Raw genomic sequence first — 72,089 nt, forward strand, 5'->3', positions numbered from 1 at the left:
AAGACTGCTGCCTCTACCACACTCCTCGCTATGCAGGGCCCAAGCTGTTACTCTCTGACTGCTACAAACAAACACTTACCCGAGCCCTGCGGCACTGCACACAATGTACCCTGAACGGTTTCCAAGCCCGGACTGCCCCCTGTGTGGTGGTTATGCGGACTTCGAGCATGTACTGTGGGGCTGCGCCTCTGCCGGTCCCCCTTTTACCCAAGAGGAAATGAAGCGACTCATTAAGGCCCAGGACCAGACCTCTCAAATCCTGGCCGTCCAGAGGGCCCGCGCGAGGGCCGTCAGGTTTAACCTGATGGTCCCCGAGTGGGCCTAGCCAGGTGACGCTGAGTTTACTCGCGTCTATTGTGGACCGAATAAAGTTGTTTCTTTCACTCACTCTGTGTAATGAATAACTTCTTCCGAAAGAACTCAGATGAAAAGCGAATATCGAAATTCCTGAAGTAGAAACATTGAAACGATACCAATTAGGGCAAGTATATCTCATGATATAAATACAGTGAATGTTTACTTCTTCATTTATTTATTTATTTATTCACATAATTACAAATACTACAGAGCGCTTTCGGGCTGCAGCAGGAGTGGGTAAATGAATTTCAATGGTAATTTCGCAAACTGAACACGCTAAAAACAATACAGCACAAATAAAAAAAAACCTCCAGGCGTGAGCGGAACGCGCAGCACATACACTGCAAAAGCTGAAAGAGCAGCATTTCGGAGCCTTTTTAAACAATTTGGGTAAAGACTACAAGGCACATTTGCGGGGTAGCCACTACGCCGTGATTTCGGTGCGGGCATTTGTTTGTTTGTAGCCTGAAATCCATGACACATACCCACTCTGGGGCCAAGAAAACATTATGTCCAGTATGCCATCCTTCATCAATATTTGGTGCAGCGTCATCCGCTCTACGCTTACAAGAAATTGTGTGCAATATCTTGGTGCCGTGGCTGACGACGAGGAAGGATTATGTCTAACGCTATTATAATATGGTAGTACCATTCGACGACCCACTCAGTATGAAATTCGCTTGGTGTGGTTCCTGCCTGCTCTGTTGCTGTTCTAAACGCTTTATTTACACACATTAGTGGCAATTTCTTTCCTGGCATGAAGCCTGCCTAGGGTCAGTCTGCCACGGAAATCCAAGCACCGGCGTAGCTGAGTGTAGAATGCTCGGTCGGCACGCAGCGGACTCGGGTTCGAATCCAATTGTGGTCTTACTCTTTTTCTTTCGTTTTTTCTTACTTTGCGCGATTACAGACACCGTTGGCAGCAGAGAACTACGGTGCACGTAACCCGTGTTGTTATCCCATAACAGCTTTCACTGCAAAAAAAAAAACAAAAAACAAAATACGGCACTTGAATAAGGAACATAAGTACAGAGCAGAATTTCAAAAGTCAGCAGAAAGGCTATTGACGGGATAAGTGAACGATTGTGCCGAGTCCGCATTAACCATTTCTTCTGGTAACTCGCTCAGAGCGGTGAAATTACATGAGAAAATTATGAACATATATATGTACCTTGAGGTGGCTGAATAGTTTACCTATGTAATAATTAACACAATGAAACTGCATACGAGGGTCCATTATGCAACGTTCACTGTGCATAAGCTAGCGTGGCCGCTATTGTTTGCACCAAGCGGGAACACGCTCAGAAGTGTGCGAATGGGCTTAGCGTCAAGAAAGGAAAGCTATGCCATGCTGGAAAAAATTCTTGATAGTAAAGATGTTGACTTGAGCATAACGTTCAGTCGGCCTATAATAGTAATAGATTCATCGTTGACAAGCACGTGCCGAAAACAAAAGGGACGAAGAAGAGCAACAAATGGGCGAAGGCTTTATAAGAACTGCTTTTTTTAGAACGTTCGCTAAGAACCAGAGGAACTGCAATGGCTACGACGCTGCTTTTGCGCGAAGCCGAAAGTTAGGGAGCAAGCTAGCCTTCGTGTACCTGTGAATAATGCGCGAAGAACCCAAAATCACAAGGGAAACAGTGAACGACACACAACAGTGCACATTGGGCCACTTTTGAAAGCTTGCCTTAACTATACAATAGAAGTTGTGATACCCATTCATCAAGCGATGCGAAAGATGTTTTTTTTGAAGCCTGCTGAAGCGCTTAATGAGGAGAAACAATGAGGCATCAATAAATTTGTCGAAATACATGTAAGGTGTGACTTTCAACACATATGAATGCATGTAAAATATTGCAGTTTTGAGCGGAATAATGGCGTAATCTTTTTTCACGACATTCACCTAGAACACTGTCGTCAATGGTTTTCTTATTGTGCTTGTTTTAATAGGATGCATGATTCTTGCTCTGGTGGCTACCACTTTGGTTTTGTGAGAATGCGAAGGTATCGCGAAGGTGATATTGGGCTGGCCATCAACAAAATTCAACCAAAGCATTCCCTTGCTTGCGGGAGATCAGTTTGTTTTGTTACGAATGTCTGGTCTTCAATCCACACCTCGGAAGTCGCATTTCTGCGAGGCGAAGTGCTAGGCGCCCGTGCACTGCGTAATTATCAGCACACGTTAAGGAGCACAAGATAACAAAAATTTCTGGAGTCCTGCACTGCAGTGTGTCTCATAGCTTTGCCAAGGTTTTGGCACATAAAGCACCAAATATTTTTATTATAGTGCGTTCGTTATACTTCGCTGTAACACCTATTTCAGTCTCGATTTGTACATGAAGACGTTAGTATATATTTGTAAATGTGTGGCAGTTCGTGAAAAAGGTAGCGTAAAGGACAATAAAATTAGCTCACATGTGCCAGTTATCTCCTTTCGCCAATAAAAATAGATTAAATGTGTTCATGCATCCTTACTTTTTTAAGAAGCATAACATGAGCTTCTTCACGATAATATGCAGAAATCAACCTGATTTTTTTAGTATGCTGGTCCTGCTGGAGATCACTGGAGCTAGTTGTTCATAGCAGGTCCAGGTCCAGGCTTCTCAGAGGTGCTTGACGTCACTTTTCACGAGATTTTTACGCATAAGCTGTTGATAACTGCGGCGACACTTCTCGAATGTGCACGCCTATTTCTCATTTTGGGCGAGTTACGCTCGTGTTAGTAATAGTGCTTTTCCCCTTAATACGCAAGCCGCGGTTTTCCCACGAGTCTATATCCTATAAACCCACCGTTTTGTTACGTATGTATGGACAGTATTGAAAAATGAGTTCTTATTAGCTAGGTGTTTTTCACTACGACGTTATCAAACATTCCTGTAATGTTCTTGAAGACCATGCCTATAACGGAATATAGAAAAACGTAAACTATGTCGTAAAATGATGGCTTTGAAAGGTTGATAGTAATACGCGCCTGTGTTCTTTTTTTTTTTTTGAAGTGAAATGCCAACCCTATTGTACGAGTTCTCATTTAAAAGCTTAGCTTTGAATAGAGTTCACTGCATGCGTGAAGTGTAAGCATTGAATGACTCTCTACACTAACATTAAGAGAACATACTGCCCCATTCGCTTCGTTTTTCTTCATCTAACCTAACCAGTCCGTTACACGTGTGGTAAGAGAGTTTCTTATATATACACGAGAGGGAAATCCAGCGCTAGTGTCTATGGGAGCTGCAATGCTTGGCGCTTCAGTGAGCACGGGAATTATGGTAGGATGTGTGGTACACGGATTTGCTCATATCGCCTGCGCACTTTACGATCCTTTAGGCTTAACGTGTGTCTGAGCTGCTTTGTCGCGAAACGACAATCGGCAAATGTTCAGCAGTTGCGCTTCACGACATTTACCTTCTAGGCTTACCAATGCAAATCGGGTAACGAAGCTTAAAATTGTTCGCTTTTTATTTCGAAAGAAAACCGAAAGACAGCAATAAACGAAGCCACAAGATCGATCCACCACCCACAAGTGCGACGACTATAGGCAAATCCGTGTACATACCCATCACTCCCAATGTCACTAAACGATCGCAGCACGAGGGTCCCCTAAAGTTAATCTTAGGCAAACTTTATACTTTTGGCCACTGCATTTTGTATGTTGATGCGGAATATCTCGTGAATTCCCTGGTTATCTGATCATGTTCAGGTACAATTTCGCGCTCAACGTGATCAGCAAAGTTTATTCTGGAACTAACGCGGCCAGCATAGTAGCTATTTAAGCTCCCGAGCTTTCATGTTTTATTACAGTTTACGATTACGCTGATAGTAATTTGTCGTCTCGATCCACATGCCTCTCAAAGCTGCCGGAAACATACATGTCCGTTTCTATCACCTTTTCTGAAAGCGCCTTGGACAAACCAACTGAAGCACTCACCGCAGGCGTATTCAGAAGGGGCAATTCGGCAGCATGAGCAGTGTCATGATGCCAATAAGCACTCAGTACCTGGACACGGAATCTTCAAGTCAGAAAAAGTACATAAATATGCTTCTGTGCAAAGATGGTAATGGTGAGACTGTGGCTTTGAAAACACTGGTGGAAGACTCAGTCAGTGCGGGAAAGGTATAAAAGGCTGAAGCAATGCATACGTCTGCTGGCAATGTGAAAGTAGTTGGCTTTGAGTGCCGATTTCGTGTCTATAACAATGAAACTACAACTAGAAGTCAATGCGTTGACACAGGTTATTAAAAAATGAGATGCATGAAGCCAAAATAGGGGAGGTTTCTAGGTTTGTTGTGAGTAACGACTTGGTCCGATTGAAAAAATCCAGGCATGTGAACAGCAAAGTAAAGACTACGTAAGAGAGCAATGAAGGAACTCTCCGAGCTTTTTATACATTCACCAAAAACGACTTGGAAGTGAAATCCACCGTCTTTTTTTTTTTTGGCTTCAGTCGATTTATTGGTCTTTCCCTCTCCCCTCGCATGGTTTTTTACACTTAACGTGGTGTTTTCCTGGTTCTTTGACTGGACCCATTCCGAAATATCAGCCCGTCAGCTGGTTTTGCTCGGCCTCCATGATCAGTGCGCCAATCACAGAGGCAGCGCAAAGCGACGATGTCGTGTGGTGGTGTCATCATAACGTTGCGAATTCTGGTGATCTGTGATATCATGACGACGTCCTAAAGACACGCCATCCCGCGATTATTTTTGCATCAGTCTTGCTGGCGCAGCCGCCACGAGATGCCAAAGCCTACGATGGTCAGTTTCTGTTTTTAGACGAAAACAATGAATGCCTCATCAAACGTGTGATTGGACCGTTGATGCGTCAGCGGCATCGAGTGATTCGAAAATACATTACGTGATGAAACCATATAAGACATCAATTGTCGCCAACAATTGCGAGATTGTTATGAAGCCATGTGATTTTTAAATGATCATGTCATCAAATCACATCCTAGCTTCGTCAAAGGCGATCTGATCACGGAGGCAATGCAAAATAAGGTTCTCTTAAGGCGTTTATCGGCCGGCCACCAGCGAGCGTACACAATGGCGACAGTCTCACCGCGAGCGGCGTCCTTGTTGGGTAGCCCCACTAGGAGGTACTCAAGAGTTTGACCCATTTCAGAGTTCGGAGGCTTCGCTGCAGTTCCCACATCCACCGAACTTGGAGGCTTCGCGAAACCTCATTTGGTGCATCAAGCTTTCGAAGGGTGGTGTGGATGGTGGCCAGCATGGGCGTCAGCAGGGGTGCGCAAAAGGGGCACTAAAGCTTCCCTCAATCGGCACCAGGGCGTGCCCACACCCAAGCTACACTGGTGCTCTCCCCCTCCCTCAGCCGTGATACAAGACGGATATGCACCGTTTCACCCATGCCAAGATCCCGCTGACACTCATGAACCGGCTGTGCAGTATCAGTCCATGGACTGAGAGGAAGATGGCCTTCGTCTTCGAGTTGCCTAATGTAGGTGATCCTGTGAGTTCTTGATGAGATGCATAAGGTTCTTACCTTAATAATTTGCGTATTGATTGGACGGTACGCTTCAAGTGTAAAACCACATCACCTCAATCACTCTCAATGGGAACACAAGCATCCTAACAACGGTCACTAATGTTAGATGCAGCATGACAATAATTCAAGTCCTGAAGTAGCACCGAGCATTGAGACGACACATTCGGTGTCTTTGGCGTGTTAACTTATCATCAACTCCAAGAACTGAGCAGGTTTGTCCACCGCTTTCCTTTTTGTTAGGTATGTTCAGTAATAATTCTGGCTATTCGGGACGAACAACACGGTCTAGTTTATGAGCATGAAAATCGAAATGCTCAGAAGAAGCCGTTTTTTAATAACAGCAGACCTTACGCCAGCCAAAATCACTCATGGCACGCGATGAAAACAGGGGAAAGCAAAAAGCGTTGCCAGCTACATCCTCGCGGCACTCCGCTCCACAAGGGGAAAGCGCGGCGCTTCGATTTCTGAAATAGTCCACTCTGTACTTGTAGAGACTGTAATTGATGCGAAATTGGTCTTAATGCTTCGTAAAACCAGGGTATTATGCCTTTAGTATCTGTCGTGCGGAACGTTAGTGACATATCCGCATTACCTCCTGGTATTTTTTTTCTCGTCGGCGGCACCCAACTTTATGCGCTCCCCCCCCCCCCCCTAACTTCACTTCATTAGCTTCTGCCGCCATCCGCGACTTGGACGCATATTCGAAAAAGCACTTCTCTAATGCGCGCAGCTTTCGTATGCCAGCTTGGCCACCGTCAAACCTCAACGTCCCGTCGTCCCCTCACAGTCTACACACATGGCACCTTTACCGAAACTCAGTCAGCGAAGGTCTCCAGTCAAGGGCAGCACTACACGTGCACGCCAACTCCGTAAAGAGTGAGAGAGAAAGAGGAGAACAAACTTTTGAAATGATTGGTTCGGGAAGCCGGCCGAATCAGGCGATAGACCACGTGAGCGCGCTCACGGCGGCTCCTCCCCGAGCCCGGACACAACGGTTCGCGCCGAAACGACTGAACCCGGCGTTCGCTTTGTGCTAGAGTGGAGGAAGGCCCGAGTGACGGAGGCGTTTCTTGGCGTTTCGACACCACTACAGCGCACTACCCGACTGGCTCCTGCACCCAGCAACTTACGCACGCAGTAAGTCCGCCAACATGGCAAATTAGACAGATTCTTCTTTGCTTTTAGTTTTTCAAACTGCTCGCGAAGAAAACGAACAAGCTGCACGCTGCAAGCTTTGCTCCGTAACTGGGGTGGAGGCCTATTTTGTTGGGACATGCAAGAGAGCGGCAGCAGCTTCGCGAATGCAGACTCTGAAGCAGGACGAAGCAGAAATATCTCGCAAAATAATCTCCACCAATACAGTACGCCCGAATCCATTGCAAGGGAAATTTCTCTCTACCTTTAGGAGGCAGCTTGGGGAGACGTGGTTAAACCGCTGACCTATTGGAAAGCGAATGAGAGCCGTTTGCCACCTCGCAAGCGCTGTTTTCACTGTGAATGCGAAGTTAGCCGAGAGGTATAACGCGTGTTTTCTACAACACAACAGCGAAGTGAAATCTGCTGTCATGCACCTCTTTCGAGTAGCTCATGCTTGCGAAGCGCGACACATATCGGTTTTTATTCAGAACCAACCGTTGCAGCAACCGTAATTTACAGTTTGGTGTTTCAAAGTAAATTGTGGAGCGTACATTTACCGTAACAATTCCTTGCTAAATTTCGGCGAATAAACCCAAAACAAAGCTGATTCTTTCTTTCTTTTTTTTTCGCCTTGCACTGCTTGCTACCGTTATAGCAGCATCTGAAAATTACGAAGACACCTAAGCACTCTTGATCACTTGGTGATTGCCAAAAAGCTACTGATCAATTGCTGGAATTGTTGTTGTTGTAGAAACATGTGTTTGAGCCGATAAAAATGAAGTAAACCTGCGTGACGTCTTCTAAGTTCACAAAGCTGCGAGCAACCGCGGCTGCTCAAGCTTGGCGTTTCTGAATCTTGAATTGCGAGCTGGTTATCCCGAACTCCCAGTGCTGTGTGGTGGAATCATTTTATTATTATTGTTATCTTTTAGGCGCGAAGCTCCTTAGGCCGTGGGTTTGTCTCTTATCTGTAGTAATAACAGTAGTAATATGTAGCCACATCTAGTTTATGAGTTGCTCCATAGATGGCATTCTTTGTGTATGTCCTTTTGAATAAGATAACTAGATGGCGTTAGTGCTGTTCACGGCATATTCACGAAGTGAGTGATAAGGAGTTGGGCGAAGCGTCCGTCCGTCCGTCGGATGGATGGAAACATGGATGGATGGATGGACTTTTCGCCGCACTTATCTCAATTCACTCCGTGAATATGCTGTGATTTTTTTTATTTGCACATTTTCTTCGCTCGGTTGCTGCACCCTCGATATCTGCTACTGTAATATCATGTTCAATTTAGGAATGGAGGCCTGAGTACATGTTTTTTTTTCCCAATTCGAAGGCCACAACGCTTTGTCTAAGTTCACCTTTACTTAGCCAGGGCCAAGGGTAAGCGTGATGTAAATATGTGAATGATCTGTCAATTTATAAAACAGACATCGAGGCATAACAGTTTAAAACAAATGTATTATCACAGCGTACACTGAAAGGAGAAAGCAATTATCCTTGTGCGTTGGTTCCCTTTGCTACTGCTTCGCGAAAGTGGTGAATACTTTATGCACAGCCTCATCTTTATTTCACGAGCAGTTTAGTACCTGACACATGAAAATAACCTTTGCGACGAGGAAGACGTTGCATACCTTTGTTTTTCTCGCCCCATCTTACTAGGAGCGCTTGACAAGTGCGAGTACTGACGAGCACTGCAGCCGAGTGTTACTTATTCGATGCAAAGGCAGAGGGTGCCCGAGTAGTGCACTGTTACAACCAGTACCAGTAGATCTAGAGGGCTTCGTTCACCGTTAACCAAATCTAAAACACCATATCGCAGATCACATAAACAAAATAAAGACATACTGGGGCAGGAGTAACCTGTAGGCAAATTTTGTTTTTTGTGAAAACTAGTCAATGACACAGTCTGCTGTCTGAGCAAGTGTGCAGTGACCATGAAGATGCATTTTTTTCCATGTTTGTAACCTCCTGCTGTATGGCCTCTGGGTGAAGTGGGGTTATGTGTGAATAAACAATGAAGCATCGTCATTCGTTCAAGAACGCTGACCATGCAAGAATTGTAGGTAGCGGGAGAACTGTTCTTATAGGAATTAGTAGGGTGTTTTGGCGCCACCGAACTATTATCACTCTACCTTGGTAACGTATTTTTCGTACTTTCGCAGTTCTTGAAGTGTTTTCGGACATTACCATAACGGGGCCTTCATTCTTATCTCAACAGCAGTATCAATATGACTTTCCTACGTTGGAAAATTAGAGGAAAAGAATTGAATTGCGTGGTCATTCACAGATTGGAATGTGGTAAGGTTTTTCATTTCTAGGAATTCAAAATAATGGAAGTGAGGTGACTTCCGATTCTTCGGAACGGAATCGGATTATAGTGGAGGCGCCCATTTCGCTACACTGTCAGTGTCGAGATAGCTTGCGGGATTCAGCCCTTCGAGTGACGAAGTGACACAGTGACGTCATTATGACATCATCATGCAATTTGTGATCGCGTGATTTTATGCAATGACACGTCATTTTGGAAAATCACTTTTCTGGGCCGGAAAATCACCGGAAAGAAACATTTCACGCTTGGGGAAGCATCTAAGGCTTTCGGCGTAAAAAAAAAAAAAAACGCCAGGCCATAGTGTCGAACGCGCAGCAGTAACAGTGAAAGATGAAGTCATGGCCTTTGATTGATTGATTGATTTGTGGGGTTTAACGTCCCAAAACCACCATATGATTATGAGAGACGCCGTAGTGGAGGCTTCCGGAAATTTCGACCACCTGGCGTTCTTTAACATGCGCCCAAATCTGAGCACATGGGCCTACAACATTTCCGCCTCCATCGGAAATGCAGCCGCCGCAGCCGGGAATCGAACCCGCGACCTGCGTGTCAGCAGCCGAGTACCTTAGCCACTAGACCACCGCGGCGGGGAAGTCATGGTCTTAAAAAAACATTTTTTTTTTCAGCAAACGTTGTTACGAGATCAGAACACGGGTCACGCGCGGTGCCGAAGTTGTGCGACGCCGCCGGTGTCCGTAACAAGTATCGATTGTAAGAAAAAACCTCAGTAAATGAAAACAATAATGACAGAATAGCTTTTGAACCCGGGCCTGCTGCGTGCCTGCTCAGTATTCTCCCACTCAGTCACGCCAGTGCTTGGAATACGTTTAAAAACTTACCTTAGGCAGGCTTGCTGTCGGGAAAAAAATTGCGTTAATATGAGGAACGAAGTGTTTCAGAACATCAAAGAAACAGCCAGGGGTCACACAACGTGAATTGCGTAACGAATAGGTCGTCCAACACTGCAATCAATTAGTAAACTTGTTCTTGATCACCTATTAGCTGTGGCGCATACAAACTCGTGCCAAATAAATATGGGCGGAACTTCATGACTGCCCAAACAAGAGCAGGACATGCAAGCTCTGTTATTGAATAGTTGTGCTCAGCAGCTGTGAGTAGGCGGCTGGCGTGGGTGATAACTCGGTCGTGTACCCGCTGGCGTTGGGCTAGGATGGCTCCAAACCTGTGACCACTCGCATCGGTGCGGACTTCTGTCGGAGTGGACGGGTCAAAGTGGGCTAATATAGGTGGAGTCGTGAGGAAGATGATGAGGTGAGAAAAAGCAGAAGCTTGAGCTGAACCCCACAAAAAAGTCCCGTCTTTCTTTGGAAGGTTGGTGAGTGGTCGAGCGATCATTGCAAAATCTTTCACGAACCTTCTAAAATAGGAACAAAGTCCCATAAATCTCCGGGCGTCCTTGACAGACTCGGGTTAAGGAAAGCTCGTGACGGCACGAATTTTCTCCGGGTCAGGCTGCACGCCTGATGCGTCGACAAGGTGGCCCAACACCGTAATTTGCTAGCTGCCAAAGTTGTATTTCGACAAGTTTAGTTGAAGGCCACCAGTGCGGAAGGTGTCGAGAACCGCTGACAAACGCTGGAGGTGTGTCTCAAATGTAGGCGAATATACAATAACGTCATCCAGGTAGCACAGGCATGTTGACCACTTGGACCCTTGTAATTGCGAGTCCATCATGTATACGCTCAATCGTGGCTGGGGTGTTGCATAGCCCAGACGGCATCACCTTGAATTTGTATAGGCCACAGGGAGTTTCAAATGCAGTCTTTTCGCGGTCTTTCTCGTCCTCCGCAATCTGCCAATAGCCAGTATCACGCGCCATGAAGACAATCGAGGGCGTCATTGATTTGGGGCAAAGAATAAACGTTCTTTTTTGTGATTCGATTAAGGTGGCAGTAATCAACGCAGAAGCGCCACGTGTCATCTTTTGTTTTCTCAACGGGTACAACAGAAGATGCCCAAGGGCTCGAGGAGGGTTCAATAATTCCTTTGGCTAGCATCTTGATGACTTCTTCTTGAATTACCTTACGCTCTGTGGCAGACACGCGGTATGGTCGGCGGTGAATGGGAGGAGAATCAGCAGTATTAATGATGCGATTCACGAGGGAAGTCTGACCGAGTAGACTGCTGTGGATGCTAAATATGTCGTGGTAGGAAGTGAAAAGGCGGAATAGGGCGTCGGATTGCTCAGGTTTGAGTTTCGGGTCGATCATGGGGCGCAAGGCCGCATCGAGGGATGTGGCATCCTGCGGGTGACATGGAAGATCGGAGCATGAGTCTGCCGAGAAAGCGGTGACATGGGCGTCTATTAAGAGTTGAAGCGTGGTGACTGAAATTCTGTGGTAGTACTTCTGCGTGAAACCGAAATCGATAAAGGGCAAACATGTTCGGTTATAGGCCATGGTTACGACGGAGTGTGGCACAGTGATGCCGTGCGGCAGGAGAACATCTTGAATAGGCGTCATGACATAATCACCGTCAACAACGGGTGAACTTGTTGCCAGTTCGATGAATTTGAGGGCTTTTGGTGGTATCCGACTTAAGTCTGTGGTGGAGAGGCTTTTAGGCAGCTTGGGGCGAGAATCTGGAAGAAGAGGAAGTTCCAAACAGAGAGTGGCGGCGGAACAGTCGATCAGGGCAGAATGCGTCGATAAGAAGTCCATCCCGAAGATGAGGTCATGAGGGCAATTGTCGAGCACGGTAAATAAAACAAGAACATGGCGGCTGGCAAGGCTAATACGAGCGGCACACATTCCAATGACGGCCACAGTTCCACCATCGGCGACACGGATGGCTTGTGTTGTGGCAGGCGTGAGTACTTTTTTCAGGCAGCGACAGAGACGAGCACTCATTATAGACACCAGAGCTCCAGTCTCAACTAAAGCCGTCAAAGAAAGACCATCCACATGCACGTCCAGCAAGTTCTTATTAGTAGGTAGCGTCAGCGGAGGATTTGAATCAGTCGCACTTGATGCCGCGATATTATGAAAAATAACTGAATACGTTATTGATGTGTGTGCAGCAGCAGATGCTAAAAGAGGGCAAAAGTCACAACTTTACCAATTGTTAGGCAATTATATCTGGAACAATGATTTTGTGCGCAACCGTGTTTCAAAGCTACGGGGTGATTACACCCTCTAGCTTTGACAGTGTTGAGCCGCAGTGGTGAGGCAGAGCATCGAAAAACTAGGTGGTGTGCAAAACTGTGTACCAAACATCCTAAAGAGTTGAGAAGCTCGTAGCATAGTAATTTACAGCTGTCTCAGAATTGACCGATGATTTTTTATAAACGAACGCATCGCTCCCCACTAAAGTATTAAACGTGGCCACAGTTGGCTTAGCGCAGGCCACCTGACACGTCAATCATCGCGCGAAACTGAGGTGGAATGTTACCAGACTGCGTAATTCAATGCCGCGAAAGCAAAACCGTGGCAAATTGTAATGTATACCTTCAGCTTTACATCCATTCATTCTATGGTGCTGAAAACACAGGTACCGAGCAAGGAAACAGTGCGCGCTCTCTCGGACCGTGTGTCTTTAACAATATCTATTCATTGAATGTAACGAGCTTATCGTTTTGCTCCTACCATAATCCTGCGCAGTGTAACATATAGCGTCACAAGATGGTGGTTTCACGCTCGTATGATTGGTGAAATGAACCTGCGGCTGGCCGCATACGTCAGTCAGCAATTGAGCCGAGCCTCGTCTGTGTGCTGCCTCGGGAGAACATGAAAAGCGGCGACGAGATTGTATAAAATCTGCAAGGTGGGTGTGGCAGGAAACACCCGTGCCTGAATTCAACAAGAATGTCGTTCGGGGGCAGACTAGAAGCGTTCGACGCAAGCAAAAGGGAGTGGCTGGAATATCATGAGTGTGTTTTGCATTTCTCTGCTGTGAACGATGTGGCAGAGGATAAAAAGAAGGCGATATTCCTGACAAGCTGTGGAGCAGCAACGTACTTTGTGTCTACGGGACCTGATGTCGCCTACGAAATCGAGTGATGTGGTAAATGCAGCTATCTTCACGCTGCTCGGCGCCACATTAAGGCCAAAGTTTCCGAAGTGGTCAGAAACTTTATTATTTTTTTTCTAGAAAAGGCACGAAGGTGAGGCCTTTGGGATACTACGTAGCTGCACTTAACAAGGTAGTAGGCGATCGCATTTAGCGCAGTGCGTGAGCGAATGATTCGGAACCAGATTGTGTGGGGAATAAACGATGCCGGAACGCAGACTCGCCTTTTGGAAAGTTTGGTATTCCCAAGCGAAAACTTTCGCCAAAAGGAACCACTTTAAGTGAATTATTGAACCTGGATTTGAAGTGGAACCATTTACCAGGTGGTTACACTTGAAATACAGGTTCAATAATCCACTTATGAAGTTGTCTCACTTCACAAGCGACGCCTGCCTAGTGTATCCTCTTTTCAAGTGGTCAGAGGAACCACTGGTGCACTTCAACGAATGCTAGAAACAAAATCCTACTTTTGCAATAATTCATTGATAAGTGAATGACACTTAAAAAAGAAAACAATAATATCAAGTTAAAATTAAAAAATTTCAAAGCATTCAGTCTTCTTTTCTTTTCGTTCTCCTGATATATTGAATTTATTTCAACAAAATAGTGGACATATTGTCCAGCGTTTTCTTAACTTGGACTCCGCCCCATCACCCCCATATGTGTCAGCCTGTCTGCAAAGAAGGCAGAAATTAAAACAGCCATGGGATACGTAATTATGTATAGCGCAAATAAGCCACAATCTTAACAATATACAAAGCAACCTTGTGTGGACTCAGCTGCTTCCGCACGACTTGTTTGGGGTACTTGTACTTCTCAAGGGCTATTTTGCCTTTATTAGTTCGCTCTGCGAATCCGTTGCGACCAGCTATGGCTTGGGCCATGACCTTCACAAGAAGTGAACGTTTTTTAATGGCCTAGGATCTTTTTCACCTGCTTTCTGCCAATCATAAGGCTGTGTTTCACATGATACTGCAAATGAAAACAGCTTTAAAAAGAAATTAAGGGAACGCACCTTGCCATCAGCATTGTCAGTAAGAGGAGTGTGGGCTTTTGAGTCTGCAGCTGACCAGAAATGAAGAGTGAAGTTGATGTTTACACCAAAATAATAGCAACATAGACAAATAAATTATTTGGGCTTCTACCTGTGGGGAGTGCGTCTCCAGCATGCTTGGATGTCCTGCCCATTTGTGCTGGTGGTGGCGTTGGTGTGGGATGAAACAAAATAGGTGAAGGTGTTTACATCGAAATATTAACAACACAACTACATCCGAAACGTTTGGGCTTGTGATGAGTGTAGTACAACAGTACGGTGTTCTCGGTGTGGTGTTCTTGGTGCGGTGCTGTTGTGGTGGCACGGGCGATACAAAATCGTTGTCCAATGCAACGGTGGCACCACACAACAGACACGTGCACAACAAAAAGAAGGATGACGTTGGCGGGCCACGGCATGTGGTGAGTGGACGAGGGAGATCGGACAAAAGAAAAACCAATGGGAGCAGACAAGAAGACGAAGAAGAAGAAGAGGGCTACGGGCTGGAACAACACGGTGCTGGTGCCAGGGTCCGTACTGTCCACCTTCGGGGACGATTACGAAGGGCCCAACAGCAAGAGTCTCCGTTACCAGTCATTCACGGGTCCTGCTGCCGCCTGCTTCACCCTTCCTGCCCAGAAGCCTGCTGCCTTCCTGCGTGCGGCGTACGTGGACGAGGGGATGTCCGGCCGCCGTGCCAAGACATTGACTCGGCGACGTCGCAGCGTGCCTGCCTCCTCGTCCGCCCTACGAGTGTCCGTGCCACCGTTTCACCGTGTGCGCAACGACTACGCCGCCCCAACCACTGCAAGAATCGCAACAACTGGTGAATGTTTCTTTTCCCTTTGAAACGTCCAACGGAATTTTTTTTAGTCTCGTGATGGCGGTCAAAGTAGCTTTGTCGTGAACTTGGCCTAATCATTTCTTACAGTTGCTTGTATATTTTCCATCTTTTTTTTCCGTGTGCTATAAAGTTAGGCTTTCTGGTATTGTTTGAAAATGGCTCCATTCCTTCCCGGTCTGAAGCCTCGCCTCAAACGAGAACATTGAGTGCACAAAAGCCTGCTTAACAGGGCTTCTACCGGGGACGAATGCGTCTGCAACAGTCTTGGATGTCCTGTCAATGTGTGCTTGTGGTGGCGTTGGTGTGGGGCCTGAAAAACAAAAAAGCGAAGTTGATGTTTACATCAAAATAAAAACAACACATTCACATTGAAAGCATTTGGGCACCTGTGCGGAGTGCGTCTGCAGCAGGCTTGGATGTCCTGTGTAGGTTCTCCACAGAGGTAGTGTTCATATGTATTGGTGGTGGTGCTATGGGGGCTGTGTGTGATGGTTTAACTTCATAATCCAAACAAATAAAGTCTTTGCCATCCTTCCACAGATCTGCACCCACAGGATAGAAATCTACGAACAATTTACCGAGGCTATTATCAAAATACAACTATAATTTTCAATATCTAGTCAAAAAGTTGAAGGGTTCTGCTTTTGACCAGCAAAAAAAGTTGAGCAAAACTATAGTTCAAGCAGTGTTGCAGAATTTACCCATAGGGGACTGTTGTGCTTGACTGGGAAGCGGGGCACCTTTTCGTACCTTTTGAAGCTAAGGGGCACTTCTCTGCTGCAGCGTTTCGACAAATGCAGGTATAGAAAAGAACATTTATCAAACATTTGCCAGTACCTCTACAGACAAATGTAAAGAGCACATAAAGTAAGATGGGCTATTGGCGTGAAATAAAGCTTGACCAGCCGCAAACATATGAAATGGTATAGTGTACGCCGTCCTGACCATTGACACTTTTTTAGAGTTTCTACCAAAGGAGCATTTGACAACGCAAATATAGCAACATACGAAATGGCTGCATACTTACTTAGTGAAAGGTTCAAGTCTATTTGATCAATTCTTTCATTGATTGGAGTAACTGTTAGTCGTAGTTTATTGCACTCTTTAAACACACTCTCATAAGGCTCCTGCCAAGCCTCTCTCCTCATTTTGCTTGTGTTTCAATTCTTAGTTTGTGGTGTTTTCTCTGAAATTCACAAACATTTTGGAGGATGTCTGTGCACAAAAAAAGAGAGCTGGGAGTTGAAAAGGGCCGCCCAGAACCGAGAAGTGCACAGTATAATGCCTACTTCAGAAGCTCGGGTGGCTTTTTTTTGCTAAGGCATTGGAGGCCTGCTGGTCAGAATTTCCTAATAAGCAGCACTTTTTGATGCCGACTGATGGTGCATTAATGTTTTTTGTGCCTGTAAAGAGAAATAAAAACCAATAAGCAATTTTGAACAGACACGTGGAAAAATTTTAGCGCAACTACGGTAGTACCTGTTTTGCAGTCTGCTTGGTGTTTACTGTTCCGCTTGGTCAATATTTGACTGGTGTATCTGAGGTCGTGGAAGGCGCTTGCTTCCACTTTGTTCAAGTATCTTTTGTTCCAAGTCTGTTAGGCACAAATATAAAGTCGAAATTTACAAATCTTGGGCTGAAAAAACTACTATATATGTACACATTGCGTGAGTGTTTTCTGGACTATTCGAGACGATTCTGGACCACTAAAGAAAACTTACTTGCTGATAGCAGTCGACGCATACTCGAAGTGCACAGAAGTGTTCTCTGTATCTAGCCCGTTGAATGCAGCGACTACTAGTTGCCTGCGAAAAATGTTCGCTACACATGGACTCTCTGACGTAGTCATATCTGACAATAGCCCACCGTTCGTGAGGAAATATTACAAGTTCTTGCGTAGAAACGGCGTCCACCTAATTCTTGTATCACCGTACCACGCAGTCTCTAATGGAGCAGTGGAGCGTTCAGTGCAGACCGTTAAACAGAAGCTGAAAAAAAGCACAGCCAGAGGATGATTTGCACGTACAGATAGCAAGAATTTCGCTCACATACCGGGCGACTGCGCATGAAGTAGCAGGTTGTAGTCCCGCTGATATTCTCCTAGGCTGGAAGTTAAAAAACCGCATTGGATTTACTACGGCCTGACTTACAGGTCACAGTTATGTCTTAACAGATCTCTCAGATTCTCCGGGTCGACACAGGATCGACAGGAGCCCTAGCCACGCCACCAGGAACGTCTGCTTTCGCTCGCGATTTTGGTCCATGTCCTGCATGGGTACCGCCAGTGGTAGGAGCGGACAAAGGACATGCGGCAGTGCTAAGACTACCAGATGGCCGCCAACGGACTAGGCGCCATGATCATGTGCGGCCGGTGCCGTGGCAGCCTGAGCTGTCAGATTATTCTGGCCGCTCCCACACAGACCCTCCGAATGCTTCAAGCGTGAAACCAAGTGTGCCTCTGGATGCTGCGGATGCATGCTGCGACGTCCTACGCACTAACAGAAAACACTGGCAACGCTCCAAATACGGGGGCTTCTTCCGGCGGACCCGAAGGCACATGTGTCACCAGTGATCCGGTTTATTGTGCCAGTTTACCGGTGGATGCCCCGAAGCCTGGGGCCCTTTCTCAGACTCCACTTCGCCGCATCTCGCGAGTGCGGACCAGTTATATGTTATGTTCCCCAATAATCAAGTTGAACTCTCTGCTTGCACCTTGTAGTGCTCGTTGTTTACTTTTGTTCTTTTTCTTCCCTTCTTGTACTTATTTTGTTAAGGAAGGAAGGAATGTTATGTTGCTGCAACCAGTCTGGACTTTCAGCATAGTGCCGCTCGTTGTCGCTCTTATCGCTTTTATAATCAGTGAAATAAACTTTTGCTGGCTGCTTACGTCCGTCAAAATTTGATCCAATCCTCGTCTATGTTCTGCCTCTGAAGAACATGACACCTATATAGCCTGAAAATCTGTGCCCCTCAGGTATTTGTCTTCAAATGCACGAGGTAAGAAATGCAGCGAACAGCAATGAAATGCTTTTGCAGCTCCGCCAAAAAGTATAGATTAGTCATACATGAGCAAGGCGCGTATTCTGCGAGAAGCTACCGGTTGCTAATACCGGTCGCCTTGCCCTCTACCAAAACCACAGAAAAAAAACAGAGCAAGGGAAACATAAAAGGACTGAATGCGCTTTAGCATGCGTTGCTAGTGAGAGAGAAATGTTTATCCTATGTGCGGTGTTTAAGCTCTTATATTTGTGGTTTATGCAATAATGCAATTACCGAAGTGTGTCTGTTAGCTTTCTTGGCATACTGGCGAATGTAATTAATTAAACATTGTTCTTTAAGTCCATTAAAGTAGTTCAGTCAGTATACTCTTTCAGGGGAACAAAAATCGCTCGCTCCTTTTGACAACGCAAGCATTTTATGAAACCAAGTGTACTTACTTTTACAGAGCATACTTCAGGTTCAATGGACTAATTAGGACTGGAAAACATGCCCAGGCAAGTTCCAAAACGAGTCGTAAACGTGTCATGCATAAGTTTATTTTATATACGACGCGCATTCGTAGTACCGATACCTACGCATGTGTAAACTTTAGACAAAAACGTAAGTTGGTCAACGCGTGTATGCGACGCATACTAGGGGTGTATATCCTCCAGCTCTTTTGGGGACACGATCACTTTCGCGTGACTTCGCGTCGTGTTGTGCAGTCACTGCTACATGTACTAAAGACACGCGAGCTTGCTAAGCCGTCAGCGTCGCGGCAGCTCACCTTGCGTCGTACTCGAGGAGGCATGCGCCAGCTGGCTGTTTCGTTCGCGCTCGCGGCGAGTGATCGTGCGAGCGTATGAAGTCGTACTCCAAATGTGTACGCTCGAGGATATCATTTCAGCTTTGTAACGAGCTTAGCTACGTATTTCCAAGTGAAAAATGCAGAAAAAAACCAACATACACGTGGCGCATTGTTTCGTTTGCTGCCATAACGGCAGAGTTTGTTTACGTTTACGCTGGCTGTCCCAGCGTTCGATTTTGCGATCTTCGGGCAGCTTCGGGTTGTCTCGGGCACGGTGTAAGAGGTATAAACCTCTTACACCATGGTCTCGGGCTCCCCACACTCGTGACCACGACGCTATTTACTGTCCAGACCGGAACTAGCTTACTGACCCTCTGGCTAGCTCTGGTTGCCAGAGAGCTACCAGAGGCCTGAAAATCGAAGAACCCCAGTGGTGGCCGCGCTGCCTACTCCCTTTCCCCCTCAGCTCCTTTCGCCAGCCGAAGCCACGGCAGTGCTTTTTGTTTATGATTATCTGTTGCACAGCTGCCTGCTGCCCTTGCGACTAATCGGCACCACGGCTCCTGACGCATCCCTTAAACCACGGAGGGCTTTTTATCTCAACTAGCAACCGTGCCGCCGGCGCCTTTATGCTCGGCTCCTTCGAGCGTGCCGCCCCGGAGCAAGCAGTCGCCCCCTCCCCCATCCTTCACCCCACGTCCTCTCCCCACGCCCACTTGAGCAGATCATGTCAACTCTCAAGTTCGTCACCTGGAACGTCCGCGGGTTTCATGACAAATCGAAACAGCGAGACATTCTGATCTTCGCCCAAGCACAGGGTATCGATGTGCTCTTTTTACAAGAGACTAACTTCCGGTCGCCGTTGGAGGTCTTAATCTTCAGACGCGAGTTCCAGGTGGACACCTTCTTCTCCCTACCTAATCAAGGGCCTGTGGAGTGAGAGTGGCCTTTACTTTGTGCCGCATCCGGCAAAATGCGTTCTGCATCTTCGGTGCTGACGGCAGGTCGCTCATGTTGGACCTCTACATCAGCGAAAGACGGATTCGGTTCGTGAACGTGTACGCCCCTGCGACGCGGAAGAACACAAACACCTTCTTCCAACAGCTGCACGACCTTCTCTCGGAACCCGTCCCGCACGTCCTGCTGGGAGACTTCAACTGTGTCGTGGACTCGCAGCACGACGTCAGGGGACCGGGCCGAGGGAGGTCCACGTACTATGCTAGGGAGCTCGTGAAGACTCTTCGACACCTTCGGTTATCCGACGCGTGGCTCATCGCGAACGGTGACCTTTTTGTACCAACTCGAGCCTCTCACCTCACAGCCAGCCGATTAGATCGGACGTGCATCACCGATTTACTCCTGCCCTCGCTCGTGGCATGCGAGGTCGTTTCCCCCTCGGCAGACCTAGCGAGTCGATCAGATCACCTCCCCCTTGTCACTACGCTTAGCGGCTCCCCTGGACTCCGTACTGATGACCATGGGGGCGAGGGGACCCAGCGCTCCTGCAAGACGATGATAGCATCGAGAGCATTAGGGAACGGATTCGCTCGCAGGATTTCAAGCTGGACGGTTGTACTCTAGCGATCTCCGACGCCAGCGAAGCTCCCGCCGACTGGTTCGCCCTCCGCGGTCTCCTGACGCCGTGTAGCTCTCGCATTGTGGCACCCCGCCCTTGAACTGCTTCGACCGGATCCCCAATTTCCTATCTCCTTTTTTTTTCTCTCGCTTGGCTGTCTTCTTCTTCGTCTATTTTTTCTTCTATTCTTCTTATCCCTCCTTCCCCCCACCCCTATAAGGCACTGCGCCGTGTCGCCTGAAGGCAGGCAGAAATTAGGTGCCTTTTTCCTCTTCACTCTAACCACTACCACCACCATTAGGGAATGGCTGCGGACCTCCGTGGCGAATGCCCCGGACCTAACCCCACGCTTGTGAGACACCCTGACAGCGGAGTGGAAGGGAATCCTTGAAGACGAAGGCAAGGCCAGGAAGGGCTGCATAACCGCTAAACTCAACGAGATCCTGCGCAGAATACGCATCGTCACGGGGGCGGAGATGCTGACGACATGCATGCGCGACTATCTAACCACTCTGGAGGTCGAGTATGCCCGGCTGCTTCAACTGCGCGTGCGCAGACCGCCTGGGGAGCGTAGCGCACCCATTAACCACCTCGGAGCACACCCCAGCGACACAACTGGGATTGGCAGCATACGAATTACCTGAGTAAAATGCCCGGACGATTCATTCGCAACTGAACCAGAGGGAATCCGTGATGTCTTCTGCGAGTACTTCTCGGCCCTTTTTCGGGACGTCGACAGCGACAGAGAAACTTGCGGATAAGACAAGGTTGGAGAGCTCTGCGAGCACCTCCCACGGCTGGGAGGAGAGGAGGTTGCGTCAATGAGCTCTGAGGTGTCTGCAGAAGAGGTTAGGGGCGCGATAACAAGCATGCCCTTGAACTCGGCCCCCGGAACGGACGGCCTTACAGCCAACTTTTACGCCACTTTTTTCGATGATCTAGAGGGAGTGCTTGTCATACTGGCGAACATGGTGGCTACGAAGCAACTGAAACTCGAATACTTTGGAAAGGGGAGGATAATCCTCCTACTGAAAGAGGGAGCCGCGCAGGAGGAGCTGTCGGCATGGCGCCACATAACCGTGTTGAACGTGGACTATAAAATGATTTCTTCCATCCTTAATAGCCGCCTTATGCTCCTCTTGCCATCCATCGTCGCTCCCTGGCAGTCCTGTGCGGTTCCAGGCCACTCCATGTTTGCCAACCTTACCGTAACAAGGGATGCCTTCGTATACATGTCTGCCAAGTCTCTGTCCAGAGCCTTTGTCTCCTTGGACCAGGTAAATGCGTTCGACGGTGTGCGCCATGGATACATGATTGAGGTACTCCACAAGTTAGGCTTCCCGACATGCTTCGTGGACACCATCGCCCTCCTGTACAGCAACCTCACAAGCCACGTAGTAAACGGCACCACGACGAGTAACTTTGTATATGAGAGAGGGATCCGCCAAGGGTGCCCGCTAGGGCCCTCCCTCTTCGTACTTTCACTTAAGCCGTTGCTGGTGAACATCGACTGGAACACGCTCGTCAGAGGCTTTCCGCTAATGGGGGAGTCCAACATTACGGTACTCGCTTACACTGACTATGTATCCCGGTTTGTCAGGGACGCGGCAAGCCTGCAAGCGTTTTGGCGAACATTCGCCCACTATGTTGACGTCTCAGGCGCGGCCTTGTACATGAGAAAGAGCGAGGCCTTACCATTTGGAACATTCCCTCACGGTGCTCTGGGAGAGTTGGAAAGGGTCGATGCCGTCAAGGTGCTCGGCATACACTTTTACTGCAGTGGCATCGCCGACCTAACCTGGCAACGAGCACTCGAGCGGGCACAGGATGCAATAGCACGCCTCCAACAGAAGGATCTCACGTTTCATGAGAGGCCCATAGCCGCAATGACAACCTCTGTGCCTTTCCCTTTTTTGTATGTAAGCTGAATAGGCGTAATGCTGACCAAGACTGCGACGCAATTGACAAGTATGATCGGTGCCTGCCTGTGGGATGGCAAACCTGTGCCCTTACGTTGAACCCTCCTGCAACTCCCAGCTTCAGAGGGTGGCCTCGGGCTCACGTATGTCCTGACGGCGAGAAAAGTGCTCGCCTTGAAGACTGCAAGGGCCTTGTTTCGCGCACCTGATTATGTGGGGAGGCCCTTTATGCGGTACTGGTGCCGTGCAGACGCATCGTTCCTGCATGCCGACCGGCCGTTCGCCCCACTCCCCGAGACTCCCTTCGCCTTCTATTAGGCAGCCGCAAACACCACGCGCATGCTAGAAAAGGAGGCTTTACGTGAGACGTAGGTGATACTCCGCCTGCTCGCATTGTGGAAGAAATCACCAGCAACCAGATGACCCCCGAGGACAGGTGACGGTCGCGGAACAGGAAGCGGAAAGGCAAAACAGATGGGCGTGCCATCCCTTCGTACACCCAAGACTTCGCATGGAGGAAAAACTGGGACGTCCTCCCGACCCGCCAGCGCTTCCTCAAGTTTGGCATCACGCCTACACCTCGCTGTCCAAAGTGCCGCGCGGATGAGACTTTGGCGCATGCCTTATTTCAGTGCCCAGCGGTCAAAGCGGTTCGGCGCCTGACTGCGAAGGATTTTAAAATCCGCCCCCACCTCAGCCCTGAACACAAACAAAGGCGCCTTTGCAAAGTTAATGGCCCTCTGCACCATATTCACGGTCTGGAAGCGACGCTGCCTCTTAGCCGCTCTCTGGTCAGAGCGGCCTTTCCGACCGTAGCTCGTATCCGCCACATGATGGGGCGGCACCTCGCAGACCAACTTGAAGCCAGCGGCGAGGACAACTTTCTCCACCGTTGGCATGCAAGGTTTTTTCTCCTGCAAAAAGGCAATTTACGACTGCCGATAACCCCTTTTTAAGCGCATGCCAGCCACTGCGTCCCACTGTTTCCTAAGCAGAAAACGGAAAGTGCCAATGCCCATCCCCTCCTGTGATGTGTCTGAATCTGTTGTGTCTCGAATCTGAATATTGATGTGTCTCGAATCTGTTCTCGGTACGGATTAACCCCTTAGTTCTCTGGAGCCCGAACAGCGGCGACCATTATCGGACCCTTTTTCGCCCGTAAACGGAAATGGGCTCTTTTGGGCACTGGCTGTCCAGCGCTCTTGTAATCTTTGTATAACTAGTGCTCGATTGATCGCGCTTCTGTTGTAATGTATTATCTAAACATGTTTTTTTGTTTATCGGTGTGCTTACCGCGTGTGTCCGTGATAAGTGTCGGAGAAGAATTATTTGATTACTTGGCAGAAGTGCAATAAACTTCCTTTTGTTTCGCCCCTGAAATTGGCCCCTATCTGCATGTTAATCTGCAAATGTAGTCGAAAGACGATAGTCTTGCTTGTGTAGAGAGTGAACAAAACATGTATTTAATGTTCTGTGCCAGAAAATCGGTGAACGGTATTCTGGAGGCGCTGTGTTGAAGTGCCTCGAGCGTTCAGCGGAGGCGAACGAGCGCATCAAGTCACGTCACACGTGAGACATGAGTGCCATCTTACAGTTTTCTTCGAAAACGTTGCGCGTTCGAGACGGGTGTGTGCGCCCGTCTCAGAGGTGATAAGGTGTAGAACGCAAGGCGATGGGAAGGGGCCACCACCGTGCCTTTTTAGCAAAGCGTTGGAAACACTAGCCTTTACGTGCACGCGTCGCATGGTCAGCGCAGCGTGATAAGCGCTACGGTCCTTAGAATTTCTTATGTATGCCTTTTCTAGTCTAAGACGCACATGCAGATCATATACGTGTTGTTATGGTGCCTCAGATATGCACTTTATTTGCTTTTTGATTGACAATTGGAAAAGTATGAACGCTGAATTTTGAGCAACATTTGTGGGCGCTGCAGATGAGGTCGGTCGTTTGGGGTATCGGCTGGTGCCGTTTAGAGTACCCGGTATCGTTAAGGGTGGACAAACAGACAAATGTACACAAAGACCAAATTTTTGTGTGTCGAAGGTCCCTAAGAAAGACTATCGTCTTTAATAACCTCGCGCATGCATTCGGCAGTCTTCCAAGGCGGGGTTACTGGCCGTTAGGGTAATGATGGCTGCCTGGAATGCGCACCCATTAGGGCAAGCTTGTTCGCATAAGCCTATGATGAGGCAATGCCGCGGTCTTCTGAAGCGGAGGAGGCAATTCTTTGAGGCCGCAATGCCGCGGACTATAGTAGCCCGGCCACTGGATAAAAAAACAAGGTTGTGTTTTTTATACAGCGCCCATAATAGTTGCTACTTGAACCAACCACGTTTATAGGTAAAAAAACAGCAGCATATCTACGCGGTGAATGATGGAGGATGGCGCGAAGTATCCGTCTGTCCATTGGTTCCTGCTTCCGTCCGTCCATGCGTCCGTCCGTGTGACCGTCCATGCGTCCATCCGCTAGGCCGTGCGTGAGTCTGTTCGTGCGTCCGCACGTCTATCCGTGCGTCCGTCCATGCGTCCGTCCGTCCGTGCAGCCATCCGTGCGTCCATTCATGCATCTGTCTGTGTGTCCGATCGTCCATCTAGTCAATACTCCAAGTACTACCATCTCGCATCTTTTCATCATATATTCTGCATATAGAAGCACCGCCACCCAGCGGACATCCCAAGGACTAAACGAGAGGTGGCTCACGCACACTTTCTTACGGCTTGTGTTTCGTGTCTACTTCCCACCTTTAACCACCTCGAGTTGATGGTATATACTAGTTCACTGTATTCATGGCACTGCGGCCCACCACTGGCTAAAGCTTCCTAAAACCAAGGAGGTTACGCCCAGTGAGTGTCAGAAAGTGTTCAATGTACATGCCAGTGGCTGCTAATGGGGAATGAGAGCAGGAGAATTCGGCATTCAGTTAACGCGCACGCTGCGAATTTTTTTTTTTCAACAACGCAAAGAATAAAGTTATCCCCGGCACCACCTTGCGGGTCAAAACGTAAGACTGCTTGCACACTACGACGAGGGACGAATGGGTGCCGCTTTAAGGATCTTCGCCCCTAAAAGCCGCCCGCATCTTCCCGCGGAGGAACTCGAGTAAAGATGTCGCAGAGTGGTGGCGGTATCGCTTGAATGTTGCGTAATTAGGTATAAGTCAGGAGTGCCTAATTGTTATTTCGTTTTATCATTCTTGTTTATTGAATGAAGGAGAAGTGTTGCCTTCAACGAGTGGTGGGACGGTAATGGTCGGTTGTGCGCCACTACTGATTGAAGGTAGTGCTGCTTCCATCGCATGTACTCGAGTCTGGTCAAGTCAAGCGAAAGCCAAGTAAAGACGCTCTAACTGAATCCAAACGCATGATCCAGTGCCTATACGTATCGGAAACGTTCAAACGAGTTTTGCACCCTCACTGCAGCGCAAGAATACATATCCTAGCGAATAAAAAAAGGCAACCTTGAGATGGCGTTAAACACTGCTACTTATGCAATTCGAACTGTTGTGCTCCTAAAAAATGGAGCTTGTGCTCGGAGTGCTGAAGAAACAGCTTTTTGTTAACTACACAAAAAAGAAAACGGTATTTCACAACCTAAAACACGGCAACCACTCTGAAACAACTACAAAAACAAAACTTCAAACAAAAACTGAATCACATCAAACACCGAGCGCCAGGAACCTCTGCTCATGTGACTGCAGCACACAATACTTAAGAAATACTAAAACCAGAACAATGCCGCTTCCAAACAATACACATTGAGGGATGTACAAAAATTGGGTGCTCCAACTACCTCTATGTGTCATTCATGTACCGGGTGTTTCCATGACAGCCATTCCCTATTACTAACAAGTGAAGAGCTCAGAAATTTTATGCTGGCCAAGATTTATGGTGGTGGACACCAGAAAATGTCAGAAGAAGCTAGAGTTTAAATGAATTTCTTACACATGTCGCATTTGCAAAATTTTAGCCAGCCAAAGCTCGAGGTAGCAATTATAAGAGCTGCTTTCTCATAATTTCAATGAGGTGAACATGCCTACAAGCACTCAGCGACTTCACTTCCGCAATTAAAACAAGTACATGAACATGTTTATCTCACTCACTAATAATTATGTAAATAAACACGCCAATGATAATTGTCACGCAGCAATAAATGTCCATCAAAGCTGTGCCGTGTAGAACTTGTAATTTTGTCTCAAATCCTTAAATTTGCTTATGACTAGAGACAGTCATCATTCAAAACAAATCAGTATGTGCAATATGTTTACAATGTATGCATTACTGTATTACAAGTAGAATATAAATCTAAACTGTATTTGTTACACTGCACACAACACGCATGAGCACCACAAGCACACATACCTATTCTTTTTTTCACTCTTGAAAAAAATTATCACACAAATTTGTAAAATAAAGCAGTTACATTGTGTCAGTACATAAGTACATATACACATAACGATACATGTATACGTAAATATAGTACGTGCCTAATGCATTGCAAATTAGCTAACACTGTCCACTAGGTCAGCCACCTTTGCAAATAAATAAATGTATACTGTAAAGTGGTGAGAACATAACTGCACTGACTGCAGTGCTGATGGGGCCTGTATTATTCGACTGCACACTGACATGTTGAAACGATGAAAGGTAGGGGTGAGAGGTCAGAGCAGGATGGAAATGGGACGGCAAGGATTCTGACCGTTCAGTGGGCTTGTGCAACCACTGGCCGAGCTCTTATAGAAGGCACACACTTGATTGCTTCAGAATCACCAAAAGCTCTGTGTTAGACCCGGCGTTCATCAGTCGTGATTTTTCTAATGACGCTGTAGAACTGGAGCCAGGGCTTTATGATCACTATCTCGTAAGCATATTATTATCGCTTCAACCACTAAAAACAATGAAGGAACTTGCAGAGACGTGCTTAAATACTTATCTCATGCCAGTGACCCAAACAATATCGATTACATGCAAAACTGTTTGATTGATTTCTAGGGCAACAACGCTCAATTACTTTGGAACAAGTTCAAAGATATGGGTCACTATTGCCTAAATGATTTCGTCCCCAATAAACTAAAGAAAGTTAAATAGCAAACGCCTTGGATGAATTGTGAAATCATTCAAGTAAAACGGAGCAATAAGATATATAGAAAAATGTGCAGAATGCCAAAATAAGACAGATGCAAGATGACCTCGCAGTGCATTTCGAGGAGCAAAAGATTATTATTGCAGAATATGGCTTCCTAACTTCATAAAAAATGAGCCTGATAAGTTTTCGCACTACATAAAAAATAGCACGAAGCCAGTTACTCAAATATCAGTTGACGGGAAGCCGGTGACAGAGGAGTGTGAGATTCCTCAACACTTCAACAACTATTTTCAAAGTGCATTCTCTGGTGCGACTATAGGCTCGTGTGACGGCACATTCGCCAAACTATTAGAGACGAGTTTTGTATGGTATGCTGGGGTGTTTAATATGTTATTTACCTTGAAAACTAAGAGCTCTTGTGGTCCCGATGAAATACCAAACATATTTTTAAGTGATATGCCGAGCTTCTTGCCAACTTTCTTGTATTATTGTTTCGTGCTCCAGTCGTTACTGCACAATAGCCTAACATTGATTGATATGTGGGGTTTAACGTCCCAAAACCTCCATATGATTATGAAAGACGCCGTAGTGGAAGGCTCCGGAAATTTAGACCACCTGGGGTTCTTTACCGTGCACCCAAATGTGAGCACACGGGCCTCCTTCATTTCCGCATCCATCGGTAATGCAGCCGCCGCAGCCGGGATTCGAACCCACGACCTGCGGGTCAGCAGCCGAGTACTTTTGCCACTAGACCACCGCGCTGGGGCGCACAATAGCCTAACAACTGGAAGACAGCCCGAGTTGTTCCTGTGTCCAAGAAAGGTGACAGGACACTTATACAACATTGTCGTCCTATTTCACTGACATCCCAATCCTGAAAGCTTGTGGAATATATAGCTCACTGTGTTCGTGAATTTCTGGAAATAATGCTGCACTTACAGATCATAAGCATAGCTTTCGAAAAGGGTATTCGACGACAACCCAACTAATAATGGTAGTTCGTTCTTTCACTTCATTTCTTGATTGTAACGGCCAGGTAGACGTAATAATTCTTGAATTTAGCCAGGCTTTCGACAAAGTTCCGCCCGATAAACTAATCGTGAAGCTTAGAATGCTCGGCGTCCCTCAACACTTCGTCAGATGGATTTTTGCTTACGTGACTAACAAGAAGCAATATACTGACATTGGAGGTAAACGTTCTGAAAGTTTGGCAGTCACTTTAGAGGTGCCACAAGGGAGTGTCCTTGGCCCCTGCTTTTCTTGATTTATAATAATGATATGTTAACGTAGTAAGCCAAGGTGTTCAAATTCGATTATTTGCAGACGACTGGGTATTATTCAAAGAAATTTTTCATCTCGATGATCAGGTTGAGTCAAATAGCAATTCCAATAACGTGTTGCAGTGGTTCGAAAAATGTAGAATGGTTCTGAACGCCGATAAAACCGTACTGCTCCCTATAACGCGTAAAAAAGCACCCCTGCCTTTTACTCACCGGCTTGGGTATTCGTCACTTAAGGCAAGTCGATAGCTATAAATACTTCTGTGTTACAATAGTAACTACCTTATCGTGGACTAAACATATAAATATTATTTCCGCCTTTGCATTCCGAAAGCTCTGCTTTCTAAATTATAAGCTTCATGATGCCCCAAGCAATACTAAATTACTGTCCTATTATTCTTTAATAAGACCTAAATTAGAATACACAAGCGAAGTATGGGACCCATACGCTCAAACTAACGTCAAGTGCCTGGAAAAAATACAGAGAAAAGCCGTCCGGTTCATTTTCAACAAGTTCTCACGAGTCGACTCTCCTTCGGAAATAATGAAAGCCAATAACATTTCTCTTCTTAGCGGACGTCGAAAATAGATAAGAATTGACCTTCTCTCTCTTATTCTAAAACACAAACTTGCAATTGACTTATCGCCGTACCTGACATCGTTATCAACCAGACCCACAAAGCATCATCACGTCAAATCCTTCACACCTAACTTTTGCAAGATAGACGCTCATAAGTACTCATATATTCTTTGCATGGTCTCAGATTGGAACGAAGCAACTCAGGCATCCTCAATGAATCTATATTCTCCTCCGCTCTAAATAGCATTGCCTTGCAAATCCAGGTTTCCGTTTTTTTATAAGTTTTTAACTTTTTCCATTTCTTTTTCTTCTTTTTTTCCTTTTGTATTGTGCTGTTTTTATTGTATACATATGTATTCATTACTTTCTTGGCTTGAACAGTAAAAATTGTTGGGTTTATTGTTTTGCAAGTAAAATGAGTTCATTTTTACTTTATATGCACAACATATGAAGTATGTGTTTGTGATGCCCTTTTTTGTCCGGTACATTCGTTATTACGAAATAATTTTCTATGTCGCTCATTGTGCTGACTATGAGTGTATGAAACACTGACCCCAAACAATTTTCATGCCACTCATTGTATCAACTATGTCCTCAGGACCCAATAAAGTTCTCTGTCTCTCTGTCGGTCCTCTTCAAACTGCCCACCTGCGAGGACCTAAGGGTCTGCCTTATACAATAAATTAATTGCAAAAAAATGAAACGTGACGCGCGCGTCTCGTTCCCTGCATCCACCAGTGGATTGTGGCCGGGATACAAGGGGTACGCGCGCACGCGTCTATTTTCTGCGTTCCCCTAATGGCGAATGTCAAAGACTTTGCGACGGGGCAGTGCGAACAATGCAGCTCCCTCTGGTCAGTGAGTGGTGGCCAGTGAATTGTTGTGCAGCGTGAGCAGTCAATTTTTGCTAGCAGATGCTCCCTGCATCGGCATTGCGAGGCGAGAGAGGAGAGAGGTGGGATGCGACAGTTGGCACGACACGCCAGCATGCCCACAGTGGGGGTGTAGATGAATGACACTGCCGACGCTGGAAAACTATCACTTATTTCTTGTAGGAATGCAACCGACGAGCGAGACTCTTTAGAAATGAAGTGCAGACGGTGAGAACCAGTACTGTTTCGAAGCTCCGCTCGCGAGGCGGCACAAGGGGCTGAGGCGTGTAAGCAGAGGCGCCCCACATGCTGCCGCAAGCTGAGACACGCGAGGAGTGGACGCTTTCGACGCGTTGCGCGCTTCTCCACGCTCGCTTTCTCATTACTCCGCGCGTGATTTGCGAACGCGCGAAGCATGATGCAAGACGGAACTGCAGCTTCGCTACTCCTTGCAAGGGCCATCGCGTCCAATTCACACCTGGTTCTTGAAACGCTGCGGTAGGGAGTGGTGATGCGGAGTGAAACTTCAATGGCGACGGAGGGCTGCGGGCAAAGGAGCTTCGCTCCTAGAAAAGCACCTTGCTCAAGTACACTCTTTCATGAAGCGTGAATTGACGAGGACCTGGACCAGAAGACACGTCCGACGACGCCGCAGCGGAAGGAGCGAGCACCCAGCAACTGCTTCGAGAGGTGGACGCTACTCTCTGGGGTAAAAAAAAACTCAAAAGATGCAAGAACGACGTGACGATGCACCCACAAAGGGGCGCGACAGCATCGTGCTCAGAGCTCTATCGAGTACGATCTTCTCTGTCTTCCAAATTAACGCTGAACTTAACAAAACTGTCAAGACCTCTACACTAACGTGAACGTATCTATCTATCTATCTATCTATCTATCTATCTATCTATCTATCTATCTATCTATCTATCTATCTATCTATCTATCTATCTATCTATCTATCTATCTATCTATCTATCTATCTATCTATCTATCTATCTATCTATGTGTCTGTCTGTCTGTCTAAAAATTTAGCAAATCCCGCGTAACATGGTAACTGATGCTATGCGAAGCATGGGGGGTCAAGGTGACTGTGGCGTAGTTTTTTTTTATTCAGTGAGACGTTACGAAATGACGCTAAAAATAGTGACGGCCCCGTAGCAATAAGTACAATTGTATGCACGGACATACGATGAACAGTTGCATGTTTCGTTTAGCCAGTTGTTTTACAGTTGCGTAACGATACTAAAAGCAACATCGGTAACCGTCGCTACCGTACGTACAGTGGCGGTCAAAATCTTGTCGACCACGGGAGCACGTGTCAAACAGCACCTCTGCGCCTTACGACGGCTGCATGCGAAGCTCGAAATCGTGCACTGAGCACGAGCGCCCTTTTTTACTTGCCAGCCTGCTAGTTCGCTCTCTTCAACAGCGTGCGCACAGGAACTCTAGAAGTGCAAGGTGTCACTCCAGCAGTCAGCGCACGAACCTTATTACAAAGGTCGATTTTCGAAAAACTGACGCCGTATGCACATATTAAAGAGAGCGGAGTGTTTTGAACTGAGGCACTAAGGAGCATAACGCGACGCGCACCGAGCACTGCTAATAGAAATTACGTGTTTTCGTCACGATATCATCGCTTGTTGTTTCCGCAGCGAGAGCAGGAGTGACACCTTGCGCTTCTTTAGGCGTTCCGGTGCGCGCTCTGAAGAGAGCGAACGAGTGGGCTGGCAGGTAAAAAAATGGCATCTGTCCGTCCATTCGTTCTTGCTACCGTCCGCCTATGCGTCCGTTTGTGTGACCGTCCGTGCGTCCCTCCGCCCGTCCGTGCATGCGTCTGTTCGTGCGTCCGCGCGTCCGTCTGTGTGTCCGTCTCTGCGTTCGACCATGCATCCGCCCCTTCGTCCGTCCATGCGTTCATCCGTCTGTGCAGCCATTCGGACGTCCTTCCATGCATCTGCCTGTGTGTTCATTCGTCCATCTATTCAACAGTCCAAGTGTCACCATCTCGCTTCTTTTGATCATATACTCCCCATATAGAAGCACCGCCATCCAGGGGACATTCCCCTGGATGGCCCCTGGATGCAGGGGACATTCCAAGGACTAAACGAGAGGTGGCACACGCACACTTTCTTATGGCTTGCGCTTCTTGTCTACTTCCGAACTTTAACTACCTCGAGTTCATGGTATATACTAGTTCATTGTTTTCATGGCACTGCGTCTCAACGCTCGCTAAACCTTTCTAAAACTAAGGAGGTTACACCCAGCGAGTATGACATAGCACCCCTTTTTCGTCAGGTAGTGCTCAATGTACATGCCAATGGCAGCTAATGGGGAATGAGAGACAGAAGCATTTGGCTTTTAGTTAATGCGCACGCCGCGAACTTTTTATTGTTCGACAAAACACAAGCGAAATCTACCACCGGCACCACCTTTCAGGTCAAAATTTAACACTGGTTACACACTACGACTACGAGAAATGAACGGGTGCCGCTTTAAAGAGCTTGGTATGGTTTCCCAGCACATTTAACCGACGTCCTCCGCTTACTCTACACAGACTTAGAATAGTGAAAAGATATACATCTGAACCTATCGAACTAAGTAGCGGCATTGGACAAGGTTGTCCTCTCTCCACAATTCCCTTTGTATTATGCATAGATCTATTATTGAAACAAATTCAGAAATGCACTTCAATACACGGTTTTCCTCTCCCAGGCTTGGGCGAAGTGAAACTAGCGGCATATGCCGATGACATCTCGTTGTTTATTCGGAACATAGATAGCTACAGAACCTTTTTGCGAAGATTTCACACGTATAGTTACCTGTCGGGAGCACGTCTTAAGCCGGGAAAAAGCAAGGCATTGTGCTTTGGGACACACATTGAAGAGTTCCCTGACGGCGTCCAAATCGTCCAAGGAGTTAAAGTCTTAGGTGTAACTTTCCTTTCGACTGGTGACGTAGCCCGCACGACATGGAAAAGAAACCCAACACAAAGTGGACAGACGCATTGAAGTTGCCAGAACCTTTCATCTTCCTTTTACTGAAAGGGCTTATCTAATTAAATCGAGCATAACAGCGCCACGGCTTTATGTAGCCAGAATTGCTCGATCACCTCGTCGGGTTTTGCTGAGAGTGGCTACTGCGTGCGGCTCCTTTTTTTGGGATGGCCACGCCGAAGCTGTCGCTAGAGCCTCGGTCCGCCTGCCACTAAAATAAGGAGGGCTCAGTGTACCCAACTTTGATGTAATGTGCCGCATGTTGGCTCTCAAAAACACCGGGACATTCTTAGAGAACTCATTGAATCCAGGCAGGCAACTTGTAGTGTATCTGCTAGGAACCTCTAGAAGACTTTTTGGTTTAGCAAACGACAGGGGACCAGCTGCTGAGCAGCCATAAGCTTATTACACACATGTTATAAAATCTTTGCAACAATGGCGAAATGATTTTCCAGTTGAGGAACTTATGGAAATGTCCCCTACCGACATGAGCGAACTAATAGCATTTAAAAGCCTATCTGAGGAACAACGCCAGAAATGCCGGGCGAAAAGACGTTGGACTCTTACAAACACGTCTCTCCCCTCCGAAGTCCGTGACCTAAACTGGCTTAGGGAATGGGAGGCTTTACCAACGGCTGACCGCCTGGGGCGTTGCGCCCTCCGCCACATGCCCGCATTGCGGTCGCATCGAAACACTGAACCATGTCTTTCTTGAATGTATAGTAGCGCGCACCTTCTGGTGCATGGTTAACAGGATGTTCCAAAAAAGTATGCAGTGGAAGTCTAGCCACAGGGATAACTTCGTCGTACTCTTAATGGCTATAGGAGCCTTCGTCTTATGGAAACGAAGGGGACTGGCCTGCCTGAGGAGACGCCCCCAGAGAGCCATGTTTTTCCTACTTCATCGGTAAACATAATGCTTATGCATCTTAATGCAGAACTAGTCATGCTGAAAGAGGAGGCTTTCCTCCGACGCTGGTCTACGCAATTTATTATTGTTAAAAACAACAGAGTGTCCATGCCTTTCCTTCCCTATTGAGGAGGTGGGCTAGATCTTGTACCTTTGTAACATTACAGTGTGTATTTTCCTTTTCTTCTTTAGAAACATGTCCTTTTTGTGAAATATTGTTCTTGAGCGCGAGAGCAAATTGTCCTCACAGGTGAATGCAAAATACCACGCTACACTGTGAATGACCTCCCCTTGTTTGTTCACAAAGCCTTACTGTTTATTTAGGTTTAATCATCTCGATATCATGAATGTCCTGTCTCTGTTGTACAATTTTGCACTGTACGTTACTGTATATGCAGTAAGTTCTTTTCGCTGTATTTACCAGCTTGCATTGTACATACACATTGTTCACCATTGTCCATTTTTATGTGCGCAGATAAGCTTTGTATGTTATATCAGGAAATAAAATTCTCTTAAACGAGCTTCGCCCCTAAATGTCGATGGGAGTGCTATCTCTTCGCGGACCAAGTCACTGAATATCGGCAACATTCTTCAGTGATTCTTGAGAAGCGTAGCGTCAATTTCAGTCGAACAGCGGCATTGTGCTCAACTCAGTCAAGTGAAGGATGGAATTCGAGTCGAGGAGCGTTTCTGAATACGGGGTTCACTGGTGTCGATGCCGTCCTCCTCACTCTATAGCGTACGCCTCCTTTTCTCTGCCATCCGCGTCCGTAATTGGTTCATTCCTTGCACGTGATCTTGCAGATGGCTGATGCTGTTATTAATTATTACGCAAAAAGTTCAAAACGAGTACGCATGTGCATATATGGCTGAAGCCGCATTTTCGCCGTGACCAAAGAAGAAATCGTAGCCAAGACGTAAACTGAAAAGGAGAAGCGTTTCAGTTCGCGCCAAGTCGACCAACATTGTTTCGCGGTGTTTGTTCAATCCAATATCCGAGTTTTCAACAATGCTGGGTCACCGCAAAACAAAAAAAAACGATTTTGCTCTCTTCAACTTACCTCGTGCAATCCGAGATGAAGCACGCCGTGAAGTGTAGGTATGAAACATCTCACGTGAACGCTTTCGTACAACTCCGTCTATGTACGTCGACGCGGATCTGCGAAGCGAGTTAGTGTGACGCTTTTCATTGAAACGCCAGGAGCGCGTCTAATGTGCGTGTAGTGACTGCCAGTTGTTACAAACACAGAGCAGCAGCTGGAGCGTGCAATCAGGGCACCTTCAGGAACATTTCAAGCTTGCCCAGTTGACCAGAACGTGCCATGGCATAAAGGAGCCGAAACGCGCTCCTTCAGGACACCTCCATAGTAGAACTCCCACTTTGCAGACAGATCCCTGCACTGCACCAGAATCACCTGGCATCACGATATTCAAAGCGGCCACATAAAAAAAACCGTCATCGCTGTGTTGCTAGTCAAGCGTTCGTACTATAGTTTGACCGTGGTTTTTCCTTGCGTGTGCACAAGCCGGCTGTAATTACACGTCACAACGTCACGCCCTGTGGTCACAGACATGATCCAGCAATAAGCGCGTTCACTGTGTCACAGCACGAACAAAACACATTCGGAGAAATGTACCAGTTATAGCTGGACGAACTACAGTGAACGACGTGAGACGTCACGGCCAGTGGTATAAAATATCGAACTGCACAACGTTGCCACTTGAGTAACGCACATTTCGCTTGCTTTTTAAATGCGAAGCATTTCTTAGCAAACTTAGGCGACTTTGAGCGCATCTATCTATCTATCTATCTATCTATCTATCTATCTATCTATCTATCTATCTATCTGTCTGTCTGTCTGTCTGTCTGTCTGTCTGTCTGTCTGTCTGTCTGTCTGTCTGTCTGTCTGTGTCTGTCCGTCTGTCCGTCTATCTATCTATCTATCTATCTATCTATCTATCTATCTATCTATCTATCTATCTATCTATCTATCTATCTATCTATCTATCTATCTATCTATCTACCTATCTATCTATCTATCTATCTATCTATCTATCTATCTATCTATCTATCTATCTGTCTGTCTGTCTGTGCGTCTATCTATCTATCTATCTATCTATCTATCTGTCTGTGTGTCTGTCTGTCTGTCTATCTATCTATCTATCTATCTATCTATCTATCTATCTATCTATCTATCTATCTATCTATCTATCTATCTATCTATCTATCTATCTATCTATGTAGCCAACTACGACTTTTAGCTCTCCTGGCCGTTTCGATGATGGAATCAATACCAAACTTGGTATGGCCTAACATGATTGTATGAAGAACATATTTGATTAGCCTTAACATGTAAATCACGACATGTATGTCATCAATTCATGATTTACATTACATGGTCCTGCAGCTCTTCTGGTGGTTTCGTTCACATGGCATGTTGCAAAACTGGTATGGTATAATATGATTGCATAGCAAACAAAAGCGATGGACCCTAACATGAAAATCTTAACATGTGTGTCATGTAACAACATGACTACATGCCACGTTCATGATGTGCTCGCGGTCATTTCGCTAGCGTCCCATATACCAAATTTGGTATTACAGTACGCGAACGGACGACATAGGTTTGTGGCTGGTGCAAACATGATAATCATTAGGTACGTGGCATTTAACAAGACTACATGCCACGCTCATTATTTGTCGCTACCGTTCTGCTGACTTCAATTCTACCAAGTTTGGTATTATAGTTCGTGAATGGATGACATATGTATGATACTGGTGCAAACATAATAAACATGAGACGTGTGTCATATATTAACATGACTACATGCTACGCTCATCATGCGCTCGCGGCCGTTTCGCTAGCTTCACATGTACCAAACTCGATATTACTCGACGCGAACGGACGACATAGGTAAATGACACATACAAACATAATAATCAGGACATGCGTGTCGTTTAACTACATGCCACACTATTGCGCTCGCGGCCGTTTTGATAGCTTTACATATGCCAAATTTTGTATTATGTGACGTCAATGGATGATGAAGGTATGATGAGTGGTGGAAACATGATAACCATGAGGTGCGTGTCATGTGAAAACATAACTACATGCCACAGTCAAGGCGCCATGACATTTCAACATTAGGCGCTGCACGCTCTCGCCGGCGTCCATTTCGTCGCGTCACGCCTGCGTTGGCACGCCAGGCGCCGGTCCTGCCATATACTCGCAGGTGTTGCCGCGCTGCGTTGGTTTGAGGCATGTGTGTTTTAGGGCGTCCTGCGTCACTCCGTCACGAAAGGAGGGAGACGCATTGTTATCTTGGTAACGCATCGGCGCGAATTTCCTGCCGGTCGCCTTGGGGCCACGCCGACGGACGCTGGTCGTGCCGGTCGCACCTGGTGTCAGGCTATAGAGTGCTCGTGTTTTGCCAACGTAGCATCGCTGTGCCTAGCGTGCGCGCAAGTCAACGCTAATTGGAGTATATTGGGCCCTTCATGACACGCTGGCGGCCGTTTTGCTAGCTCTACATTTACCGATTTTCGTGCTAGGTGAGGTCAATGGATGACGAATCTATGACTGGTGCAAATATGATAATCCTGACACGCGTGTCGTGTAAGAACATGGCAACTTACCACGCTAATAGCGTGCTCTCAGCCGTTTCACTAGCTCCACATATATCAAATTTGGTATCACGTGACGTGAATAGATGATTGAGCTAAATGACACATCTCCACATTATAATCATGACACGGAAGCCATGTACGCCATCATTGACCTCCACCTCGTAACGTTGTGATTATTATAAAGTGTCATATCAACACTTATTATTCGTGCTTCGCATATCACCAATTCCCGCTGTACGTGGGATCTACCAATTTTTTTGTTGTATCGTTTATGTTCATTAAGGTAACCGTATGTCCTACGACTCATTTCGTTCCCTTTGTTTCATTTAATGTACTCACCATAGCAACTGAACCCTAACATTCACTTTTTGAATAAAGTCAAGCTCCTGAGATGAGGTTCCTGATTAAAGCCAAGCTACTGAAGCGCCCCCTTCTAGGTGGCGCTCAAGAAACATAGGAAAGGAGCAAAGAGAAAGGTGTTGCTACTTTAGAAACTTGTTTCCAAAGTAGCAACATCTTTCTGTAGCAACACCTTCAAGACCTTAATTTGACACCCGATCCCGTGGTCCGAAACAAGGGCGTAGCCAGGGGCAGGTACAGCGGTCACGTACGCCCCACGAAATTATTTCTCGCCATTGCATAGAGAGTAGAAAGTGGCCGTATTAAGGGGGTGTCCCTTCCGAAGAAGAATTCTGGCTACGCGCCTGGTCCATGATATTTCGTCCGCCGCTGTGCACCATTTTCAGTGAAAGGCTCTGAAGCATACATATGATGTTGACTGGACGTGGCACCGGTATCCTAGGAGTAAATGTGTAATGTCTATAAAGTTAGATAGCCAGCTCTGCAACCATAATCGACGTTTCACCAACATTATGCCTCGAGGTAACTCTGGATCGAATTTCTTGGTTGCGATAAACAACCTTTGCTACTGCACGGTTTAAAATCATTTTGGTCGAGCTTGGCTTAGGTGTATGTGGAATCGCTATCAAGGAACCAGATTGCGATTGTCTTGATCTGCTCTGGTCGCTATCAAAGTTGTACGCGTGACACCCGTATTACATCACCTCGCAGCATATTGGGAATTGTTTAACGGGGCTGTAAACTAGACTATTATAGAATGCAATCTGTAATTAACCATTCCTCAGTTTAGTATGAATTCACCAGACCAGTGCACTTTAAACACTAAATTTTGACGTCTCTATCGCAAAGTAAGCCATTCACTTTGTTTTCTTCAGAGCCTGACTTGTTGGCGCCAAAGGAAGTGGATGGACTTGTGCGCGTAGTCTTACGGAAAGCCATCCACCACGACGACATGGCTGAGGCGGCGGCGAAATTCTGCACCCGCGTCATCAGGGTGAGCCATTAGCGTTCGCGAACGCCTCTTACTTTTTCAGGCGAATGCCTCAAATGGCTCGTCAGGTTCGGAAAGCGACCGGCGTTCAGCGACGGTGTTCATCGTCTGCGATCACGTCAGCGGCGTCATCATGGTCAAGTTACGCAAGGAATCATCGTGCGATGAGGTCACGATTTGTTGTCACGGCGTCACAGATCATCAAAATATGCAACGCCCTGACGACGTCGATTCGACGTCGTCTCGCTGACGTCGCATGATGGCGTAATTGCATAAGTGCCTGGTCAAAGGTAGGCCGATCACAGAGGCAGCGCAGGACAGCGTAAAATACAGGAAGCTTACAATGACTCCGATCCTGGAGCGAAACAACGTTAGCTGCAAAAAGCATTCGGGGGTTGAGAGTTATTGCATTGACAGAGAACAATAGTAGGTTGGCTTACGCATTCTAGTCGATTGAGCAAAATGCACCAAGGGAGCCAGCGAGGGTTATTTTGAAACAAAACACACTGTATTTTCTATGCATGGGCGTCTCCGTAATCAGTCGCCCGGTAAGTAACGCCACCAGCATCACCGCAATTACTATCCTGAGAGGTCGTCGTGGCTAAAGACGACGAAGGCGGTGCTCAACTTGTTGAAATCGTCAGACTTCAACAAGTTGAGCGGCCGGCTTATAATGACTGTGAGGTGCGTAACACTGTGTGTACATGCTCTCTCTCTCTTTCTCTTTCTATATGTATATATATTGTTAAGGCGTTTATTAGCCGGCAATGAGCGAGAATATACAATGGCGACAGCCACAGCCAAGCACGGGCTCTCAGCGCGAGCGGCGTCCTTGTTGGGTAGCCCCACTAGAAGGTACTCAAGAGTTCGACCCATTTCATAGTTCGGAGGCTTCGCTACAATTACCCTGGGGTTGAAGAGGGAGCCGCCTGGCGACGTTGACGATGTCTCGCCCACGGTGGCGCATGTCCGAAGATTGTTCAACGGGTTCGATCAGATAGTTGACGGGTGAGGTGCGCTCGATGACACGGTAGGGGCCTTCGTATTTGGGACGTAGTTTGGAAGAGGCCAGCGGCAGAGGTCGGGATCGAGAGCCATACAAGCGCACCAGGAAGAAACGTGGGCTCAGAAGTGCTGGAGCCATCACGGATACTCTTCTGCCGCTCTTGCTCTTGCGTCGTAAAAGTCTTGGCAAGCTCGCGACACTCTTCAGCAAGCCTGGCTGTCTCGGAAATAGGTGTACACTCAGATGTATCCGGCGTGTACGGGAGTATCGTGTCCATGGTGTGCGACGGGTGCCTTCCGTACAGCAAGTAGAAAGGTGAAAAAGCAGTCGTGCTCTGAGGGGCGGTGTTGTAGGCGTAGGTGACGAAGGGCAGTATATTATCCCAATTAGTGTGGTTGGCAGCGACGTACATAGAAAGCATGTCGCCGAGGGTGCGGTTAAAGCGTTCGGTGAGGCCATTCGTCTGTGGGTGGTAAGCAGTAGTTTTGCGGTGGACAGAATGGCACTCTGTCAGAATGGCTTCGACGACTTCCGACAAGAAGACACGGCCTCGATCGCTGAGAAGCTCTTGGGGTGGTCCGTGGCGCAGTATAAATCGATGCAGCAGGAAGGACGCAACATCGTGCGCAGCAGCCGCAGGGAGAGCGGCGGTTTCGGCGTATCGCGTTAAATGGTCAACGGCAACGATGGCCCAGCGGATACCAGCCGACGTCAGAGGAAGTGGTCCATACAAATCGATACCTACGCGGCCAAAGGGACGGTCATGGCAAGGTAACGGTTGTAGACTGGCGTGCGACATGTGGGCTGACGGTTTACGGCGTTGGCAAGTGAGGCAAGAGCGATAGAACTGCAGCACATAGCGGTACATCCCGTGCCAGAAGTAGCGTTTTCAAATGCGATGGTAGGTTTTGAATACCCCAGAGTGCGCGCATTGCGGATCAGAATGGAAGGATTCACATATCTCTGACCGCAGACTGCGGGGTATCACGAGTAATCACTGCCGGCCGTAGGCGTCGTAATTGAGTCGGTGTAGGAGGCCGTCACGAATGGCGAAATGGCGAGCTTGACGACGCAATGCACGCGTGGATGGCGTTGCGGATGGATTAGAGAGCATGTCGATGAGCGGGCCGATCCAATTATCCTTTCGCTGTTAGGTAGCGATGATGTCAACATCAATGGCAGAAACAACAGCCGAGGATACTGAGCAGAGCACATCACCTTCAGGCAGAGGGGAGCGCGAGAGGGCGTCGGCGTCAGCATGCTGGCGTCCGTTGCGGTACAGCACGCGGATATCGTAGTCTTGTAAGCGAAGAGCCCAACGGGCGAAACGGCCTGAGGGATCCTTCAATGATGAAAGCCAGCATAGTGCATGATGGTCGGTGACGACAGCGAATGGGCGACCATACAAATAAGGTCGAAACTTTGTAAGAGCCCAGACGATCGCCAGGCACTCTTTCTCCGTGACGGTGTAGTTTTTCTCTGCTCTCGTGAGCGTACGGCTTGCATATGCTACGACATATTCAGGGAATCCGGGTTTTCGCTGCGCCAGGACAGCGCCGAGGCCTACTCCGCTGGCGTCCGTGTGCACCTCCGTTGGGGCTGTAGGGTCGTAGTGGCGTAGAATGGGAGGCGACGTCAACAAGTGGCGCAGCTTCGCGAACGCGTCGTCGCACTCGGATGACCACGAATTGAAGGGCCCGTTGATTCCAAGGAGCTTCGTCAGAGGTGATATGATCGTGGCGAAATTTCGTATGAAGCGTCGGAAGTATGAGCACAGGCCCACGAAACTACGCAGTTCTTTGACAGATGCAGGTTTGGGGAATTCGGCCACGGCCTGAAGCTTGGCAGGATCAGGAAGAATGCCGTCTTTGGACACGACGTACCCCAGTATGGTGAGTTGCCGTGCTGCGAAGCGGCACTTTTTCAGATTTAGTTGTAAGCCGGCATTGCTCACACGTGCGAAAACTTCTTTCAGACGTTGTAGATGCGTGGAGAAATCCGGAGCAAAGACAATGACATCGTCGAGGTAACACAAGCACGTGTACCATTTCAAGTTGCGCAGAACGGTGTCCATCATGCGCTCAAAGGTCGCAGGTGCATTACATTGACCAAACGGCATGACGTTGAACTCGTACAAGCCGTCTGGCGTGATGAAGGCGGTCTTTGGTCGAGCGTCGTCAGCCATGGGTACTTGCCAGTACCCCGAGCGCAGATCGAGAGAAGAAAAAAAATCGGCTCCATGAAGGCTGTCAATCGCGTCATCGATGCGTGGCAGTGGATAAACATCCTTGCGAGTGATCTTATTGAGCCGTCTGTAGTCCACACAGAACCACACAGAACCGTCTTTCTTCGCAACAAGAACAACAGGAGACGCCCATGAACTGTCGGAGGGCCGAATAACGTCGCGTCGGAGCATATCGTCAACCTGATCATTAATTACTCGACGTTCAGCAGGCGACACGCGATATGGACGTTGCCGTAAAGGTGGATGGGCACCAGTGTCGATGCGATGCGTAACAATGAACGTGCGACCGAGAGAACTTCGCCTGACATCGAAGGAAGAACGATATTCTTGTAACAGGTCCAAAAGTTGGGAACGCTGTACGGCCGTAAGGTTGTCAGCGATGGAGGGTCTAAATACATCAGCAGACGACGAATCAGAAGTGGAAACAGCATTGATGGTACACGACCTGGGAGCGCGCGTGTCATCGGGTACGTCCAGGACTTGTGCGTCGTGGACTGATTCCACTCTGCCGAGACATTCCCCTTGAGGCAAGGTAACAGCGTACGGGGACGGGTTGGTTACAAAAATAGCAGAGTTGTCCTGGTTGACCTGCACGGTCGCGAAAGGTACTAGCAACCCTTTCCTGCTGCAAGCGCGGTCAGATAGCGAAACAAGTCCAATGGTGTCGGAGAGACATGCGCAGTAGACAGACACAGCCGTCGTCGAGTTTGGAGGCACTGTTGTATCGTCTTTCGTTAGAATCTTGCTCAGTGTCGGGGGACTGTCTTCTGGCGTCAAATGCGAGAAGGGTGAGAGCTCAATTTCGGCGGCGGCACAATGGATGACGGCGTCATGGCGGGAGAGAAAGTCCCATCCCAGGATGACGTCATGAGAGCATGCCTGAATGATGATGAACTGGGCGACATACAGAACGTCCTGGATGACAACGCGAGCTGTGCACCCTGCTGCAGGATGAATCCGGTGCAAACTTGGAGTACGGAGGGATAACCCAGAAAGTGGCGTCGTCACTTTTCGAAGTAAGCGGCAGAGTTTTTCGTCCATAACTGATACGGCAGCTCCAGTGTCAATAAGAGCCGATGCACAAACACCGTCCACAAGCACGTCAATGACATTCGAGGGGCTGCTCTGAGGGCTTTCACATTGCGATAGCGTCGCAGTCCTTGCCTCAGGGACTGCGACGACTAGTTTTCCCGCCCATGAGCTGCCGCACTTGGCCGCATGGGAGACAGGGAACGGCGTCGTGGAGACGGTGATCTTCGAGATGGACCTGGGCGAGATCGAGGTGGCATAGACGGTGGTTCGTCGCGATAAGGACGGCTGAGTTGGCCAGCAACAGGTGAAGAAATTGGAGCCGGCTGTACGCGATGGCAATAACGGGCCACGTGACCAGCGTAACCGCAGGCAAAGCAGATGGGCCGGTTGTCGGGTGTGCGCCATCTATTCACCGGGGTAGGTCTCACCCATGTCACAAGGGCTGATGGACGGAACGGTGGCTGCATGGTGGACTGAAGCTGAGGCTGAGGGGTTACGTCAACATACGTAGCGGGCATACCCGCTGCAAAGGACGGAGGTCGTACAGCAGCTTCAGCGTAGGTCAGAGGGGCGGGTGCTTGAACGACTTCGGGCGGCCTGGCGACCACTTGCGCGTAACTCAGGGACGCAGGAGCCGGAGGCTGTTGGGGGTGGTAAGCAGGCATTACCTCCGCTATTTCCTGTTCAATCGCTCGGCGGATGGGAGGGAGAGGGGTAGTAGCCGATTGTTGAACAGCAGATTGGTGGGAAAAGGGCAGGAGGGAGAACTGACGCGCGATTTCCTCACGGATAAAGGACTTCAGTTCTGCCATCAACGCCACTTGGTCACAACTGGCCTCCAAGCCAGCAAGCGTTGCAGCTCGTGGTGGGGAGCGTCGGGTCATCGAACGCTGCCGGCGGAGCTCCTCGTAGCTCTGGCACAGTGTGATAACCTCAGCCACCGTGCCGGGGTTTTTGGCAAGCAGCATCGTGAAGGCATCATCGTCGATGCCTTTCATGATGTTTCGGATCTTGTCAGACTCGGACATGGTGTGATTGGATTTGTTACATAGGTCCAGGACATCTTCAATATAGCTGGTTAATGACTCACCAGCCTCCTGAGCACGTTCACGCAAGCGCTGCTCGGCTTGCAGCTTGCGAACAGCAGGGCGGCCGAAGACGTTGACGATTGCGGTCTTGATATCGGACCAGGTGGCAAAATCGGACCCGTGGTTGTTGTACCACAAACTGGCGACACCGGCAAGGTAAAACACCAAGTTGGTCAGCTTGCCGTCCTCGTCCCATTTGTTGGGGACGCTCACGCGCTCGTAAATGACGAGCCAGTCCTCCACGTCAGTGCCATCAGCGCCAGTGAAGATGGGTGGATCGCGGATTCTGGGGACACCGGGATAAGGGGGTGGCATTGGAGGAGGCGTTTGCTCAGAAGCGTCGTGGTACATAGTAGATGGCAGGGTACGTGATCGTAACTCCAAAGGCATAGACAGGGATCGCAGCACTCTCCACCAAATTGTTAAGGCGTTTATTAGCCGGCAACGAGCGAGAATATACAATGGCGACAGCCACAGCCAAGCACGGGCTCTCAGCGCGAGCGGCGTCCTTGTTGGGTAGCCCCACTAGAAGGTACTCAAGAGTTCGACCCATTTCATAGTTCCGAGGCTTCGTTACAATATATATATATATATATATATATATATATATATATATATATATATATATATTTCAATTCATCAAACTCTCTCATCCTTGTCTTCAGTGTAGGGTAGCATACCGGTCCTTCTAGACCTGTTAACACCCCTTCCTTTCCGTACTCTCCTATTGCTTACTTCCTTCTCTTCTCCATTCGCAACGCAGTGTCGTGAGAAGTTCCTCGATGCACTTATACTTCCCATTATCTTGAATTCTAACAGCATGCCAGCCAATGGAAGCTTGCCTCTTTTGAACGGTAAAATTGTCAAGTCTTCTAGAATCTCTATGGCAGAAAAACTCGGCTGAATATGCATGTAGCTGAAACGAGTCGAAGGTATACTAGCAATATTTTCATTCTCCTTGGCAGATGTATTGACATCGCCTCTGCCGTTCTAAAAAGCTTCCTGCTGACAAAATGGTTTTCACTGCTTCAGGATCGGAGGCGTTGCCAGTTTTTCACATCTGACATTCTTATGCACTGCCTTCATGAATAACGTCATCAGTGGGCGTTGCCATTACTTCAAAGCGACGTACCAAATTTTCGTGTTCTCTGGCGTTCTCCTGTTAGGATGACCTGTTTTTTTGCATAATTTTTGTGGACGCCGCAGATACTGGACATCTGCGATGATCACCCTTCTAGTTGGATGAGGCATCGCATGCTTTTGCCCTGATTTTGTGGATGTATCGACAGTGACACCTGTGGGCGATATGTTTTCCTGCGTATGGCTATGGAGTCTGTCGAATTGAAAGTAATGCTCTTTATCAAAAAGCGCCTCCTTTTTTATTACTGGCACTGCTGCTTTTGTCGAATCTGCTCTTGAATGTGCTTCCAATTGTAGTTTGCAAGACACCACCTTAATACTGTGAATTTTGCAGCTCTAGAGTGACACGTGATTCGACATGACTAATAAATGTTACAATAAATGCAGTTAATGATGAATGAACGCATTGTGACCTGCTTGTGAGTGTACCGTCACGTGGGCTGTAGAGTTCCAGAGCGAGCGAGAAAAAGCAAGAGGAAAACAGGGAAGTCTCGAAGCAACCACGTGATATTATCAAAGAAGACAACGCTTCAGAAAGGTCAAAGTGGAGCCTACAAAGACTTCCCAAGGCCGTTATTACAACGTCATTGTGTGAGTGACACGCAATACTGCCACGGTCGTTCGCTATCTTCACCTTTTTACGGCATCTCTCATAATCATAAGGTGCTTTTGGGACGTTCAACCCCACATATCAATGAATCAATCTTCACATTTTCTTCATGTGGCTTTGGCCCGCAAAGCCACTAAGGAATGCTATGCTCTAGAGGCGCCTCGCTGTTCGAAAAAGCTCGCGATCATTGTAAATCGTTCTGTGAAGATTGCGCGCAAGACGCGAGCACTCGAGATTATTCCAGAGCTTGCGTGACGCCCACTGATGAGACTGGAATAATCGAGGGCATCTGTATAAATTCTGATGCGCTTCACCACTTGTCAGTTTTAAAGATCAAATGGCGTCCGTTACTCTGGCAAAACCTGCTAATGCTATTCTAAACTCACTACCATAAAGGGCTCATTAGCAGTGTCCCAAAGTTGATCTAGAACATCGCGTACTTCATGTGTTGTTTGCGTTGTTTACACGTACATTTATAATGTTCGTTTTATGTAACTATTTTCATTGCACTTGCGGAGCTTCGACAATTGCTTATTAACTAGGTAAACACATAATCTTCTGTCATTATTTTAACCCCTGACGTGCAATAAGTGATATGCTGCCCTGCTGTTTTTTTTTGTCGCCATATTCTATAAGAACATTTGTATAGGTCGTTTCATTCACGATCGCAGTAAAGCCTTTGTTGCATTTTTGTCAGTCATGATAACTGTAATGCATACACGTGTAATCCGGAACTAGCGTATGTTATCGTAATAATTAAACTATGTGTCTAGTCACCGTTAATTCGGCTTGATGTAAATAAGTAGGTGAGGGCTTGTGTTGGCTTATTGACGCGGTTAGTCGCACCTGTAGTGAAATCTGCTATGTGACAAGATTTACTTTGACGCCGTAGTTGTCAACCGCCGCCGCCGGAGTTGGCCAGCGCTGTAGGGCAAAATAAGAAAACAAATCCAGGATTGGATCTGATTTGAACAAGAACCCTCTGGGTGGCAGCGGAGTATTCCAAACCAGAGCCATGTGAATCTCATTCACACAAAGACCCCATGTAAGCGTCATGTCGAGCATGGAATCACGTTAACCTGCAATACAGCGTGATGTGACACAATGTAAATTGGATGGCGAGTCGATCGTTCAGTTCTTCGAACCTATTCTAAGGGCTAAGCTATAATTCTTCATCGTCATCAGCCACAGCACGAATCAAGCGCTCATACCGCCTTAAAGAGGTGTCGCGCCTCGACGTTTCATCGCACAATGACGAATAATTTTAGATAGCGTAAATTTTCCTGTATCACAAAAAAAATATTTGTCCTATATTGGCCACATCCCAGAAGATCTTGTGTTAGTTGCAACAATAGAGTCGTCAACAGACTCCAGAAAAGCCGCTCGTCCAGCTTTCGCTGTGACTGTGCTGCGTGTTCCATGAAGGCCTTGGAAGGTTTATTCTGAGCCCTTCTATCAATATGATTCGAAACGGATGAGTGCGTTGTGACACGACATAGACAAGTGGTACACAGGGCAGGTACTCAACTCTCGGCTGCGCTTCACTGAGCAAATATCAGAAAAAAATTCATAACAGCAAGCAGAAGGCGCGATAACATTCGTTAGTCAAACACGTCTTGCAGAAATTTATGAACATTTTACTTTGCTGATGGAAATGAGAGGAGAGAATCAATTGCGAGATTCGGCTGGTCCGTGCTAGATCACCCAGCTATATATAGAGGCTGGGATACTTTGCCTCCGTGTATCGTTTCTGGCCTGCGGGATATATTGATTTCGATCGTCGACTTCTGAGCTGAGCTGAATTCTTATATGCTAGTTATTACGCTTTCCCGTAAAGAACAATTTTTATTTACCATCCACCCATTGCATATACACTTGTTTACTTCTCCGCGCTGTTATTGTTTGGATAATACCACAGGCTGAGGTCGACGGGGGGTTCGTCGATCGACTGTTGTGGACCTGCCGCAACTGGTTCAAGCACTTCGACATCCCGCTGCCGAGATCCACTTTTTGGGCGCCAGTGGAGCTGAAGACTCAGAAGAATGCCGGTCAGAAACTGATCGCCTTCGTGAAGTTCATGGCCACGCTTCTGTCGGACGTCCCTGAAAATCCAGGAGCTGCATCGATGGGCTCGCTCCACTCCGGACACATCTTCTCTATGGCGGTGCTTCTGTGCGACTCCTGCAGGCTTGTCATTATCTCGCCTCAGCTGGACTACGAAGCTAAGGTATGCACTCATCATCATCACCACAACCACCATGGCTTGTTCTAGAGAACCCTAAACGTTTTTGTTGAGCCTAGACAAGTGTGGTTGCGAAGCGCCTACGAAGCCGTGATTAACGAATATCCTACGCTTTAACGAATAACCCTCTAGTCTTTTGCATAAGGTTTTGTGTGCACCCGTGTATTTACAAATGCAGGAAAAGCGCGTCAATGCAGAAAATGGGATGATTGGGACGTGTTCTTTTGTTCCGGCCAGCATACTCACTGTTTGGTTACATGAAACTCGGTAATGTGGGCACATTTAGATTATCTATGAGTCCGTGGAGCACAAAACGCCCTAAATGTGCGAGTAAAAAAAAAACGGTGTTCGCAGGCAACAGAAACAAGGTTGCGCAGTGTGGATCGCTAATTCAAACATGCAGTTAGTGACCACGGTTTCATTCACATCCAGATTTGTGAGACCGCAGTTTCGTTTTAACTTGATGCACTACGCGCGCCATGTCGCAAAACTCATGCACGTGAAAGAGGTTTGTTATGAAGAGCGTTGAGGTTCGGTCGGCAGGCTGGTATAAAACGCATTTTCTGTATTGTGATGGGCGAACCGTCAGTTACCGGCCGTTTTTACCCGTAAGGTGACTATTGTCACATGCGCATAATGGTGGTAATGGTGGTATGCAGTGCGAAATAAGGGAGGCGTGAAGAAAACGTTTCGGGCTAAACAAAAAACAGTGAATTCGGCACCTTGGCCGCATGAATTGTGAATAAAATGCCAGAATGAAGAAAATTCTGCTTTCACGCTGCTCGTATACGAGATAAGTGCAGCATTCACGTATCCATGCAAAAAATGAAAGTACATAAAACAGATGTTATCCTTATGGTTTGCTTATAACTTTCGATGTTTTTTACATTCGGTGGATTCTGATATTTTTTGCTGGTCTCACGAAATCGGGATTGACAAACTTTTGCATATATTGTTTGTGTTGTGACACGATCATCAACTACGGCTCAGCCCATAGTTACGTGTCCGTAGCGCTCAAGCATCCGCTCTTTGCTGATTGACGTAGCGCGACTGGCGGGGCAATTGTATGCTTCTTCGATGCATTGTTGCATCGATTAGCTTCACATCTCACCTGAGACGACGCCTGCATGGGGTCTTTTTAAGAAGTTTCATGCACTGGCGTTGCTATGTGGCACAACGGTTAGTTCCGTGCTGCGTGGTCCGGGCAGGCTCTTTAACGGCGAGGCTGTTTAAAAGTGGCGGTAAAACCACGGGGATCGTTCATCCCCAATTTTTAGCCCAGGTGAAGTATGTGGGCAAATATATGAGGGTAACAGGGGAGTCTACTGTAACGAGTCCTGTCACACAATTTGAGCCGGTCCTCGGCGATCGCATTTCGATGGAGGCGAAATGGTCGAGGCCCGTGTGCTGCGCGATGTCAGCGGATGTCAAAAAACAACACGTGGTCCAGATTCCCGGAGCCCTCCACTACGGCGTCTGTCATAATCATATTGTGGTTTTGGGACTTAGAATTCGAGATATTATTCGTGCTATCAACGAGTTTAGCCACTAGAGGGTGTTGGCTGAGCACGCTACAGAGACAGCGTAGCGATGTGGAGCAGGTGAATCTGGTTGGTTAAAAGGGCGAAGACGAAGCTATGACGGGAGTGGAACACGTGGTGTAGAGAGGAGGAGGTAGTAGCAGAGTGGACGGCGTTGCCGGCGAAAGAAGTCCGCCAATGGTAGCGCGCGTTCAAGTACAGGTGGCGCTGAGGAAGGAGCAGGAATGGGTCGCCAAGCGCATGCGACCTGATGCCTTCACTCCCGCTGTTTAATCAGCCTTCGTGAGGTTGTAAGTTGGTCTTATAGCTGCGGGTACTTGTTTATTCAGTCGATCTACCCATTTTCACTGACTACAAAATAATACGTGACAAATAAAGTGTGAAGAAACTGTGAGATTCGCTCATACGAATATGCTAAATTTTCAAAACTTTCACTGCAGGTCGAGTGCTTCCGCAGAGCTCTAACTACGGCCGGCGAAGCTGCTGAGCGAGGTGCCCCTGCCCGCATGGCGGTGCTGGTGGACTGCTTGCGGGACGCTTTCCTGTCGTCGGATGTTCCCGAGGAAGCTCGCTTGACCCTACTCGAACTTATAGAGCTGCGTGCTTCAGGCTGGAAACTATCCCTGGACCAGCAGCTTTACTACACCAGCCTCAACGACGCTGCTGCAGACTAATATGTCAATATCCATAACACGTTACTTTTGCCATGCCGCGTCACTGAATGAGACTTTCTCACAGTTTGCACCCGGAGACGAAAGCCTACCGTCCAATTGTTTCCCACGGCGCTCAAGAGAAGGGTCTTTTTTTTCCTTTTAAATAAACTAAGAACTATTTTAGAAGCTCCATCTATGGCTTTTTCGTTTCACAATACGTGGTTGTCGTGGGACAGGAGATGAAAGGCGACGTTACGAGCACGGTACCACCGTGGTTACGAGTCACCTGGTTAGGCCTGTAGCCTCACGCTGTAAATTCATCACACGGCGCAACTGGTTCGAAAAAAAAAATCAAATACAAGAGCAGAGTGCCTTTGCGGAGCGCTAGGAAGAAGCTTATACAAAATGGACAATACAACGTTTTGAAAATGTGCTGTTGATAACAAATATGTATCATTTCAAAGAAAAAAATCACAGAGAGTAATAGTAGTGCAGACTACGATGTTCAATACGGGAGCATAAATACAGGCTGTCGTACATTAACAGTCACATGAGTGGGTACGTATGCATACGTGTATACAAGTATGAGTAAAGGGATAACTAAGTTCACTCAAGCGTAATAGCTAAATGTGGCCTAAGAAGTACACATTTGACTTTTTTTGTGAACGATGACATGGAAGGAGCTTGCATTATCAAGGCTAGTACTTGAGAATGAATGTGTAGTAATTGAGGCAGTTGCCATTTTGAAAGTTGCTTACCATAGGTGGTTCTGCTTTTTGGGTCCAAAAAAGTAGAATCTCTGAAGTTGTAGTTGCCAATGTTCTTAGTGCGGGTAGCGAGAAATTGCTAAAGGCCATTTTTGTATTGAATAAATATGAGCTCAGAGAAACGCTGGCTATATACCTCATCAATACAAAAAATGTGCTCTGTTAAAACATTGGGAAGATACGGGTTTGTGCTATTTCCAGTTACGAATGAAACGAAGAGATATTCCTGCATGACATGTACAGGTGATCGAGATATAGATACTTGGACATTAAGATTATAAATGAAAACAAAGTATGATTGACGTGCTAATAATTTGAGTTACAAGGTCCGATATAAGTTTAGCATACCTACTGAATTGCCTATGTTATCAAGAAGTTCTACGTTTATAGTTCAGTTACCTGCATATTTCTATTCTTAACCAAAGCTGTGCACCTCTTTTATTATTTCTATTTTATTTTTTGAATATGCAGATGCATGTGCTCTACTCAGATAATTGATGGTAGCGCGGAGTAAGGACACGTACAAAAGAAGACACATTCAGGACAACACAACATCATGATGTAACAAACCCGCAAAAACTTGTGACGCCACATGGGTAATCACTTGACCTCGTCATTTGGTTAGCGTGGGCTGATGCCGCAGACACTGCGAAACCCCATGAGGTGCATAGAGCTAGCATAGATCGTGCAGGCAGAACGCAATCTCGTATGCTGCCACAAACTTTCCGGGCACTCGATTACAATCGACCGAGAAGAAAAAACACAAAAAGGAACATGACCCATCCCTCTTCTAGGAATCGGTATAACACGAAAGTGAAACGTGTGTTCACAGAGGTAGTCGAAAATTTATTGTTCATTGTTTCAGCAACAGCAACAAATTGCAAATTCACGTGAAGAACGGCAAGCAGCTCGAAACTTGCAGCAGAAAGCTGCAAGTTTCGAGCTGCAGACACAGGACGAGCGCCGACCAGCAGCTGTCACAGTTTGACGCTCAAGCCCCGCCGCGATGGTCTAGTGGCTAAGGTACTCGGCTACTGACCCACAGGGCGCGGGTTTGAATCCCGGCTGCGGCGGCTGCATTTCCGATGGAGGCGGAAATGTTGTAGGCCCGTGTACTCAGATTTGGGTGCACGTTAAAGAACCCCAGGTGGTCTAAATTTCCGGAGCCCTCCACTATAGCGTCTCTCATAATCATATAGTGGTTTTGGGACGTTAAACCCCACATATCAATCAATCAATCAATCAGTTTGACGCTCAAATCATGCTGTTCAAACAGAAATAAAGACGCACGAAACGAGCGCAGAACTGTACGCAGGACAAGTGTGAACAACTGTCATTGTTCTTACTTCGTCGTGCGTAGAGTTTCCTAAATATATACTAGAGGGAACTCTGGCGATAATGTCCATAGGAGCTGCAACGCATAGCGCTTCAGCGAGCATAGGAATATTGGGTAGAACATGGATATGCACAGTCTTCGTACTTTAATTTCACTGTGACTTCACGTGGCTTGAAGCTGCTTTGTCACGAAACAACAATTGACAAATGTTCGTCAATTCCGCTTCTACACCTTAATCATTTAGGCTTACCACTTCAAATCGGGTCACGAGGTGACAAACGGTTTGTTCTTTCCTTCCAATTAAAACCAAAACGCAGCAATGAACGAAGTCACAAGTAGCGTTACTAGATCCTGTTGGCCAGCAGTGTGTTCTGTGCCCGCAAACATGAAGACTAGGCAAATTCATGTCATACCCATAACTTCCAAGGTCGCTGAACGACGGCAGCGCCAGTGTACCCTCTAGTTAAGTTTAGAAAACTCTATGTCGTCATGGGTCAGCAGCGCGCCGGAGCGTTCCTTTCGTAAACGCGGCCGTGGGAGCGAGAAAAGTAGCCTCCCCGAATTTCGAGTCTGATATACCGCGCTTGCGCTTCGCGAAAGCGATGACCTTGAAAGCGCGCCCAACGCTACCCAAAGCGGCGTTCTCGCTAGTGATAACAAAACGCGATTAAGTTTCGGAACTCTCAGCACTGCCAAACGCTGTGTGGTGTATATAAATGGTTTGCCGTTAGCAGGCTCACCAACGTACGCACCGTGACGTAGCAGATAGAGACGCACGCTGCAAATCGAGAGGTTGCTTGTTCGATGCTGGGCGACAGAGTCTTCCCTGCTCGTTTTTTGAAATGCGAAGCATTTCTTAACGAACTTCGGCGACCTTGAGTGTATCTATCTATCTATCTATCTATCTATCTATCTATCTATCTATCTATCTATCTATCTATCTATCTATCTATCTATCTATCTATCTATCTATCTATCCACCTACGACTTTTAGCTCTCCTGGCCATTTTAAATATGGTATCGATAACAAACTTGGTATGACATAACATGGCTACATGAAGAACAATTTTGACTAGTCATAACATGAAAAGTCGTAGGCAGCTAGATAGCTAGATAGATGGATAGATACGTAGATAGATATATAGATAGTCATGAAATGACGATAATTATATGTACAAATGTCGCACGCACAAACATATATTGAAGAGTTTCAGATGTTTATATAACTTGTTGTTCGCATTTGCGCAGCGATGTCAACTGGAACACGCGTATTAGCAACACCAGAAGCTGATATGAAGCGTTGATGCTCGCAAAGATGCTGGCCCCGTACGCGTGTTTGACAACCGTATGCTTTAGAAAACGTGCGAGACAGGGTGGACGCCCATGTCGTCTGCTACGGCGCTCATTCGGGTGTCTGGATGCGTGCGCTTCCACTTAGGGTGGAGACACTCTTAGAAAGGGTCGCCGCCGCCAAAACCGGCTCTCGGGATGCACCGACGCCATTCTCTTGCCATCCGCTCACGCCGACTCTCCCCGCTAGACAAGGAAAGCGGCACTCTTCACGCTGTCCTTGTGCAGGATGCCTAGATGCTGCTTTCCCCAGTGCTACAAAAGTGCTAAAAATGGTTTAGGAATATTTTCATTTTCTATAGACCGGTAAAGACGGCTCCAATCAACGTTTCTAGACAAGGTAACTTGTAAAACTGAGCGATGTTGCGCGGCGCTGCCGCTGTCAGCGAAAAATGTGGTGCTGTGGTCGCATCCAGATTCACTCACTCAATGCTCGCTTGTGGCTCGCTCACAGAACATCTACCTGTTCCCTTCGCTCGCTCCTGTCTCCTGTCGCTCTCGTAACGTCCGTCGGCTGTGAATGTTGCAGTGCGTCGCTATTCGTGGAGGCTGCATTTTGCGCGACAGTTTTGCACTTCACCGTGCCAAGTTGTGCTGTGTGTGTGTTACATGTCTTCATCATGCCAACATGTTGCGTCCCCGGCTGTACGAGTGGCTATAGGAAGTCAGAGACACCACGACATTTCTTTTGTGCTCCGCGTGACCCTGAGCAGCGAGCGGCGTGGGATCACGCTATTCCTCGTGTAGATAGGAAACTGTCCAACACGTCACGTGTGTGTGATATGCACTTTCATGAGGAAGACATCCTTAAAACTTTTACTCACATCATCAATGGTGAGAACATACAAATCGCCAGAGGGAAGTGAGACCTCGTCGAAGGATGCGTTCCAAAAATATTTCAGAATTTGCCCGCTTACTTGTCAAAACCAGCGACAAAGAAGCGAAAGCTGCCCGATTGGAGCGGGAGACTCTCCGGAATGTCATCGACGAGAAAGAGAAGACTATCTTCGTGCACTGCGCCCGAAGATAGTGAAGTCCCGACATGTCATTGAATGGCGTCATTTCGCTTCAGGACATAGAAAACAATTTTTCGCCTGCTGCATGCTGGCGAAAAGTTATTGAGAATGACGTGACAGGACGTTTCGTGGCGTTTCTCGTGCTCAGGAAAGAAAACAAGGCGCTGTTTTGGAGAAATGCGTAGTTGTCGCAGAAGACATGACAGTCACCATTAGCGGCCGTGGTCGCTGAGCCAAGTCACCCGACGACGTAAGTACGATCACCGAACTACTGGAAAACATAGAAAAGTTGAAAGTGTGTTCAGGTTGTCCTAATTCGTCGGCAGGTAGTCTCGTGAGCAATGACTGTCAGGTGCTCAGCGATACCCCTAACTGTGGTCCCTGCTCGAAGCTTTGACTTAAGCTTTGTGAACAAGCTTCTTTAGAGCAACTCAAGAAGAAAAAGAAGCAGAAGCAGAGGGAAGACATGCTCAAGAAAAGGGCCACACGCGCAGCTTTCCGACGGTCCAAGCTGGAAAAGAATGTGACTGACATGAAAAAAAAAGCTGACTACGAAACCAGATAAAAGCATACAGGAAGCTTTAAGCGTACTCCCGCCTATTCAGCAAGTGGCATTCAAATCGTTGCTAAAGCAGGCAGAGGCCAAAGGCCCGCAAGGAATGCGTTATGGCAGCACTTGGATCATGAACTGCCTTTCTTTGTGAATTGCTATCCCGAAGGCTTACAAGCTTATAAGGTCAATGAAACTCCTCGCATTGCCAAGCTGCAACAGGCTGAACCAAATCCTTGCAGGAATGCCATGCCAATACAGATTCAACGAAGTTGATCTGGAAACAATCAACGCATACTTTCAAGGGAAAGGAGGGAGCAGTAACTGCGGCACGCTACTGATTGATGAAATTAAACTCAGACAGTCAGTCGTCTTCAACCCATCGACATACAAGTTCGATGGCTTTGTTGACTTTGCTGGCACAGCTCCTAGTGAAAAAGGGAAGCTCGCAGACCATGACTTGTTATGTTTGCACCCCTTTTCGAATCGTGGGTCCAACCTGTGGCCAGCTATGCAACCAGATGAGCAGCACCTGGTATTGTGCTTGCAACACTGGTGTTGGAATCTGTTTTCCAGCTGGAACACAATGTTGCGTGTATCATGGCTGTTGTAAATGATGGTGCAGGAAATAATCGTTCTATGTGGACACATCTTGACATTTCGGGAAAGCACAATGGAGCCAAAAACAAGATCTCACACTCATCACTTCATGGAGGGCACTCACTCCCCTTTTTGTGTGATGTCCCGCACATAATTAAGTGTATCAGAAACAATCTCGGCTGCTGACCCGCAGGTCGCGGGTTCGAATCCCGGCTGTGGCGGCTGCATTTCCGATGTAGGCGGAAATGTTGTAGGCCCGTGTACTCAGATTTGGGTGCACGTTAAAGAACCCCAAGTGGTCAAAATGTCCGGAGCCCTGCACTACGGCGTCTCTCATAATCATATGGTGGTTTTGGGACGTTAAACCCCACAAATCAATCAGAAACAATCTGCTGACCCACAACTATGCAATGGTGAGTGTTCTTCCGTTATAAATTTTGCCAATAATGCTTAATTTCAAATTAAATTGGAAATAGAACTTACTAGTTTTTGTATTCCCATTCTTCCCTGAGATGACCATTTCAAGCTTCATGTATTTCAGGCTGGTCCGCAGAAGATCAGCTTTGATTATTACAGGCTGCTGTACAAAACAGAGGAGAACAGCCAGTTGAAAGTCGTTCCGAAGCTGACAACCTCCCACATTATTCCAAGTAACCTACAAAAAATGTTGGTAGCCACTGGCCACACAGGTAGATATCTTATTTGCAGAAAAGCACACGTGTACATTCTATCGTTGTTTTAGGTGCATGTTGACTAATATACAGGCTGAACTTCGCATTTCAGCTTTTCAGCAGGAGTGTTGCTATTGAATTTAGTATCTACAGAGAACAAAACACGCCGGAATTTGAGGACACCCACGGCACTGAGAGCTTTACTTTCCTCCTCAGCAATGTTTTTGCGTCCTGAATGCAAGATTTCCTGCCGAGGGAATAAGGAACAGTTCTCGCGAAATCGAGGTAAAATCCCTCTTTTTTCATTCAGCCTACAGAAGTTTAACTACGAGTGAACAAATTTTTAAAATTTTAGCAGCAGGATGCAATTAATTGTTAGTTGTAATCAGAATGCGAAAAAGAGAAAATATATTCAGTTTTTTGAAACAGTACACAATTTATCAACACGCAATTTTTTACAGCTTCTCAAAGACTTCCTCGGCATGATCAACGTGACGGAACAGCAATGTCAGCAAACCAACACAAAGATGTTTGCTTCACAGATGACAGTAGAGTCCTTTCGTGTCACAATAATGTCTGTACTTGACATTATCGATATTTTGCACAGCATAGGAGTGCCATACGTGCTCACCGCAAAGTTAACCCAGGATCCTTTGGAGGTAAGTACCTTTTTCCTAAACTTTCAGAGGCTTCAAGCAATGTAACGAAGTCTATTAAAAGTCTCTCCAGAGGTCCATAACGTAAATCGATATTTTTTAGCGATTTTTCGGCGTGGTTCTAACATTCGGAGGCAATGAGGACCATCCCACTATCACCAGTTTCAGCCAAGTGTTCTGGCTCCTCAGTTTAAATACACCCCTCCAAATGGCAGTCCGGAGTAACTGCACAAGTCAATACGATCCAGTGCTTACATCCCTGGAAAAGACGTTGACAAGAAAGAGGATGTTGGCTTTGACTGAGAAGCAGAGAAGAAACGAGAAACTCGGCAGCCTTCTTAAGTCTATAACTCTTGAAGTCCATTCCACAAATGCTCTTGAGCATGGCTACAATCGTGCACGTGCCCAAGACAGTGTGTTACATTACCTTAGTGGCTACGTTGCGAAGTAAGCTTTGAAATTTTCCAGGTGCAACGAGTGCCAGGCGAGTGTCATTAACACGGAATGCGTTCCTCCTTCAGCTATTCTGACTGAGAAGCACTCATTCATTCCTGGGGCCCTCAAACACCCATCACAAGCCCTGAATGCATTGTTGACTGTTGTAGAGGCAGCTGTACAGAAGGAAACAAAAACAGGAAAGCTTTTTGGAAACTTGTTTTGGTGCATCGTAGACGTTGTGTCCCAGCACAAACTTGTAAGGTTAGGCTGTGACCTCCACTACGAGGAGTTCACTGCTCAAATAATCAAGTCTTATTTAGTGATGCGCAGGCATTTCTACTCCAGGTTTCTTGCTCAAAAGAACCAGGTCAGTGAGCAAGTGAAATGAGCCAGGAAGCAGTCACGGCTTTTGTAAATAAATTTTCATTCAAAAAGTCAATGCTGAAAATATTTCTGTAATGTGTCAATAAATGTGTGTGTTAAGTGCACAAGTGTGTGTATTTGATTATGAAAATCATGCGTTGAATATTTTTTAGAGTTAGAGCTGCATTGATAAGGCATTACGCCTGAGATTATCAATTGTGTAGTCTGTGCGCATCCCACTTAACATGCAGTATCTGAAAATTTGTTTCACTGCATTGCATGTGTAAATAAATTCAACTCTTCTTGCAGTACACACGGCGGTTCTGCCACTGGAAGTAATGACAACCTAGATACGCAGTGAAGCTCCTTCAAAAAAGTGAAAGTGAATTATGCCACGGGATTGCACCACATAGTTGTAATTTATTTTAAGGCACGAAAAATGCAACTACAAGAGAGGGCATGGGACATTGTGTAATTTTTTGCGCCTAATGAAAATCAATTGCGAACGCACAGCAACTATCAGCTAATGAACAGACCCGTATGTTATGCTATAAAGCATCGTTTATCATGGGTAGTTTAGAAAACCATAACTACACTGTCTTTGCCTTACACCACTACATATTAAGTAGTCTTACTTTGGTGCGGCCGCGCAACAAAAAATCCCGGTAATATATTGTTCGCAAAGCCCTTTCTGAACGGCCGCTCCGGCGTATTGTCAAGGCGACTACGAGTTTTCGTCTGCTAGCGGAAGCGTGTTCCGCCGCCAGCGCCACTATACCGGAAGCTGTTCCAGCACCGCGTGACAGGTTCGCTGACGCGGAGAGTTTTGCAACTTACCTGGTCTAGAAACGTTGGCTCCAATAGACCGTCAAAATCAAGCGGGACAAGTGGCAGCCGACGAACTACTCGTGTGTATATAACGAGAGTACCCGACTTTGTTGCCATGCGAAATTCCTTTGTGGAGATATTCTAGCGTGTCTGCATGACTGCTTCTAAGACGCAGACGAGCAGTTTAATCTGTTCAGAATAGAGATGCATCGTCATGCGTTCGAGAAACGCCCAGCTTTATGATATTTTGTCTCAGCAAATGAACGCAGCTTCTTAGAAAGGGGACCGACATTGAATCTCTGGTGGACTTACGACTCTAGTTACAGCACAGGCATGATCCGGAGCGCATCGCGTTGATTTCGACGAAAACCTTCAGTATCGACATTAGCGCATGAACAGCAGTGCGAAGGCTAATATGGAGAGCATAAAACAACATGCGATTCATGACGCTTGTGTTCCGACGCACTGTTTCAAAAGGAGGCCCTTTGTGCGTTTTGTCAGGAACGAAAATTAGTAGTAAGACAGATATTTTAGTTCGTGATATCTGTAGAGGGAGCAGCTCGTGAAGATGAAATAACGGAAGGAAATTACATCTCTATGTTATGCGTGTGTGCGGCAGTCAGTGGGTATTCGAGCCAATTTCAGTTTGATTTCACTTATTTATCCTTTTTTATTTTATTTCTCGCTGACAGAGTACCTTGCAAATGTACACTGGCCATGTCTGAGGACACGCGTATACCACACGGAAGGTAGGCAGGATGGAAGCAAAACGTTTCTGGTGTTAATCTAGGTAAACAGATGGACCTTTTTGTGTACTGTGTAAGCACGCACTTAAAATAAATTGAGACATTTAAGTGTGCTTTTGTGTATTGCGTATAATCTATTGTGTCTAATGCGTCTAAAGTATCGTGTATAATGTATTTTACCATAAAGTAATAAATGACTATGCTTTTTTGCTCGCAAATTTTTGTTTTGATTACCTATCGTATGATTAGCACGCTTTGCCGCTTCGCGATCGTGTAGCTGTCAATGCTCAAAAGAATGGCGGGAAATCGTACCTGAATACACTGCAGTTACCCACTTCCTTTGAATGCTTCCCTTATTTTCCGCTATGTCCATACGTTTTCACAACACAACAACCAGGGCGGTGGTGTGGCAACAATGACGAGCAGTTCCCACCGTTTCCAACTGTTGCAACAGAGAGAACAATAATATCTATACATGCGCTGATCATCGCGATAGGAAACGCGTCACTGAATCTTTACTGTTGCTAATCATCTACTCTCGCAAAGGAATGAATCATCAAAAATAAAGCACAGTACAAACGCTGAGTGCGAGCAGGATCTTCCGCTATCGAGGCTCGCCCCGCAGCCAACGCCCACTTCACGACCGGCGGATGCAGGAGAATGGCGGATGCGCTAGCAGACGACACGGTTGTCCTCACCCTGAGAAAGAGCGCGCGCATCAAGGCACCCTAGGATGGATGGATGGATGGATGGATGGATGGATGGATGGATGGATGGATGGATGGATGGATGGATGTGGCTCTACCCTTTAGATCGGACGGCGGCTAACGCCACCTAGCCGTAATACTTAGTGAACTAACCATTAGACTTTTTCCCTTTCAATAGTGAGTTTGAGGATTCGTACTTTGCAGTGAAGGGTTTATTTTCACTCGTGCCTTGACTTTAGCCAACAATCAGATAACCTCCTTCTAGTTAAGTCTACCCGCTTAAAGTCTATTTTGCTCTCCCTGTCCCTAAACCCCAGTGCTTTGAAACTCTCTGCGCCATCATCCTGAACTATAGGGTGAATACCTTTACAGTACTTTATTTGCGCTCATTAGCGCTCATTCACTACCAGCGCTGCCAACGTCATTTCCGCGAAATGCCTGACGCCCTCGTCTGTCCTCGGCACCATTGCCGCGCTCCCAGGATGAGGAGCGGGTGATCGCGTTGCGGCGTTCGTTCAATATGCCAATTATCCAACTGCTTTGGGGTTGTTTCTGACCTACTGAAGCCGAAAGGAAACAGTGTCGGTGCCGAGTGCGTGGACTGGCGGCATCTGCACACTCGTGGAATTACGACGAGTAGTAGACGGAGAAGATTTACGCGTTGGAGCGAGACGTACAGCCATGGTCGCGGGGTTCCATACCGTTGGGAGCTCGCTTTTCGCCACGCGTGTTTGACTCGTGCCTAAGTTTTAATCTCCCACAATAGTAGTTTTAATCCCCATTTTAACGGCCGCATCTAATGGCCATACGCTTCTGTTCATGTTTTTAGCAGTTTCTAGTGCTTGCTTGTACTTGCGAGTTTTAAACAGATCGGTATGGACTTGTCTAAATCCAACATTTTGTATTGTAGATACAAACCGGTCCAATTCAGTTAGCTAATGCAGGTGAACTTTCCTCATTTTGTTTCTGAAAACACTGCTTACACTTGAGGACAGCTTCATATGCAAGTCAACATATGTCAAGTTTATTAAAAAGAGATATGGAAGAGGTATATTTCAAAAAAAATATCACACTATAGCATGTCCCAGAGTTAAGAAAAACTGCTGGGGGCTTATTGCGAATATGCATGTTGCCTGTCTGAAGCCCTCCACATGAAGTCCGCAAGAATGACTCACAGCGAAGGCTTAATGTGAAGCGTAGAAATAATATAGTTGGTTGCAATAAAAAATTACAAAAAAAGTGTTGAGACTGGGGGAAGCCGATGGCATTCACAGGATTTTTCTTCCCAGTGCATTAGCACTGGCTTACTTATAATAAAACACCTGATTCTCTCTAAAGCACGCAAACATATAGGTGACACTGTAAAGTTAGAAATTACGAATGCTATTGTGTACAATGAACTTTCTACTCCCTCCTGCGATGCCCTCAGGCATTGGAAGTAATACAAATAGAACATCTCGCATAAACATACTCTTGCAGAAATTCTTTGAACAGCAAAGTCACTATGAACCGTCGTTTAGTTTTCTTTTGCACCATCTGCCTGTGGTGTATCTTTTTTCTTATGCGTCATTGTACCAAGCTGCTCAGTACCCTCACAGTGATACAGTTGGGAGCTACGAATATGTTCTCAAATCTGGTTTCTGTTTTGCACTGAACCTACCCCATATCTCCCTGATTTTGCTTTCAATATTACCCACGGTCACCTGCAAGTTATACATTTGCAGTATTTTGGAAAGTGACTGCTGCACAAAGTCGGCAAAACTGCGACATACATCAGAATCGACACTGCAATATAAAGTAACTAGGTAGTTCATTTTAAAACTGGACATACTCAGTGATTGAACAACTGTTTAGCGTTTTCGTGCACTCTCACTGAAGGTAAAGAACCGACTAGGGTGTATTATGAGCACTTGATAATTTAAACTCGCAATTACTAACGATATGCATCGATTGTGTAGGCAAGACCACTGGTAGCCTCTAAATTGCTCAAAACATGAACGGTGATGTATGGCCATAGCTGCAACAGCGTAATAAGCCGATCAGATTAAAACTTGCCATGCGTATAACAGCCGTGATGAACATGCTGCGAGATCTACAGGAAAAAGCGAGCCCTGATGCTAGCGACGCTGGTGCAAACAAATACGTTTTTGTGGGCACTCTGTCTACACAATTCACCCAAGACTGCTTACTTATGGTTTCAGTCGCTCTGAAACAACCAAAAGCAATTTGATTCACAAAACACACCACACAGCTGCTCTCAGTACACACCGACGCAGTTTCACCGAGACTGTTTACTCAAGGTTTAGTAGTTCGAAAAGAACCCAGAAGCAATCTGATTCGCGAAACACACCACACACACAGCTGCTCTCAGTATGGCGAGTCCACGGTGGTCTTGGCTGCTGGCGCCGCAACCGCAAGAAACAGCAAAAATTTTAACTGAACGCTGAAATGACGATCGTAGTAGCCGCTTCTAATGTGCGCCGTAGCAGACAACATGGGCGTCTCCCCTCTCTCGCGCGCGTTCTCTAGCATACGGTTGTCAAACACGCGCCCTGGACACTGCTACAGAAATCAACTTCAGCACATGCCACCTTACCACAATTTACATTAACCTGACGTGACGGCTGTATCAAAGGAGTATATACGTAATGTTTATAAAACTGCGTAGGCAGCTCTACAACCACTTTTGACATTTCATGAAGATTAGTGTATATTTGAAAAGTAGTTCCGAGGCCTGGCGCAGCTCTGTGGTAGAATGCTTGACCGCCATGTAGAATGCTTGGGTTCGATTCTTGCTGGGGCCCTGAAATTCATTGTTTGCGTTCGTCGGGGGGGGGGGGGGGGGGGGGGTCAACGCTGCCTAGGTCAGGTTTTCCTCTTAACACTGAAATTTATTCTATGCCTTCGTTGGGTCGACGCTACTGATACAGTTATTGCTTAACGCTTGCGTGTTAAAATTACCCATGTGTGTTCTTCTCGTTCCTGGGTAGATACTAAGTGTCAATCACCTGTGGCACATGCCCACATACCAGCGACACATACCCGCCCGTGGGTATGTGGCACTGTCTGGCGGGAAGTGTTTGACGACGTACGTGACAGGATTCTGGCATTATTCACGGCTTGACCAGCACGTCATATTTGTCAATTGATCCCACCTTTTCATGCTAATTTTGGTTCACGCCAAGATAAGGGGGTGACCACGATAGCACCCCAACGTAAGCTCTCAGATAGATAGATAGATAGATAGATAGATAGATTGATTGATTGATGTTTTCAATGTTGCTTAAGTTCGTTAAAAATGCTTCGCTTTTAAATTTATGACATGTGTGTGTCATGATTGCCATGATTTACATTTCATGGCTTTGCAGCTCTTGCAGTCGTTTCGTTCCCATGGCATGCTGCAAAACTGGTATGGTATGACATGATTGATTGCATGGCGAACGCGAGTTACAGACCATAGCATGAAAATCATAAAATGCGTTTTATGTAACAACATAATTACATGCCATGCTCATGATGCGCTCGCGGCCGTTTCGCTAGCGTCACATATACCAAATTTGGTAGTACGGTACGTGAATGTATGACGAAGCTATGTGAGTGGTGCAATCATGATACACATGAGATGCGTGTCATTTAACAACATGACTACGTGCCACACTCATTATGCACTCGAGGCCCCTTTCACAAGCTTCACATATGCCAAATTTGGTATTACGTGACGCCAACGGATGACAAAAGTATGTGACTGGTGCAAACATAAAAATCATTAGATGGGTGTCACGGAGAACATGACTACATGTCATTGTCAAGGCGCGAATACATTTTGACATTACGCGGTGCACGTGCTCGCCGGCGTTCATTTCGTCGCGTCACGCCAGCGTAGCCACACCGAGCTCTGGTCCTGCCATATACTCGCAGGCGCGCGCCGTGCTGCATTGCTTTACGCATGCGCGTTTCAGCGCGTCCGGCGTCCCTCCGTCACGAAAAGAGGAAGACGCAGTGTTGTCTGGGTAACGCATTCATCGGTATAGAGTAATGTTACTCTATGGCATCAGCGCGAAATGCAGCATGTCGCATTTCGCGCTGGTTGCTGTCGGGCCGCACCGACGAAGGGTGGTCGCGCCTGGCGACAGACTATAGAGTGCTCGCGTTTTGCTAACGTAGCGTCACTGTGCTCAGCGGGCGCGCGCGTCAACGCTACATTGGAGTATGATGAGCCCGTCATGATGCGCTCGCGGCCGTTTTGCTCGCTCTACAATTACCGATTTTTGTGTTAGGAGAGGTCAATGGATAGCGAAATGTATGGCTGGTGCAAACATGTTAATCCTGATACGCGTCTCATATATAAACATGAAACCTACCACGCTTATAGCGTGCTCGCGGTCGTTTCGCTAGCTTCACATATACTTAATTTGTTATCACGTGACTTGAGTAGGTGACGAAGGTATAGGACACATCCACACATAATATTCATAACATGGAAGTCATGTACGGCATCATTTATTTCTACCTCGTAACGTTGTGCTTATTTTAAAGTGACATATCTACATTTCTTATTCATGCTTCACATATCATCTATTCTTAATGTACGTGTTATCTGCTATTTTTTTTATTTGCAATCTGTTGTACATATTTTGCAGGGTCATATCCGTGATGAAGTACGTCGGTGCAGCCGTCGTGGACCTCGGCGTGAAACACTTTCATGTTAAAAAATGACGCGTTATCCTTCGAGTCATCGTTGGCGAATAGATTGAACCGGGGGAATTATTTGCATTATTTTTTTCTATAACATCGATGGTCATACGGAAAAGAGGAACTGACAGGTAAGCAGGCGAATCCTTTTTTTTTTCGAGTGGTCATTGCAATTTTGACGTATATAAACAAACGGCACCGAGAGACATAACAAGATAGAAAGCTCAGCAACATATCCATGTATGTGTCGCGTATTTGCGAATTTGCAGGGTGAAAGCGTGAACAATGTTTTCGATTAGGTTAATAAATATGGTGAATATATTAGGTTTGCCAAGCAAGCTTTCTTGTGTGAAGGGCATCGTTAGCCTTGACCTTTGTGTGGTTTGAACTCGCAGATTTTACACGGAATTTCGCAGGCAGGCCCGGGGCCCTTGCTTTGTCTCACTTAAGAAAATAACCGAATACTTCAATATCCAAATTAGTCGTAAATTAAGGAGATTGTGCCTTGTTTTTCTCTGGGGCATCAATTATCATTAGCTCTCACTAATTACCATTCACAAGCCATGAACCAAGGCGATATCATTCATAGCCACAGACTGTAAAGCAGCCTTGTCACCTAAAGCACTAAGCACATGGGGCCAATTTAGTATACATTAGGTCGACTACTCTCGGTTTTCAAAAGAGGCATTTTACTAATTTCGATGAAGCTAATGTAATGTGAATTAGGAAACAAAAAATAAGGTTATATATGCAGTTGGTAGTGTATTTGTAATGTGATGTTTTGAAGAAGAGCTGACTAATATAATAAACAGTTAAACATTATATAAAACCAAAAACATGAAGAAGACAAGTAAGTAGCACCCCGTTCTGTTGGAAGCAATGGCAGCCGTACCTACATGAAAACTTTTGGGAGAGTGATCACTAAGACAGAATTAAAATTTCAAGACGACATATCAACGCTGACTGTTGCATAGTCTTTTTCGCATATGTCGTTCGACGGAGCCTAAATATATTCGTATTTAAACACAGATGGTGATGGAGAGACAAGAATGTCGCATGCGAATGCATTATTTCATTGACATGATTTACATTGTACGAAGAAAACATCCTGGGGAAATTGCTGCGCAACTGAAGAAGAAAATACACGCGAAGTATAAAATTAGGCATGTTACCTGCGTGTCTACGCACAACCCAGTAGTATATCGACGATAACAACGTATTGTTCTTGAATAACATGACTGTGCGAAAAAGTGCAAAAGGAGTGCAATATATTATATAAAAAGGCATTTACTGTCCCAGTGACACGAAGATAGAGAGTATACTCACTGTGTAGTCTGTACAATGAGATATTCGCATGCCTTAAGGAGCTGCAGGATGCCGATTTCAGGCACTTAGCCAGTGCTATCTGGAAAGCATACAAAAATTTCAGCTTCAAACTTGCGTTCAGCTTTGGTTGGCTTCATCGTATGAAGAAAAGTCACAGCTTTGCCGCAAATGCCAGGCCAAGCAATGAACGTGAGAGCAACAAATTGGAAGGTCACGCGCAGAATGACTAGCATATCAAGATGTGCCCCGCGTTTCTCACGCACAAAAGATGAACGAAACGTACTCACAGGTAAAGATTAACGCGAATAAGCGTCTCAGTTGTTACTTCGCTATGTCTGAAAATAGCACCCTTTTCACAAAGGCTGTGCAACGATTGCAGTGACCTTTGTGCGTCCAGTTACTACAACAAAATCGTTCCGACAAAACCTAAAGGCCAGCCAAGAATTACGATTATCCACACTGTAAGACTAAGGCGCGCGATTGAGCTTTCACCCCCCTCCCCCCCCCCCCCCTTGCTCTCCACGCCAGCCGAAATACGAGCGAGACATGAGAGCCGCCACGCACTCACTGCGCCATCTTGCTGATAATGCCTAAAATACGATATATCACCACCCGAGATGCCAGCCATCAGCGGTAAGTGGTAAATGTGAATAGCTTGCCTTTTTAACGTTAAACGAGTTGACTAAGAAAAAAGAACTCTGGGTGGCTCAGTAGTTAACACCTCGCATTCATGACGTGGAGGTCCTATGTTCGATTCGGCGCATCGGAGTCTTTTTTTTTCTGGATTTTTTTTCTCTCTTGCATTTTCATGTGTATGGATACGTATGCATATACTATTTATGAAATCTACGCCCATGCCGGTGGCGCAATCCATCCGAGAGTGTCCATACATTTGCTGTCACAATGAAAATGCCTATTTCGTCAATATCCAAGGCACTTTAGGACATGATGAATACGAAACAGTACCTGTAAAAGCGTGGTTACGCAGCAAAGACACCTGTTTATCTTTTAATATTTGTCACCTCTGTGATGTTGCAGAAACTGTGGAGACAGCAAAAACATTTATAGTATCAAGGCTTCTGAGTGAAGGCGGGACGGTTCCTTCATCCAGGAATACTCTGGCCTGGCCCACCCGCCGGGCTCGAGCGACGAGTTCACGTTGGTCGGCCAGGTCTAGCTGGGAGATCGCAGCCTTCACGCTTCACTGCAGAAAATTGTTTCTTTCGCGGTAAATATTACAAGCTCTTTCGATTTGTCGTACATGGGGCTTAAAAATAAGTTAAGGCAGTTTCGCACCAGCGGTGCCAAAAATTTTACAGACAGCAACTACGAAAGCATCTTTGCCACGTGAGGCTGCAGCGCCATTATGCATCCGTGTTCAATCTCTTGGCAAATGACTTAACTGACCACACTAAAATTGTAATAAAACAAGCCCTGGTTCGTATACTACTAAATGTGGCGTAATCGTTCAGCTGTTATCATGGTTACGTTGTGTCATGCCGCCCCTACCGGGGCAATGCCCTGCGCATGCGTGCCATACAGAAACATGTATATATTCAGAGTAAATAAAGAGTTCGGTGGCGTTTCCCGTTCGTGTTCAACACAATGTCGTTCGTCACGGAAACCGAACGTGGTGTCAGAAGGGTAGCGCACTGCTTTTCGAGCTATGGCGAGTGCAGAAAATACGGGTTTCTGCCAGCCCTTCCTGTTACAACCGCCAACGAGCTTCAACTTTGACAAGGTGTCAGAGTGGCCGGAGTGGGTGCGAGACTTTGATAATTATCAATTTGCTTCCTGTCTTAGCGAGCGAACTGGGGAGGTCCAGGTATGTACGCTGATGTATACGATGGGGTGACATGCTCGCAACATATTCCGGACATTTGAATTATCAGAAGAACAGTCAAAGGACTATGAAGTGGTCAAAAAACGCTTCGACGCATACTTCGTTACCACACGAAATTTGGTCTACGAATGAGCGGGCTTCTATTGTCGCCACCAAGCTGCAGGTGAATCAGTGGACCAGTACATGACGGCGTTACATACGCTGGCAGGTAGGTGTCACTATGGTGTGATGAAAGAGAGGATGACCCTCGACCGTTTCGTCGTTGGACTACGGGACTGCAAGCTGTCTGAGGCCCTCTAAATGTACGCAACACTGAATATGAAAACTGCACTGTCCAGGGCAAGAACGAAAAAAGCAGTACAACAACAACATCAGCTTGACAGCAGTGCGTACCACCAAGCCTTGAGGTTGACGCAGTTCATCGAGAAGCTTGCGGGTGGGCAGAACACCAACGGGTTAACAAAGACGTCCGAAAGTGTGCGGCGCGTGGCAGAGCCCGTTATTGGAAGTCATCGTCTCCTTCAAAAGGAGCGATCTGCTAAGAGTGCCAACGACGGGGACACTTCACTGCCGTGTGCCAACAAAGGCAGGACTTCACGAATGCTGAAGCAAGTGCATCCGAGGTAGGCCTGTGCAGTATTTGCTGGAGTCATGCTTCGAGTGAGCAATTAGATCCAAAAGGTGTAACGTACTTTGCTGGGACTTTAGCTGGTACATTAGCAAGAGTTCGCTTTGTTCAAGTCGATATTGATGGGGTGATCGTATTTGCTAAAGTCGACACGGGAGCAGAGGTAAACGTTGTTTCAGCATCCTTTCCTGGTGTACCGAAAGATATACAGCCGTCTAACGTAATTTTGAAGGGGCCAGGCAGCGAAGTGTTAGACCTAAAAGGAAAATTCACTGCCAATATTCTGTGGAGACGATGTCGGGTTAGGCAGGACGTGTTCGTCGTCAACTCGGCGAGTAATGTCATTTTAGGCTTGCCATCAATAGAAGCTTTAGGAATTGGGAAATTCGTAGATGAGGCCTCAGTTCATCAAGCTGTGCAAACGTGCTTCCCTTCCATGGTTTAGGTACAATGAAAGGAGAATACTGTATTAGTCTCAAAGAAGACGCAGTGCCCTATGCTATTCACACGACTCGTCGTATGTGAAATGCGAGCTATAAGAAATAGAAAAAAAACGGAGTCATTTGTAAAGTTGAAGGGCCGACCGAATGGTGTGCTAGCATAGTGCCAGTCTTGAAGCCTTCCGGGCAAGTTCGGATCTGAGTTGATCTTACGCAGTTGAATAAGAGTGTGAAACGTGAGCGGTTCGTGCTCCCCACTGTTGATGAGACACTTGCGCTGCTTAGCGGAGCAATGGTATTTTCTAAACTTGACGCGAACTTGGGATTCCATCAGGTGAAACTAAGCAAGGGCTCTCAGCTACTGTCATTTATTACTCCTTTTCGACGTTATTGCTTTATGCGTCTTCCGTTCGGAATAACATCTGCTCCTGAGTATTTTCAAAGGCAGATGTGTGAAATCTTTGATAGAGTGCCGGGGGTCGTAAGCCTAATGGACGATGTACTGGTATTCGGTTCGTCTCAGAAAGAGCATGATGAGCGACTGTTCCAGATTTTAAATCGATTGGCAGAAGCCAGCGTAACCCTGAATCGGGAAAAATGTCAGTTCAGTGTAAAAGAGCTTTGTTTTTTAGGATGCCAAGTGAGCAAAGATGGCATACGACTGGACCCAGCTAAAGTTAGAGTGATCAGTGATATGAAGTCACCGGAAAATGTAAACAACATGCGCTGATTCCTTGCTCTCGCAAATCATTGCTCGCGGTTTATCCCCGACTAAGCAGATAAGAACACGCCGTTACGTCAATTGCTGCGAAGGAACAAGGAGTGGAGTTGGGCTGCACCTCAGCAGATGGCCTTTGACAGCGTTAAGCAGGCCATCTGCTCCAATAGACGCCTGGCAAAGTTTGATCCGCATGATCCAGCTACTCTTTCTGCAGACGCATCTTCGTACGGTTTAGGGGCAGTTCTGGTTGAGGTACAACCAAACAAAGAAAGGCAGCCAGCTGTGTTTATTTCCAGATCATTGATAACAACAGAAATACACTGGCGCAAATTGAAAAGGAGACCCTAGCTCTAACTTGGGCAGCCGAACGTCTTGAAAGTTACGTGCGTGGGCTTTCCATAACGCTGGAAACCGATCACAAACCACTAGCCACATTGCTAGGAAGGACCCCGCTTGATTTGTTGCCGCCGCGCATTCAGCAATTTCGAATGCGTCTGATGCGATTTAGTTTCGAGGCGGAATATGTTCCAGGGAAAAACTTGGATATTGCTGACGCACTTTCTAGGGTGCCAATGCGACAGCAAAACAGTAAGGGCGTCCTTTCGGTAGAGGAAGTCAACTCGTTTCTTTCTGGGGTGTTGTCAGAGTTGGGCGAGTCGGACCAGTTTTGACTGGTTGCCGAAGAACAGGCAAAGGACGAGAGCTGCCGTATGTTGTTCCGTTATCTTCGTTAAAGATGGCAGAGACCAGGTTTGATATTAGGCGTATTGAGGCCATATTGGCAGAATCGTGCAGCTCTGAGCGTCTGCAAAGGAGGCCTCATGCATGGCACACGCCTCGTTGTGCCGCACTCGCTCCAGAATAGAATGTCAAGTCTGCTTCACGAAGGCCATCAGGGTATCGTGATGTGCAGGGCGAGAGCAAGATAATCCGTTTGGCGGCCTGGTTTAAGCTCTCAGCTTGCTACCGTGGTTGGCGATTGCCGCAGTGTTCAGAGTTTCGAGACCAGCTGAGTGAACTTATGATCCCAACCCAGACATCTAATCGCCCATGGCAAAGGGTCGCAGCCGATATCTTCTACCTCCATGGCCGGATCTACTTGCTTTTAGTGGACTATCTATCGCGCTTTCCCGAGTTGTGTTTGCTGACATCTCTTACTAGCACCAGCGTTGTTAGTCACATTCCGGAGTACATTAGTATTCCGGAAGTGCTTGGAACGAACAATGGTGCTCAGTTTGTTAGTGAGGAATTTAAGGCGTTCGTGAGGACTTATGGATTACAGAGTGTGACGTGTAGCCTAAGGTACCTGCAGGCAAATGGGAAGGTAGAACGAATGGTGAAAACAGTACAAGCGCTACTCTAAAATCTCATGATCTCTATTTGGCTCTGTTAGCCTAGAGGGACACCCCGGGACTACTAGGCAAATCACCTGCGGAGCTGCTCATGGGAAGGCAGCTTCGTGCCACCCTGCCTCTCCATCCAGACAAGTTGATTCCAAAGACGCCCAACCTGAAAGAGGTGCGGGAAAAGGATGCGGCTGTCCGGGACAAGCACAGACAAAATTACAATCGCCACCACGCTGTCCGCCACCTTGTCCCATTGGCACCCGGGGACACTGTCTGGGTCAAGGACTGCAGAC

General features: G+C 46.8%; 1 protein-coding gene across 1 annotated transcript; it reads left to right on the top strand.

Moving 5' to 3' along the window:
• The first annotated feature begins 39,176 nt into the window (after positions 1-39,176).
• On the top strand, positions 39,177-50,793 carry LOC119185784 (MIF4G domain-containing protein A). The gene is made up of 3 exons (XM_037434665.2): positions 39,177-39,218; positions 48,255-48,563; positions 50,560-50,793. Exons 1-3 carry the CDS (start codon positions 39,177-39,179, stop codon positions 50,791-50,793), a joined length of 585 nt encoding a protein of 194 aa, XP_037290562.2.
• The last annotated feature ends 21,296 nt before the right edge of the window (positions 50,794-72,089 follow it).

Source organism: Rhipicephalus microplus, chromosome 10 (genome assembly GCF_043290135.1).
Source record: "Rhipicephalus microplus isolate Deutch F79 chromosome 10, USDA_Rmic, whole genome shotgun sequence".
Taxonomy (NCBI): domain Eukaryota; kingdom Metazoa; phylum Arthropoda; class Arachnida; order Ixodida; family Ixodidae; genus Rhipicephalus; species Rhipicephalus microplus.

Excerpts from the sequence above, each read along its gene's own strand:
- LOC119185784 (XM_037434665.2), top strand. The coding sequence starts at position 39,177 with ATGGCTGAGGCGGCGGCGAAATTCTGCACCCGCGTCATCAGG. Across the intron at positions 39,219-48,254 it reads TCTGCACCCGCGTCATCAGG|GCTGAGGTCGACGGGGGGTT; the intron begins GTGAGCCATTAG and ends ATAATACCACAG. Across the intron at positions 48,564-50,559 it reads AGCTGGACTACGAAGCTAAG|GTCGAGTGCTTCCGCAGAGC; the intron begins GTATGCACTCAT and ends CTTTCACTGCAG.